The 60,948-nt window shown below is 43.5% G+C and overlaps 1 protein-coding gene across 1 annotated transcript; it reads left to right on the top strand.

Moving 5' to 3' along the window:
* The first annotated feature begins 22,297 nt into the window (after window positions 1-22,297).
* On the top strand, window positions 22,298-33,513 carry FAM124B (family with sequence similarity 124 member B). Its single transcript, XM_040982789.1, has 2 exons — window positions 22,298-23,029; window positions 32,881-33,513. Exons 1-2 carry the CDS (start codon window positions 22,298-22,300, stop codon window positions 33,511-33,513), a joined length of 1,365 nt encoding a protein of 454 aa, XP_040838723.1.
* The last annotated feature ends 27,435 nt before the right edge of the window (window positions 33,514-60,948 follow it).

Raw genomic sequence — 60,948 nt, 5'->3', positions numbered from 1 at the left:
CTGCATGACAACTCCTTGCACGGAGTTTCTTAGAATTCTCGAGGAAATGGATGCACAATTTTAGGAGGGTAATTAAAATATGAATGTAAGCAAATTATTTCAACTAAATGAAAGGAAGCTATTTTGACATTATAATCAGGGAGAATTTTACTCTTGCTCTATCTGACTGTTGAAGAGGAAATAAGAAATTATTATGAGACTAGCCTACATCAACACAGAATCCTGGTCCTTCCTAAAAGGAAGGCTCTGAACAATAGGGCATGTGAACTCATGTTGGCCTATTATTATAATAAATGGCAAGTCTGTCCAGGAATCCTTATTTGAACTTTTTTTTAAGATTTATTTTACTTTTATTGGAAAATCAGATTGACAGAGAGGAAGATCTTCCATCCACTGTTTCATTCCCTAAGTAGCCTCAGTGGCCAGAGCTGAGCTGACCCGAAGTCAGGAGCCAGGAGCTTCTTCCAAGTCTCCCACACAAATACAGGGTCCCAAGGTCTTGACCTGATCTCTACTGCTCTCCCAGGCCACAAGCATGGAGCTGGATAGTAAGTGGAGCAACTAGGACAAGAGTCCATATGGGATCCCAGCACATGTAAGGCCAGGATTTAGCCACTAGTACTGCACCAGACCTCTTATTTGAACTTCTACTACAATCAAATCTTTCACCTCTCACACATTTTTGTTTTCCCAATCAAGTTTGGCCTGCTGAATAAAAATTCCATGTGCAAGTTCCATCTTAATTGCATAATTAGGAAATATGATAATCAAAGATGTTCTGTAGTTAGCAAAGTGAGAGTTCTCTCTGTTAGAAAGAAAGAAAGAAAGAAAGAAAGAAAGAAAGAAAGAAAGAAAGAAAGAAAGACAAAGCTCAACAACTTATATTGTTGATGTTACGTAAAATCAATGTTCACAGCCATCTCACTGTTCTGATGTTCCTTTTTCTATTCATTCATTTATCTGTCCACATGCTGTGAGAAACCTGGTATGTGCCAGGTCTGGAGGTCTAAACATGAGGAGTTGTAGCTCCTCTTCTCTAGAGGCAGGCATTTGAGGGTAACTGTAGTACCGTGCTAAGTGTTAAGTTCGTAAATGAATGTGAATCCCATGAGGCCTGCAGAGGTCAGGGGAGGCTTCCAAAGGAAGAATGCTTGAATGGAATCTCTTAGAGCCAGGAACATTTTAGGTACAAAGCATAGAGGAGGCATGTTCGGGAAGGAGGTATGAAATGGCAGGGGAATGCGGTGTCGGGGAAGCTACAGGAACTTGGATAGAGCTGGGGACACATTCCCTTAGAAAGCGTTGAGAGTAGGTAGCCAGGAATGGGCTATGGGGCGCTTGCCACCATGGCCAGGTACTCAAGCTTTGTTCTGAAGCATGGGCAGTGGGGATCCTGAAATATCTTATTTCTATAGGTGGAAGACTTTCTCTCTCTTTCCCTCTCTCTCTTTCCCTCTCTCTTTCTTCCCCTTCCTCTCTCTTTCCCTCCCTCCTTCTTCTCCTTCTTCTCTCTCAAATAAATGAATAAGTAAGTTAATGCAATGAGCCAGCAAAGGCTGGTGCTGGAAGCCAGCTGACACTCTAAAGATCCCAACTACTCCTTCTGATTGTATGCACCTGCATCAAGCCACTTCCCTGAGCTTCTATTTTCAGTTAGGTATAATAACATGGTATATCTTAAAAACTTGTTGAAATGTTTCAAATCTATATAAAGGATGCAGGACAATGTCCAGCCCATCACAGTAAATCATAACTGTTCCTAACGGAAGTCAGTGCCTGGCATCAGATAAGAATTGGAACACTTGTTCTGTTGACTCAATAGAGAAAGGTTTAAGGGAAGAGGCTGATGAGAAACTTGTTGAAGTTCAGTAGATGAGAGACCATGAAGTCAGTGTTGCAAACAATCAGAAGATTGATTCAAAGATCTTTAAAGGATGACTTCTTCCAGACAGATGGTAGAGTGTGAGGAATGAGCACGGTGAATCATGGCTGATGTACCAGGCTGAGGTCTGGGGACATGGGAGGCTTAGTGGTAACAAGCAGAAGAAACAAGCAGGAGGTTGGGTTTGAGGTGAGAAGAAAGGCATGAGTTTAGGCTGTCATACTGTACTTGATGTGGCTGTGAGACACCAAAGTATAAATTCTAGGGTGAATCTACAGATCAGAATATTGTTAGAGAAGGAAATACGAACCCCTTCCTGTAACTTGCATCAAGGGAGAGGACAATGTCTTTATTCATTTTGCTATTTTGTAGAAGTAGAAGCTGAGTGGCCAATTCACCAGTGTTCTTGCTCTCCCCAGTGCTGTAGACCACAACTGCTACATGTCTACTGGGAAGTACTGCCTCTACGAGTATTATAGTCCCCACATGAATGTCAGCCATTGTCAGAAATAGAGCAAGACCATAAGGCAGGGTCTCCACTGGTTTATAGTATCTCCAAAAAGCCACCTGCAAGGGACAGAGGAGAAGGAGCGCATGCTATGCGTGGCACTGAGGTGCTTAGGGTTCTGGTGTGGGCCATCTCCTCTCTTTATGTTCACTCCCTTGGTGATCTCTTTCAAAGCCCTTGAAGGGCTTTAAACAGCACCTTCACACTGTTGACTCTCAAATGCGTGCCTTCTGCCCAGAGCTCTCCCACCTGCATCTCAAAATACCTGTTCAAACCGGTTCCCTGCCAAACCTTTTCGTTAGCCAGGTCTCCTCACCCCAGTAAATGGTATCAGCACCCACCTGGATGTTGAAGCCACACATCAGGGAGTTTGATAATTTCTCACTTTCCTCCTTCCACCCCATATAGTTCATCCCGTGGCTATGACTTCCGCCTTCTAATTTTGATCTACTTTGACCATATCTATTGTTTCAACACTAGTTTGAGCCTTTTCTGACCCTCCCTGACAGTGCAACAACAGCCTCATGACTGGGCTTCTGTTCCAACTCACCCTCCTCCTAGTGAATAGTTTCAAAAGCATAGGTCAGGCGACATCAGCTACATGAATCTCTCAGGAGAATCTGTACAGGGAGCAGAGCTGTGCAGAACAATACATACATGCAAGCCGGCAAATACGTGTAGGAACTGGCAAAAACGGAAGAAGGCTTGTAGAAACATGTACGGATGTCAATCTCCTGATTTCGGTATTGTATTACACTCAATAAGGTGCCATCAATCACTGGGGTAACTTGCAGAAGTGTAGATGGAAATCTACTAATCTTATAGCTTCCCGTGAGTGTATAATTAGTTACAAATAAAACATTTTTAAACGGTTGATTAAGTGGAAAGAAACCCTTCATTGGCCTTCTCCTGTAGCAAAGTCAATTCTTTCCCACGATCCATAGCAATTACTGCATGCAATGATTCTTGACAGTTTCTTCAAACTGCACCGACTGCCACTCCGCCATCAGTCACTCCTTGTCAGCCACAGTGTATTTCTGGCAGCTCCTACAACAACAAATGGCTCTTGTCCCCAGGGCTTTGTGTATGCTATGCCATCAGTCTGGAAGGCTCTTCCTAAGGTTGGTTCTTCCTCATCTTCCAAGGAAGTCCTTTCTGACATTGAAGTGTTCAAGACCCCTTGGTTCTTTCACTTACTAGATCTGTTTCTGACATGCACTTTGCCTAGAATTGATTGGTAATTGTGTTAGAGTGAGAGTAAGAGAAAGTGAATTGATTATGTTTGTGTATTATTGTTTACTAGAATATTTTTTGGTGTATCATTGGTGTTCAAACTAATTTGCTTTCGGGTCCCAGTATATGGGGCTGTCAATATTGAGAAAATATTTGAGAAAGTTTCCGGCTACAGCTTATAGAAATATAAGCTAACTAAGAATATCTGGTCTCGGGCCTGGCACCATGGCCTAGCAGCTAAAATCCTTGCCTTGTATGCGCCAGGATCCCATATGGGCGCTGGTTCTAATCCCGGCGGCCCCACTTCCCATCCAGCTCCCTGCTTGTGGCCTGGGAAAGCAGTCGAGGACGGCCCAAAGCCTTGGGACCCTGCACCTGTGTGGGAAACCTGGAGGAGGTTCCTGGCTCCTGGCTTTGGATCAGTGCAACACCGGCAGTTGAGGTCACTTGGGGAGTGAATCATCAGACGGATGATTCCTCTCTGTCTCTCCTCCTTTCTGCATAACTGACTTTGCAATAAAAATAAGTAAATCTTAAAAAAAAGAATATCTGGTCTCATAAAATGTTGCTGGTGTATGTGTGCATGTGTGTGTGTGTGCACGCTTACAAGATTCCTTAATTATCAGTGTAAAATGATGAATTTATGCAACTCCATTTTATATTTGTTTACTTTTGAAAATTTGCAAACTATTGGAAAATCACTTGTCTGATATTTTGTGAAAAGTGAGGGAGGTGCTGAGTTTAGACTGCTTTATATTTTAAAGTAATAATATATAACATTTATTATTTTACCAAAATGATACTAGAGTTTTTATACTTCAGACAATTTTGAAAATACAGAAATACAAAAATAAAAAGAAACAGATACCCCCTTTTCCAGAGATGTGCAGTTTTTTGTGGGTATTTCTGACTACTACCAAGATTGAAAAGCATAAGGTACATGAAATATTATATCTTCATTTTTACAGTTTAACATGAATGTGAGCCATTCTGTGACAACAGATATTAGTTGAAAGCAATTTTAAAAAATAGGTATTTGCTTGTTTATTTGAAAAGCAGAATAATAGAGAGAGAGTGAAGGAGAGACAGAGAACTCCCTACTCTCTGATGGTTTACTCCTGAAATGGGCACAATAGCCATGCCTGGGCCAGGCTGAAGTCACAGTACAGACACCCCTTCTTGGACCTCCCCATGGGACCAGAGCGCTGGGGCATCTCCCATTGTTTTCTCAGGCACATTAGCAGGAGGGTGAATTGGCAGACTAGCCAAGACTTGACCTGTCATTTTGATGTGTAATACCAGCACCACAGGGGGCAGCTTATTCCACTGCAGCACAATATCACCCCCTAAAACAGCTTTTAAATGATCGTGCCATGCGATATCTTAGCATTCTTCCACTGTGTGCATGCGTTGAACTTTATAATAGTTACCATTTGTGCAATTTATGGGGCAGGCATTGTGGTACAACAGATTAACTGTCTCCTGGAATGCTTGCATTACATGTCAAAGTGCCTGAGTCTTACTGACTGCTTCTAGCCCTGGGAGGCAGAAGATGGTGGAGGTGATGGCTTGACCCTAGCAGAGTTCAAGCTGCTTCCTTTCCATGTGGCCCAACCCTGGCTGCTGCGGGTATCTGGATGGTAATGTGCCAGGTACATGTTTGCTCTCTCTCTCATTCCATCTTTCAAATAAACACACACATTTAAACACCTAAGAGGTTCAGAGTGTGTGCTTCCACTTGCAAAAATTTGCAATGTGATGAACATTTCCCCATCAGGCATTCAGAGTTTCTGATACATTCCGAAAGTCACTTCCCCATATTTATTATCACACTTCAAAGTTCCACTGGCAATCCACTTTATTCTAAACCGAAATTGCTAGGAGTCAGTACTCTCATGAATGCCGTCCAAGAGCTACTAGGGGCCAAGAATGGTCTCACTTCGGGGTGGCCTTACATTAAAAAATGATCTCAAAGCGTGAATATCCACAACCAGGATTACCCCACACCTTGAGTACATGGAGTTCCTCAATATCTAAGGAGAACTGCTTATATTTAGGTCTAGGTGACTGCCTGAGCTTTCAGCTGCAGAAAAAGCTGGAGGATGTGGACTGCTTTAAACTCCCAGAGCTTGCTTTCATCTGCGAGAAGTTGGCAGTTTTGAATAGATACCTGTGTTTTAGCTGGTCCCTTGGTGCTTGAGGAATTTAGGGCATGGTGAAAAGAGATGAAAGGAAGCAGTGTCAAAGGACCCAGCAAATCTAACATATTGAGTCTGAACACAGGATTTCAAGCTCTGTAAATTCTGTATTCTCAGCAGTGCATCCCGTCAGAAGCCAGCCACTGGCTAAATCTCTGCAAAACAGCACTGGCATTTCCGACTTTTTAATGTAAAAGCAAATGAACAATGGAAATTACAGTAGGCTGACATGGTTCCTGGAAAAGTAGTCCTGTTTCTTCTTAACAAGGTGGGGCATGACTGCACGAAGCCCAGTGAGTACTTCCGGCTTTCCACGTGGGTCTCAAGTATTTTACTTCAAAACCGTGATGACTGAACACAGTAAGGCAAGTTTTACAGGGTTGATGGTGATAAAATAAGGTGAATTAACAAGTAAACAATATGTTCGTGTTTGCGTGTAGAAAGAGAGCATTGATGTAGAATTGGGGAATTCAGTGTACATGTATATATGGAGGTCTTTTCTTAGCTCTGTTAGCAGCCTGTGTGACTCCGGTGCGGAGCCCAGTGACTCCAGAACAAAGAGTGGCAGAAATGTTTCCATCTCCAAAGCAGCAGTTCCAGTGGCGTCAAATTCCTTCCTGTTGTATTTCCTGTTGTTCAGGAGCTTGCTGTGCTGGCAGAGATCGGATCGCCATGCTTGTGTCATGCTCCCCTTTGAAGGCATGCTTGGCTGTTAAATAATTACTAGGCAAATAGACTATTATTTGTAAGGCGTTTTTAATGTATGATTTTATGGTATGATTAAGCTATTTATAGCAATCTTTTCAAGCAGTTTTCTGAGCATCTCTCTGTAAAATCAGAGATAAGATGACTAGAGAAAATAGAGTGGGGAACAGGGATGTGGGCACTTTGGGAGAGACTGTGAATAACAAGCACATGCTCACTTGAAGCCAGGACACAATTCCACTGCTGTCAAATGGATAATCCTCCCCTCCCGCAACCCTTTCACTGGGTCAATGGGACAAGGTGTTCAATCCAACCTTTCCTCTGCTTGCGGCTCTCCTGCTGGCAATGAGCTGCAGCCATCATTACAACTGGCCACGATGACTCTCTTCTTAGACAGCCTCATGAGTTTATCCTGACTCTTCCTTGTAAGTGCCCAGTATCAACTGTCCAGGCTGGCACTTCAGGCAAAACACAAAGGAGACACTCTCCATGCTCTAGCAAGGGAAGGAATGCAAGCCCTTCAGAAGGTGTGAGGACTTGCAGCAAGCCCTGCTGGTGTCAGAGGCAGGCAACTCCCCTGTCCAGGAGTCAGTGGCCTGGGCAGGGTTTCACTCACAGCATGGGCGCTCAAGAAATATTCAACAGTGGCATCAGGAACCAGGTCAACTGCCCCTTCAAAACCATGTCTGACTGCCTCTACCTGCTTATCCAGGCAGAGAAGAATCCATTGCTGGCCTATCTGTGAGTGAAATGAAGGTAGCCAATACAGAAGTGTGTCTTTTATAAGTTAAAGAAGATGTATGTTTGAGAGAGAGAGAGTGAAAGTCAAAGAAAGCACAGTCCTATGTGCTGGTCTACTTCCCAAATGCCCACAGTAGCTGAAGTTGAGAGCTGAGAACTCGCTGTCATGGGACCCATGGGTGTCACGGACCCAATCGTGTGCACCATCGTGCACTGCTTCCCATGATGAGAACTGGCAGAAAGTCAGAATCCGAAAGTGGAACCGGTGCTTGCATACACCGTGCTGTGAGACGCAGCTGTTGTGACACTCAAGCCAATTGCCTGCTCAGGAAATTTTCAGATAATATCTTCCTTTAATACCTTGGAAATATATTTTCTAGTTCCCTGGGATACGTTTCCTACAATTTTATTGCAGCTCAGGTCTCCTTTGCCCAAATGTTTATGCTACCAAAATCAATGACATTTTCGCAATTGAAAATAATTCTACTAATCATATCTACATAAAGTTAGTAATTTTCCCACTTTCAAAAGACCTTGAATAGTACATGCATGTAAAATGTCTCATTTCTTTTTCAGAAATGCTTCCCAGTCCTTGTGTAATAGAAGTAAATAGATATGATAAACCAATTCAAGGAATACCGAGGAGTGGCTGTTCTTTCCCGCAATGAATCTCAATGTCTATTTTCCTCGGATGATCAATGAGCACAGAATAACAATAATGAGATAAATTAATATGGTTTTTTTTAGGATTTATTTATTTTTTATTACAAAGTCAGATATACAGAGAGGAGGAGAGACAGAGGGGAAGATCCTCCGTCCGATGATTCACTCCCCAAGTGAGCCGCAACGGCCGGTGCTGTGCCAATCCGAAACCTGGAACCAGGAACTTTTTCCGGGTCTCCCAAACTTCCTGCAGGGTCCCAAGGCCCTGGGCCGTCCTCGACTGCTTTCCCAGGCCACAAGGAGGGAGCTGGATGGGAAGTGGGGCCGCCAGGACTAGGACCAGGCCCCATACGGGATCCTCGTGCGTTCAAAGCGAGGACTTTAGCCGCTAGGCCATGCCGCCGCACCCAAATTAATTTGTTTTTAAAATTAAAGTTATCATAGACAGTTAACATTTCTCCTTACGTACTGATTCTATGTCACTAAAATGAATGGACATTTACCTACCTAACTACAATGTCATTATCATATACCAAAGCCAATAGAAATTCTGAGTGTTGAGGTACAACTGGTTAAGCCACTGCTTTGGACACCTGCATGCCATGACAGAGAGCCTGGGATAGAGCCCTGTCTCTGCTTTGGATCCAACATCCTGTTAGTGCAAATCCTGGAAGGCAGCAGATGATGGCCCAAGAACTTGGGTTCCTGCTACCCATGTGAAAGATCTGGTCTCCTAGCCCAGGCCTAGTGGTTGTGAACATCTAGAGAGTAAATCTGTAGATGGAAAATTCTCTCCCTGACCCTGCCTGTTGAGTAAATAAAAAAGGAAAAACATTCCTTAGTAGTATTTGATATTAATTGTCTCATTTTTTCTAAAAGTTCCTTGCAGTTGCTTTATTTGCATTTGGTTATGATTTTGTTTAATGTCCCTTTTAACCTAGAATGTCTCCTCTCTCCATGGATTTCACTAACTTAAGGAAGAAATCCAGCCAGCTACTGCTCAACAATTAGCTTTGTCTTAGTAACTGATAAACAGTGACCACAGAAAGAATCCTGCTTTCTTAATGAAACAGGTGTCTTCTTTCCATGGTTGGTCTTTTTGGTCTGGGGTTTACCTAAACCCAACTTCAAGGGCAAAATGAAACAAAACCCTGGAGTTTGACTGAATGCCATTCATAGCAGCTCAGTGGCAGGGGCACTTCTGAGTTGCTCACTGGTTTCATTGTTTGGGTGCCCAGTCCCTCTGACTGTCCCCTGTGACTTCTTCCCACTTCTTCTGGTTCCCAGTGCAGTTATCAGAGACCCAACAATCTTCACGTGGGTTGCCTTTTGCAAGGAATGTGACCCTTGCCAGCTCCATAAATCATCTCCCTGGAAGGAGCCAAGGCCGAGTGGAAGGATGTTAACCAAGTTTCCTGTTTACTGGGGTGTAGCTGTTTACATCTCTATTCCTTTCTCATACCAAGAAAGTCTGGTTGATAGAGGCCGTCAGTACTAATGTTGTCTTTGTTAGTCTTAAATCGTACAGTGCAAGGGCATTGGAAGCAGGAAAAATGTCCCTTATTATCAATGAAAGGCAATTGCCATTTTAAAAAATGACAGTTCTATGAAACATTTAGAAACTGGTACTAGTTACTTGACTAGGACAACTTGAGTCCTGGCTTCTCCAACCTTTGAGTGCTCCTGTTTGTTGTGTTCCAGTTGAACCCTGTTAGCCTGGGTGTTGTGAGTCCACCCACTTTTCTTCCATCTGAAACGTCAGGAGGTTGGGCTAAGGTCCCCTTCAGTTCTACAGCTTGATGGCTTCACCTAACTAGTAGTAACTTCAACTTTTCTATTTAGTTTGTCCCTTTCTCCCTCTTCGGACAGGCTCTTGGTTTTGTGAGTCCTGGAAGCTTCCAGAACGCGTAGGTAACTATGAATCAAGAGATCCTTGTTAATCTTCAAGTATGACTTTACTGAATAGGCAATACCATGTCTAGAGTTCCTGTGTATAGAAAGTACTCACCTGTCTAGGTCCAGTGAGTCCAAATTTATTTATACTAAAATGTGTTTTATTATAGAGTTCCTTAAAAATTATGGGATTACAGTAAACTTCCTTCGGGTCTCAGGAGAGGAGTTTGCTCTGGTCCTTACTTGGCTGTAACTTTGGATCCCCACCCTCTCCAGCAATGACCATCATTGTTGCTCCGAAGTCCCCCCTAAAAAAAAAAACAAAAACAAAACAACAAAAACAAAAAAATAAATTAGAACAGATAGAGAACAACAAGGAAAGTTTAGAACTAGACAGGAAATGGCCAGCATGGACTCACACATACCTTACTAGGTAGGACACAAAGATAAGTTACTCCCCACTAAGACATTGAAGATTTCCCTGCACACCCCTCCTAAAACTGTTCTGCACCTCAACTGTTGACATATGCCTTCTTAGAGTTATAAACCAGTTTAGACTATCCTAAAATCTGCCAAGTTCAGTAAAAATAATGCTTCAACACTATATACTGCTAAATATGAAAATGATAATAGACACGAGACAGCTCAATAGTAACCTATAGCCATTTTAAGGTAGATAGAAGCCGGTTCTGTATATAAACTAAAATTGAAATGTCAACGAAGTAGTCACAGGATATGGTTAAGAACTTGCATTTTTTTAATATATTGGTTGCTCAATACCATGTCAATTAATTCCATAATTTTGTAAATTGTTGTTGATGTTATGTTGGGGCTTTTAAGTGGTCGGGATGATATTTTGCCAGCTCTGCCTTTAGACCAGAGATGGTCTCCCCAAGAAACCATGAATTTATCTGGACAACAAGATGCTGGACGCTATGCTTGGTATTTGTTTGCAAAGAAAGAATCTTGACTGATTTTGTACTGTAATACTGCAACAAGGTGGAGGAATCCACAATGCGGGGAGGGCACGGGGAGGGGATGGGTGAATCCCAGAGCCTATGAAACTGTGTAACAAAACGAAATATAACCAACAAAAAAAATTATGGGATTACAAAACAGCAAGAAAATATAGCAGTACTGCATTGAATAATTGAAACTCAGCACACACATTGCCTATACTGTAAAAGAATGTGTATAGGGCACAGATCTTGTGCCTGGCATTTGCAGGTTCATTATTTCACAAATGTCCACAGTGAAATTGCCAACTCATTTTGGGAATGAGCAAAGAAACTGTACCTTGTACGTAACACAGCAGGGATCCAGCTCAGACCCTCTGCCTCTCACACCCGTCCCTCCTAGTATTCAAGCGTAATTTTGAAAGCTGTATTTGGAGCAATATGATTGTTTATACTTAGGCTGTGCGTAATTCAAGAGCTGTCCCATTTTTCTCGTGTATTATCTCACAGAATAGATACCACAGACAAATTTAGAAGCTTTTCAGGATGATTCATATTTGGAAAAAAAAAAAAACCCTCAGGCACAAGATATTTGCGCCACGCAGTCACAGAAACCACAGCCTCAATTTGTATCTCATGGCAGCTCTTGTACGCAGCTGAAGAGCAAGCCCAATTCCTGCTTCGGATTTTAAAAATGTGCTGGCTGTGAATGCCTATGGCTATTTCTCTCCTCTCTGCTTTCTATTTTTGTTGTCTGTTAGGCACAGCCGTGGCCTTTGGAAGCAGCTGAGCTACAAAGTGGGAACTGAGGTCCGTTAGGAGAACAGCTGAGAGCATAGCAAAGCCCTGGGCTCTGCAGGATGGCAGGACCAGCCCGGGCATGTTCGTTCCAGGCTGATTGGCTTGCTGGCTTTGTGCTGAGCAGACTTTAATGTGTCTTTTGCCACAAGGCTGTCCACCTCTATTTGTAATCTGCCTGGTAATTAAAGCCCGACAATTTGATGGCGCATCCTCTGGTAGAAATTTGAGCTATGGTATTGCATGCCCATTCCTAGCCCCTGGTCAGAAATGCACATTAGGTGCTAGTAAAAGCCTTAAAAATAGTTATGGTTCAAAGTCAGTTGGTGTTGTCCCTACCTGCAGATAGATGCATCGTCCTAAATGTAATGTCTTATGTTGGAAGCATGCTTGTTCAGAAGCATGGCTGGTGTGTACAACATGCATGATTAGTTTAGCAAATCACAAAATTTTTTTGTTTGTTTCTGCATGGGTAATTTTGTAAACATCTTATAGGGGAACATTGCTATTGCTTAAGGAGAGTTGACTTATGATTGAATTGTTAAAAACTGGTTAATATTTTTCAATCAGGATACAAGTAGAAAACACTCCATATATATTCATTCAACTTCTCACTATACCAAATATTTGTGAAGGGCCTACCACGTACCAGACATTGTAATAGAGGTTGATTTTGTTTTCGAAGCACTCAGCTCATTTTCCCCATTAAGTGAAACATTTTTTTAATGTCTGCATATATTTACATATGTTTTGTACTACAAGAATTAAATATTGTTTTGATCTTGATGTCGTGTGACTAAAGCTTTTTTTTTTTAATATTTGCTTATTTATTTGGAAAGCAAAATTATAGAAAGGAGAGCCAGAGAGAAAAATCTGCCATCTACTGGCTCACTGCCCAAATTGTACCTGTGGGTGGAGCTAAGCTGAACTGAAGCTTGGAGCCAGGAACTTCTTTCTGGTGTCCCATGTGAATGTAGAGCCCAAGCACTTTGGCTAACTGCTGCTGCTTTCCCAGGCCACGAGGTGGGAGCTGGATCAGAAAGGTAGCAGCTGAGACACAAGCCAGTGCCCATATGGGATTATGGAATGTTAGCACCGCAAGCAGAGGTGTAGCCTACCATTTAGCCAGGGTGCTGGCCCTGTGACTAAAACTTCTAGGTTCTCATTTTTTTTTCCCTCTGCTGCTTGGTTTGCTCTTTTGTAAAAGGGGCGCAATTACAGCACCTGTTTTATAACTATTGTGAAGATTAAACTCATTACTATGTGTCAGTGCAAATCAGTGTCTGCCACAAAGTGGTTGCCCAATAAGTGTCAAGTCAGGGTTATCATGTTCTGGCTGGAGCTAGTCTGAATTAGCTGCTTCTCTGGGTTGCCAGGAGCTGTCTGAATCACGCAGCATTTTTCCACAGCTTCAAAAACCTTCCCATTACATCCCAGCCTTGCTTTTCCTGCTGATTTTCCTGGTAGCATAAGCCAGTCCTACATTCCACTATGCTGCCACCTGCCTTGGCATACTCTGTGGCTTGTACAGAAGGCTTTTCTCACATCTTGCAGTCGTCTCTTGTTCTTCCAGGATGTATCTCAGATGTTCAGTATACAGGTTAAGACATCGATATCTCACATTAACACTCGCCCGTGATTCTCGCTACCCCCTCCTGTTGCTGCACTTGCTGCCAGCTCAGACCTTGTGAAGTGTTGGTAATGACTCAAGGAAGGGGCTTCCTGCTCTCCTCCTAGGAGAACTGCATCCATTTCCTGTCCCTAGTGTAACTCCTGGCCCAGCCCTGGACATTGCAGGCATTTGAGGGCTGAACCAGTAGATGGGAATTCTACCTGTCTCTAGCTCCAAAATAAATAATAAAATTAAAGAAAATATCACATCTCAGCTTCCTTCTGCTGTGATGATCCAACTTTTCAGAACAGGTCAAATCCTCTCATACTGCTTGTCTTTTAGCTCAGGTGCTGTTTTGCATTTAATTTTGTGATTAATACTCTCCAACATATAACCTCCATGAGAACAACCATTTGTTGTTAATTATGGTACTTCTAGAATGTAGCCCAGTACCTGGACTATATTGGTAGTATTTAACATCTATGGAAAGAATTCGAAGGCTGCAACTCATTTATTATCTGAATTGCTTCAATGCCAACAATGCAGAAATATGGAACATAAGACAAGAAACTGCTCCTGGTCCCTATAATGCCACGGCTCAATCACCATTGATACACTTTTTTCTTAAGATGTACTTATTGTATTTATTTGAAAGGCAGAATGACAGAAAAAGGGACATATTGACAAGCAGAGAAAGGGAGAGAGGAGTCAGAGCTATGCTATCTGCTGGCTTGCTCCAAGAATGCCTGCTATGGCCAGAGATGTGCCATCTGAAGGCAGAAACTTTCTAGCTGGGTTTTGCCCATAGGTGGCAGGGACCCAAGATACAGGAAGCTGTAACGAAAGAGGACAAACCTAGATCTGAACCAGGTTTCTCTGAAATGGGCTGTGGGTTTCCTAAGGAGCATTTCACCTGCTGTCCCACAACACCTGACCTGTTGATACCCTATTGATGTAAGCTTAGCTTAATCTCCTTCCAGATGGCTTTTCCATGCTTACTGGAAATGCTTATACACATGTATATTTTCTTGTTGAAAGATAAAATCACACGTTACAAGTGCTTCTGTTTTAACACTGATGTGAGCTGCCGAGGACTGCACATAATCTCCCTCATTAAAATTATTGTGAAATTGCTCAAAAGAGTCTAAAGGACAACCCCAGGAGCGTGCATCTACTCCCCATTCAGCTTAGTAAATTAAGATGATTAGTGTGCTGGTCACACACCCCCAGACTCAAGGAAACCACCATCTTGAATTTAGTTTCCCTTATCACTTATTTCTTTATTGTCTGACAACTGAGATTTGTGCCTGTAACTTCTGGAGAGTCTTTGCCTAATTCCCATTCTTATATGAATGATATAGTTCTGCATGCATCCTCTGGAACTTGCTGTTTTTCACTATTACTTTGTGATGCACATTCAAGTGGAAATAGGGAGCTCAGAATCACTCATTTCCCCTCACCTGGATGGCTCTGCTACAAGAATACTTTGTAGTCCTCCTTCTCCCCTCTCCCCGGCCCTTTCTTTTTTCTTTTTCTGCTATTTATATCAGTGCAGCTAAGAGCAGACTAGCGCCTGCTTGGGGGTGGGGGCGGGGAGTGCTGGGTTGTAAGATGTGTACATCTTCCGCCCAATTAGGTGCCGTCAAATCTAATTCTCCGATGTTCTTTCATTTTAGCAGCCACGTAGTATTCTATTAAATGTATCTGCTGACTTGCTTATCAATTCCCTACTGCACTTACACTTCATATTGTTTAATCTCCCAAAATAAAATGCATTCCAACTCTGCAGCTTACACTGGTGGAATGCTGGCGAGTTGGAATGTCCTCTGGGGTGCTTGAATTCATTTGATCCTCTTGGTTAGTCAAATCAATTATTACCATGCTACCTTCTTTTACATAAATGAGTGATGAATTCAAACTTGTGGATCATGAATGTAAGGTCTGGATAAACAGCCACAGAGCCAGGTAGAATGGCCCAGGCCTCTGTCTCATGGCTTCTTCCACTTGACTTGTTTGCCTTAGCCAAGAACTATAACTGGGCTGGCTGTGAAAAGGGAAATGAAGTCACAGGAGAAGACCTCAACGGAGCACCAGGAGGAAATACGCTTTCTTTGTTTGCACCTGTGAAAACGCTGGGTCTTAACTCCCAGGCTGCCGCTGGGCTGCATTGTCCTGGAAAGGGGGAAACAGATGGCAATTTAATGGGAACCTGATAGCATTGTTTGGGGTGGAGCAGGAGGTGTCCTCTGGGGAAACCGGGAGACAGGCGTTCAGCTCAGAATCACAGCAGCTTAGGGAGTGGTCGTGTGACTACTTCCTCCTTTCCCACCTTTGCCCTAGTAGAAGCCAGACCTTTTCACTGTTTGCTGGATGTTATTACTGCCGCAAACTGCCCCCCTCGCCACCCCCGAAGCAGCCAGCATCAGTGTGTGTGTGTGTGTGTGTGTGTGTGTGTGTGTGTGTGTGTGTGTTAGCGGGAGGACTGGGTGGTGGAGGCTGAGCACAGAGATGCCCTGCATGGGCTCTGAGACTCTGGGACTCATCTCCACTCTGCATCTTCAGGTTTCCTTTTCATGTGTCCTGAGCATCAGTGGCCCTTCTCCAAATAATTTCAGCTGCTGATCATGTTCCCCTTCAGGGGTGGTAAGGAAACATGGCGTAAAGCCCAGAAATCCAGGCTCTGTCAATATAATAACCAGCCCTGTGAGCTTGAGCAAATCACTCAGCCTCCCCGGGGCTTCTTATTCCTTAGGAGCTACCAAGACAAGATGCCCCCATACACGACAGACAGAACCAGCACCTGCCCTGACGGGAAAGAGTTCTAGAGTGTTGCCAGGTTCCAACACAAGCATGGCAGCAGGCATTTGACTGGGTGGTTAAGATGCCTGTGTTGGAGTGCTTAGGTGTGAGAAACTGTCCTGTCTCCCAATTCCACTTTCGTGCTAATTATACCAGACCTGGGAGATAATAGGTGATGGTTGGTGACCTTGGGTCCGTGCTCTGGGCATTTGGGGAGTGCACTAGTGGACTAGTGGACTAGTGGACTAGTGGACTAGTGGACTGGAGCTGTCTCTCATTTGCTTCATGAGTAAAAATAAAACTAAGTGAGAGCTTAGAACGCCTCGCAGAGGTCTCTTCTCAGTGCCTTTCCTCCTGTTGCTGCATCAGGGTCTCTGTTTCACCCCTGGCTGGCTGCTGAGTGCTGAATCGAGAGAGAGAGAGTGAAGGGGCTTCTAAGAACAAGGTAAACAGAGGTTAGCATAGCTCTGTGAGCCGCTTGGTGAAAGCTTCCTCTTTGGAATTTGTTGAATGAGAAGATAGCAGAAATCACAACTGTTATTATAGACACTGAGTGGCGATGTCTGCCCAGCCAGTGCCTAATTCTGGAATCCCCGTGAACTAAGATGGCAGCCCCCACAGGGAGTTAGGATGCCGTGCTCTCTGACCTCCATTTTTTCCATTTGGCCTTTAAATTGGGTATTTCCAAGGTCTCAGTCCTCTTCTCTTGACTCTCAGTACTGTGTCTTCTCTTTCTGGGGAAAACAGATTCTGTTGGTTAACAGATCAGGCACAGATCCGCAATTCATGTTCTCCACTCTCCTGGTCTCCTCTGGGCTATGTAAATGGCGACTGGGCATCTATTCCTGGGCATCCCACAAGTACCTACACTCAAACTGTCCACATAGCACACCCCAGGCTCATTCCTAGATGTGCTCTTTTTCTAGTATTTGGTGTCTGACAACTTCATCCATACACCTAGCTGTACTACCTGGGGGCACTTACTGCCCTGGCCACTGTAGCTTTCTGCTCCTAGCCTACCTGCTAACAAACCTGCTGCTATGTTTGGGTGTCCTTTGTCTTCCCTGGGGCCACATGTTGACATCTTGTCCCCAATGTGTTGATTTCGGAGCTGATGGAATATTTAAGAATATGGGGTCTAGTGAGCACTAGGGCTCTGTTCTTGGGAGAGGTTAAGGCAGATCTCACATGACCCCTTGGTGATTCCTGAGAGGACTGTTGTAAGGGTCTGGACCTCAGCCCGTTCAGTTTCCTCTGGCTATCCAGATGGTTTCTCTTACTCCCCAAGGTTCCCTACCATTGTCATTGACCATGATGTGATGTACAGTCAAGAGAGCCCTCCCCAGAACTGTGCTGATGTAGGCGTAATGCCCTTGAACTCCGGAGACTATGAATTAGATAAACCCCTCAGGTGCTTGCTTGTGGTAATGTGTAATTCTCGCTATTGCATGGTTCATTGGCTTCCCTTATAGTACCCTATCCATGAGTTCCTAAAAATACTGCTTCCTTTTTCTAAGCCAATTGTCCTGTGATTCTGTTCCTATTGGGATAAAACCCAAACTCCTCACAGTAGCATGCAAGGTCCTTCCTGGTCAAACTTGGCCACCTAGAGCCTCGAGCCTCTCCCCATCCCCTTCTTTGTTGCTTGCCATCTGAAACGACTTGCAGTTCTGCAGTGTAAAATCCTGAGTCCCTGCTCCAGCCCTTCATATCATTGCCTCTCTGAGTCTCACACCCACTTTGAGCTTGCCCTGCTCCCTTTTCTCATATGTCATGGTGTCTTCCTTCTTCCGGCCTTTCAGCCTCTCTCCACTCCTTTAGTGACTTCTTCTGAAGTGGTCTTCATCATGGCATTGATGACATGGTGTAAGGTATACCCGCGGAGTGGGACATGGTGGTTGTCATTCTATGCTTCTTGCATAAGGACCTGGCTCGCTAGGTATGAGATGAATATACACTCTATAAATCACACATGGGAAGACATTTTAAAAGTTGTCCTGTAGTATTTCTTGTATTGTGTCTTACTGTATTTGTGAGACTTGCAGAAGGGACTTGTCCCTGAGGATTTCAGAGTTGCTCACTGATCTTCAAAACGGTTTCTTATTTCCCTGTACTACGTATCCCCAGCTCCTCTACTTTGGGGTGTGGAGTGGACCAACTGGTTCCCATCTAGGAAGGGGACTGAAATAAACCTGGGTCCTGTTGCCAAGTTTAGGGAAAATAGGTAGAGGATCCAATGCCAGCTGTCCAGGAACTGGGATTCAAAGCTGACAATTTCACATTTTCTTCTGTTCTGCCAACAGACGCATTGTGCAGAAATAGAGTGCCATGGAGCACAGTTGAGAGTGCAGTATTTGTGGGGGTGGAGGGACTGAAGAGACTGGAGGCAGTGGCTGGGAGGGTCAGTGCTTGTTGATATTGGAATAAAAAATTGTGGAGGCAGCCAGTGTCAAGGGACCTGGTGGGACCCTATCCCCCTTCTTCTGCCTCTATCCCTCACTTGAACATGTTGCTATTTTGTCTGCCAGCAGATTCATGAGATGTTCTTAATCAGGCCAAAAATGAGAATTCCAAGAGGAAAAACGTGTGTTCCACACGGTGTGGAAGGTCAGCACAACGCTATCAAGAAACAAACCCTCTCCTAAGTTGATGTCAATGCTTGCCTTGCACACAATGTTGGGAGTTTTGATTTTGGTCTCATAGATACAATTTTTTTTCCTGCTTGAATCCTTAAAGTTATTTCCAGAATTTCAAGAGCAGTGTAAAAGCCACAGTTTTATCTGAAGCAACCCAGTCCACTTGGCCCTGTCAGAAGAATGACCAGGGAAAGTAGAAAGGCTCATATTGAGAGATGAGAAAGATGTCCTCAAATATCAATGCATGATGTAAATTAAGAGTTTAAAAATTAACATCTTGGGTGCTGCAATGGCTTTAAGAAAACTCAATTTTTTCCCCACACTTGAAGCAAGATAAATGTAATTTCTGTGCTGTGCATGATAATTTTTTAAAAGCTCATCTGTCATAAACTGCATTTAAAATTTTTCCAATGCAAGAAGAATCAAAAATATGAAACCCAAATAATTAGAATTTTGGAAAGAATAAAAAATATGAAACTGAAATGATTAGAATTTTAGGTTGGATGTGAATGATTCCTTTTCTTGAATAACAGTATGTGACCTAAAATTTCGCTATCTACTACTAGAGAAAGCTACACATATAAAATAAATTAGGGTGAGGTATATTTTTCATCATAAAATGGTTTTGCAGTTTATAGTAGTCTAAGTCACATTGTGTCCAGTCATCAATGTTAATAAACTGCTTGTTTGAAAAAATATTTCTGGGGGCAGGCAGTGTTGTACAGTGGGTGGGGACACCTCCATCCCCCACCAGAGACCTTGGCCCAGAATCTTCCTTCCTCTTCTGATCCTGCCTTTTCTTAATGCAAGGGAGGAAGGGGAGGGTGGCCAAGTGCTGGGAGGCTGTCACTCACACAGGAGCCCTGATGGAGTGAGTCCTGGCTGTTGGCTTCTGCTTTGGCTTGGTGTTGTGCCATTTGAGAACTGAACCTGCGGGTAGAAAATTCTCCCCCATTCCTTCTTCCTCCCTCTTTCCCTCTAGCTCTGCCACTCTACCTTTGAAATAAATAAATTGTAACGGGATGAAATAAAAAAAATCTTCTTAGAAAAGTGTACCTGTTTGTTCCTTTTTAGAAGCAGTGCTACCAAATAGCAAATGACTTCCAAATTGATGCAGGGTCCCAAGGCTGTCCTCGAATGCTTTCCCAGGCCACAGGCAAGGGGGTGGATGGGAACTGGGGCTGCTGGGATTAGAACCGGTGCCCATATGGGATCCTGTCTCGTGCAAGGTGAGAACTTTAACTGCTAGCTATTGCACTGGGCCCTGGGGGAAGCTTTAAAATTAGAAACATTTATTTAAAACTTTATATTGAAGGGCAGAGTGACAGAGAAACAGAGAGAAATCTTCCTTCTGCAGGGTTACTCAGCAAGTAGCTCTAACAATAATCAGGGCTGGACCAGGTTGTTTTCAAGAGCCTGGATCTTCATCTGGGTCTCTTATGTGGACGACAAGGTTCAAGTGCTTGAGATGTCATCTGCTGCTTCCCAGGTGTGCTGCAGCTGGAGTGAGAAGCAGAAGCATGGCCCTCTCCCACGTCCTTTGATAGGGGATGTGGAGATCTCATCAGCAGAGTAGCTGCAAAGCCCACCCCTTTTCTAAGTTTAATACGCACAGTCTAATTATTACCTGTAGTTACCCGGCTATGCAATAGAGTACCAGAGGCCATGCTTGCTCTCCTTAGTACCTTTCACAAACCGTTTCCCTTTCCTCTCTGCTTCTTACATAGCTACTAGTAAGTACTATTCTCCTCTTAATTTCTGGGAGGTCAATTTAAAAAAAAAACACAAGAGTTATTTGCTTATGTACTTGTAAGGCAGAAGGAGAGAGAAAGAGAAAGAGAGAGAGAGAGAGAGAGAGAGAGAGAGAGAGAGAGAAATATCTTTCATCGGCTAATTTTTTCCCAAATGGTTGCAACAGCTGGGGCTGAGTGGAGCTCAAGCCAGGGGCCAGCAGCTCTATCCAGGTCCCTATCCTGAGTGGCAGGGGCTCAGTCAGTTGGGACATCATCTGCTGCTCTTCCAGGCGCACTAGCAGGAAGCTGGATGGAGAGCAGAGGGACCAAGACTTGAACTGTGCTCTGACATGGTGGGAACTTCAACTACTGCTTGAGATCAACTTTATCAGAGTCCACATACGAGTGAGATCACACAGCAGTCGCGTGTTTGTGTCCGGCTTGTTTCACTGAACATGATCTCCTCCAGGGCCATCCGTGTTGAGAGCTTGGTGACATTTTTATTGAGATGATTGTATTTAGGATCAACAGCAAAGGCATCTCTGGCTAAGATGTGTCGTCTGCCATACTTGCTTTGACTTTTCCTTATGTGTATGAGGAAAATCAAGACTGGAGCTCCTGGGCCCCAGGGAGGTCATGGGCAGGTGAGGTCTCTCTGGTTCCTGGTTGTAGCTGTGAAAGCCTGAGCAAGTTACTCAGCAACTCTGTCTTTTGTTGTTGTTGTTGTTAGTAGTTTGGGGATGATAGTATCCTCTTCTGTAGGATTAAAACAATTCATAGAAGAATTAAAAAAAGTTATTTGAAAGGTGGAGTTACAGAGAGAGAGAGATATCTTCTGCTGGTTTACTCCCCAAAGGGCCACAATAGCCAGAGCTGAGCTGATCCAAAGCCAGGAGCTCGGGGCTTCTTCTGGGTCTCCCATGTGTATGCACAGGCTTAAGGACTTGAACCATCGTCTACCAGAGAGCTAGATTGGAAGTGAAGTAGCTGCAGTTTAAACTGGCTCCCATATAGGATGCTGGCAATGCAGACACAAGGTTATCCTACTATGCCTCAACACTGTCCCCAGTTTATAGGAAATTTTAGAACAATTTGCTAGTGCAGTTGAAGCGGATCTGCAAAAGATAGCAATAAATATTATTATTGACATTGGAAAGCTCACCCTTTGCCCTGTCTCAAGAACTGGAATGAATCAAGAGAAACTGTGCTTCTTAGTGTTCTTTCTTTTTTAAAACCACACTCAGCCTTTTCAGCAGAGCAAATAATTTTCAGTAAAGTCAAAATTACTTAGATCATTTTCTCCACACTGTAGTATAAAATATTCCAAAGCAAAAACGTAAAGCAAAAAAGACAAAGAGGGATCACAAACCTGGCAAGGGGACGAGTGTGGAGCATGGTTTTAAAGAAGTCATTGTATTTAGGTGGCCTGGCAGGCTACTGTAAACAGCAGGAGATGGAAGTAGGAAATCAGACCCATTGTGGGTCAGTGGAATGGATGTCTTTTCAACCAAACAGATGGCTATCTGCCTAGCAGAGCTGACTCCTGTTCCTCTGCCCAGTCATTTCCTCTACCCTACGTCTGTAAGAACCACCCACTCTAGTGTTTCTCAGGATTACGGGTTTTTAGGTCAAACAGAAACCCCAGGGAACGCCTGGAAAAGACAAACACAGGCAACTCCACTCTGCACAAGCTGGATGACGTGGCCTCCACTGCTGCCGTGTGTCGCTGAGGCGGCGGAGCCCACGCACGGGAGAGTCCAGCCCTGTGCACCCCTCCTCTGTGCGGCACACACCTTGGTCCGGGGAAGGGATCAGGTCTGAAGACGCTGATGCAGTTGAGCTTTCTCTGCTGAGCTAGCAGCTATGCCTGAGATCCTAGAAGACTGAACAGTGGACCTTCCACTGTCAATTGGCTCTTTGTCCTCGCCAGCAGTTCCACCATGACTGACACCCAGGATTCTCCAGCCATGACCGTGCACCTCCTGGCCAACTCTGGCCATGGCTCGTTTCTGCAGCAGACTCTGGACCAGCTCTTGGATTACATCTGCCCAGAGGTCCGTCTCTTTCTAGTATCGGAGCGGGTCAGTCCTGTGAAATACTATGAAAGGTCCCATCCCAAGCGCTCCCGCTTTCCGGGGGTGTCTGTTTTACTCTTTCTGCATGAAAGCTTTGGCGAGGAGCGGCTGCTCCGTGTTCTGGACTCCCTACAACGGTCGCCCTGGCAATGCTACCCGACCCAGGATGCCCAAGGGCGGCTGTGTCCCTATCTCCTTGCCAATCAGGAGTTCTACAGCCTGGACAGCCAGATGCCAGTCTGGGGTGTGCGGCAGGTGCAAGGTGGTGCCGAGATCTTGCGGGTGACGCTCTACTGCAGTTTTGATAACTATGAGGATGCCATTCGACTGTATGAGATGATTCTGCAGAAAGAGGCCACCTTGCAAAAGAGCAACTTCTGCTTCTTTGTGCTCTATGCCACGGAGAGTTTCACGCTGCAGCTTTCCCTGAAGCAGCTGCCGCTGGGGATGTCGGTGGACCCAAAAGAGTCTTCCGTGCTGCAGTTCAAAGTTCAAGAGATTGGCCAGTTAGTGCCTCTTCTACCCAACCCGTGTATTCCCATCAGCAGCACCAGGTGGCAAACTCAGGACTACGATGGCAACAAGATTCTGCTCCAGGTATTTCCACTTTACCTTTTTGAGCTATTACATCAGAATGAGCCCAGTGATTGTCAACTTAGGGTGCACATTGGAATCCCTGGGGAACTTTCAAAAATTGCCATGGTGTGTGTCTCTATTTCAGGACAGTTTGGGGGAGGGGGGCAACTGAAAGGATTTTTGCAAAGCTCCTTGGATGATTCCAAAATGCCTTGGATAATTCTAAAACATAGTCACTGGTCTAATAAGATGTCTCACTTGATGGAGCGTAAATATGATAAGCTCTTTCCACCTGACTTAAGGAACTGGAAGTCATGCTTATATAGTCAGGTCTGTAGACTTAATTTTGAAGCAAGTTGTACTCATCAGATTTTATTGATGCTCATGCTAGGTGGTTAGAACTTCCTCAAAAGAAAGTGTTGAAATTCAAGTTCACTTTTGCAACTATTCTATTGAAAACGATCCTAGTGGATGGGTAGTCTCTCCTGCTGGCCGCTCCGAATTGTCTTGTATGGTGCATGATGGGGCAATGGAGTCCTGCCACAGCTGTTAGTTCATTAGCTCAGTGAACACAAAGGTGACATCCTCCTGGATGGGTTAATATCCACCCTAAACAACCGCATGCTACAAAGAGTGTCATTAAGATAGTGCCCCAAACTACATTATTAAAACACTTCTTATTTTATTTATTTGAAAGACAGAGACAAACAGTGAGACGTGAAAGCAGACTTAGCGAGATGTCCCTCGCACTGTGATATTTCCTAAATGCCCACGTCAGCCAAGGCTAGCTTCGGAAGCCGGGAATTCAATCCTAGGCTCCCACTTAGCAGGAAGCCCAGTGTTTGACTCATCACTGCTTCTTCCAAGAGTGCACCTGACGGTCCCTAGAAACTGGGAGAAGAGCCAGGACTAGAATCCAGATACTCCAATACGAGACATCAGAACCCCGAGGGGACATTTTAAACTCAGTGCCAGACTCTTGTCCCCAAGAACTCAGCTTTAGCTATTACTGACTATGTACTAAGAGTTTTAGACTGACATTTTATAACAACCTAGGAAGTCACTGGTTTCCTCATTTCTCATTAGAAACCTAAGGTATAGACAGGTTCAGTCACTGGTCCAAGGTAAAGTTAGGAGGTATCTATCATGCTCCAAGGGCCAGATGGTTAGCCAGTATAGTCCAGTGCTCCTTTCCTGTGTGTGTGTCTGTGTGTGTGTGAGAGAGAGAGAGAGAATGTGCAGGCACAGGCTGTCCACAAGGCTTACAGCAAAATGTGCTATGGCTTTTGCCCTGAGAAATGAGCAGAAGCTTCTTTGAAGACAAATTGGATACGATAATTACAGGTTGCAACATTAGTTGTCTTTTCCTTGGGGTAATTTTGTTGTCATTACCTTGACTTAGCCAGTAAAATATGAATCATATGGACTTTATATTAAATGCTTTCCAAGTTATTTACTTTGCCTACATGAAGGGCGTAGGCATTGTTTCTGCTATTTTATAGGTTCTTTAATTCCAAGGTGTCCAAAAATTCTCTTTCAGTTGTAGTCAATTTTTCTGCCAAACAAAAGTTTAACGTATGTTTATGTGGCAGGGGGCACACATTCCTGTTTTGAAAACTTGCATAGTTTCCCTTCATAGTCACAGCCTTTACAGCTTAGTTACCTTGGAAAGTTAAATCAACAGCATGTGGCATTACCAGCCAGCCCTCCCTGTTCGCAGCTTTCCACAGTGAGCCCTATTGTCCAAAATCAAGTTCTTTGAGCTTTTTATAGATTTTTTCAATTGTCCAAAGTTGCTGTCTTTGTACCTCTTGCTGGCCCTCTGTCCAAGTTTACTATACTTATGGTTCCTTTTGCTTGATTTGTTCATAGTTATCCATCTCTTGGACACCTCTGATCTGGACAGACGAAATGTTAAATCCATTGCTTTGGTGTCAGACCCTGGATTCCAGGTCACTGACTTAGATCTTAGCTTGATGTGTCATGGAGAAACTGTAGACTGAAAAGATAGTTTCCCCGGAGGCTGTGAGAATGGCTCCAGCAGTCGATGTGCAGTGAAGCTGTGGCAGAGGAGGCAGCCACAACTTTGTTAACCTTTGACGTGGTGTGCTGTGCCTGATCACACAGCTCTTCTAGGCTAATGAGGAATGCACACCCCCAGTGCCTGGAGTACCAGGAGGCCCGCGGTAACCGTGATGGTAGGGCTGTAGCCAGGAATTTTGAGTATAGGGAAGGGAAAGGTTAAACTGACCCAGGGTATCTGGGACTTGGTGGGAGAAGATGTGACTTGGTGGGTGATCTCTAATCAGACATCAGAGGCTGAGAGTTCAAATGAATGTAGGAGAGCAGTTTTTGGTCATTTCAGAACGTGTGTGGGAAGATAGAAAGTAGGGCCCAAATAGCGGCATTTTTTAAGAGAAGAGGCAGTCACTACAGCTGTAACTTATAATTTAGGGCAGCAACTCTGGTCCCATCAAATAGGATAGGTTGGGAGGAGAAGAGACTGACCACTTCAGAGGAGCTTTTAGTCCAATCAAGGGTGAGCAACATTTTAAAATTTAGAATCCATAATGAAAATGTAGGGGTTAAATATGAGTTGTATGTCAGGATAAACCTGACAGAATTTGGCAACAAATCAGAGAATGAAGAAGTGGGAGGTGACCTTTGGGTTTGAGTTGTATGTTGGTCATTCAGGTGAATCCATTCACAGTAGAGTGGCCCCTGAGGACTAGAACTCAGAAAGGGGCTTGGGTTAGGGGCATAGATTCTTGTTTTGGATGGAAGTCTTGGAAAGCAATGGAGTTATCAAGGACGAGGGTAAAAAATGAAAAAAGATAAAGACATGCCTTTAAAGTCCACATTTCAGGGAAGAGAAGAGGGAAGAAGAATCTGAGAAACTGGAAAAGGACAGTCAGCCGGAGGAAAAGGTGATGGTGTCCTAGAAACCGCTATGCCACCTGGCAGCAAGTCATCGCTAAGACACAGCTTCCCCGGTGTGCCAGCGCAGGTCCCTCAGGTCCGTCTGTCCTGGCCTCCTCACCAGGCCACTGGTGGCTGGCTGATGGACTGCAGGGCCCTGTGTCCAACATAACTGCAGTCACCAGCATGCCAGGCTGTCGGGGAAGTCCCCACTACATCACTGAGATCAGGTCGAAGTTTGCAGCAAGATCTTTCTGATGATTTGAGGATAAAGAAGGGGAGGTGGGGAGGGGGGAATCCTCAAAGAATCCTCTATAAGAATGGTTTACAAGAACTTCTAAATGTTTCTGTTCTCTGAGCTCCCGGGCTGAGGAACGTTGAGGTTCTTTATAGCTTTCCTCTGTGTCTCTCCAGCACTTACCTATAGGAAGTCTCCAGACCAAGCTCATGTACTGCAGAAAAACAGTCCTCTCTCCTTCCCTGTTAGACCCACATGCCACGTCTTCTTTCATAAATAGTAACTGCTTCCTACATCGACTGAAATGGGAGTGCTCACACTCATCCCTGCCCCTCTCATCCATGCCCCAGTAGTTATGTCCTGTGCTTGCCATCCAGGTAGGGTGGATAAACCAATTACGACAGCACGTGAGCCCAACATCAGCACCATCTGGTGTAGCCAGTGTCAGTAACAGATGCAGTTGTTGGTCATTGCAGGCTGGTTGTCTTCCCCTACTCTTCGGAATGAGCTGCAACTCAGGCCTGAATGTCCTTCCTGCATTCCTTTGGCCTCATGCCGTGTAATCAGCATCTGAGTTAAAACGGAAATAGTTCTCCAAGACACGAACAGAAAGATATGAGAGAAAGTCATGTGTTTTTGAAAAGGATTCTATTTCACACTCATACTCCCCTTTCTATTCTATAATCGAGACCCATTTCTCTAGACAAATGCTGTCTTCTAGAATTCTCATACCTAACTAAAACACTTGACTGGATCTTTGTAATACAGAACTCATTGTAACATGTGCCTCCTTTTGTGTCATGTGAGACTTTGCAACTCTCTTTTCAGTGTTTTATTATAGATGTTTGGCTCCCATAAAGTTCCAAGCAAACACTGCTTCTGAAATATTTGTTGATTGATTGATTGAATAGAAAATAATTTAGTCTCTTCAAAATATATATTCCCCCAGAAGCTATTTAGGAATAAACAGGCTTTGCTTCATTTTATTATAAAAATCAGATACATTCATCTTCATACTCTTTATTAGCCATTAAAAAGAAAAGAACGTAGCAATTTATTTCCTTCTTGTCTGTCATCTCCCAAGGGCTCCTTTCTCTCATTCTGAGTTTCCTAACAGATTTATTCAAACTCTATTACTTCTCATTTCCTTCTCTACATATCCACTCTCATTACATGGTACACAGCCTCAACAAACAGACTTCAAAAATGGAAAAGCTGGCAATAAAGTGTATATTTATTTTGGGGCAAATATTGTTGAATCCATGCAAAGTTTCTTATAACACGTATTTTCCACGAATTTTTTGTCATTGTTGTCTTTGTTTTTTTCCATGAATTTTTAAAAGTTTCCTTTTTGCATAGATTTTAGCATTATTTTTTGCATAAAAATGAACAAGTTTTCATTTAATTTTTCCTTTAACTTTCTGAAGTCCCCTCATATGAGTATCCCCACTTCCGCTCTCTCAGTAGTTCTGTTTGTGCAACACTGACAAGGCATTGCTTGCAGGTTTCCTGTTACTGTATGATTCTGGACAGTTTATTTAAGTTAGGACTTTCCCAGAAGTGTTAGTTAATTGGGAAATACTGATTTTAGTTCCTGAACAAGTCTGGCACTGTTTGCTAATTTCTTGTTATCGATGTATTTTTTCCATGGAATTATTTTTTTTCCACAGTACTGTTGAAATGTTTTGCTACCAACTTAAAATCACTTTCAGTAAGAAACAATATTATTTTCCCTTCATGATGTGAGTTGGCCCCTTCATAGCTTAATCATTTTTAGTTTCCTCTTGTTTTCCAAGAGTTTTGAGACATAAATGAATGATCTTACGTGTCCTGATAATTGCTGATATCCTCTGTTCTTAAAAAAATAAATCCTAGGTGTTAACCTGTAGCATTTTACAAATATTTGTTAGGAAGAAGAATTATAAATAGATCAAGATTCTTACAAATGTGCTTGATTTTGCTTTGTTTTGTTTTTGGCAAAAGCAGCTTTATTTCCTGTCAGATTCCTTTCCCTCCCCAAGCGCTCCTCCTGGCGATTCTTTCAGAGTGTTCGTTACTGTGCCTCTTCATCAACAATGAGACATCCACTTTAACTTCTGCTCTGAGGATCTCAGGATATCTTTTATAAAGGTTGATGTGGTCATTTCTTAAGACTGTAGAAATGTTCAACCATAGTAACAGCCACTTTGGACGTCTTTGGTAAGCCTTTTTGTCTACTCAGTGTAAAATAAACAGGGGCCTGCTTTATAGAGGATGCATTTCCACTCCTATGTACAAAACTTACACTTGATTTAAATGTTAAGTCTTACTTAATTATCCCACTGTTCCTTAGTGATTTCTCGCTCAGTAGAGACTCAGCTAGTAGGGACTGTGCTAGTTATTAGAGACATGATACTGAAGATGTATATATAATTCTTGTTGTTCCAGATGGCCAGGTCTGGGGAAAGCCAGAGGGAGGTAGTGGTAAGTGGTAAGATATGAGGAGACGGGCAGTGCAATGAGAGCTAGGAGCAGTAGTCCCCATCATGATGATGATAAACAGCACGTACGCAGTGCTACCGGCTCCCAGGCAGCATCACCGTTACCGTTTACTGTTTACCACAGCCCTAGCGTGTTTACGTTTGTTGTTATCATCTTTAGAGGTGAGCAAGCTGAGGCGCAGGAATGCAGTCTAGAGTTCCATAGCTAGTGAGTGGCAGAATTAATACTTAGAGGCACCTAATACAGATTGGGTGATGGGGCAAGGAGTTGACAAAAAGTAGTTTTCAGGAAGCAGGGTAAGAGCAGAGCCACCCTGGTTAGAAGAAACATTATAGATAAACACTGTCATCAAGGAAAAGGAAGTCGTGTTTAGGGAGTTGGGAGAAGTTAAATTTTGCTATGTGGAGGTTGCAAGACAAAAAGTGGCAAATTACTACACTGGAATAGAACGAGACAGGAGAATGGGATGGGCCATCTGTATTCTGTTTAAAGGCAAAGCTTCTTTTGAAAATGTACGAACAAATTAGGTTAATGATTCATTTGAAAGGCAGAGACCATCAGATAAAGATCTCTCATCTACTCATCTACTGCTTCACTCCCCAGATGTCCACTGCAGCTTGGCAAACGCCAGAATCTGGGAGCTGAGTCTCGCTTCTTATTTACATGGCAGGACCCATGAACTTGAGCTGTTATCTGCTGTCACCCAGGGAAGGCATTAGCAAGAAGCTAGAATCAGGGGTGGAGTTTAGACTCTGTCCCAGGCACTGGTGTAGGGGGCCTTCACTTCTATGCCAATCACTCGCTGGCAGAGGACCATATTAAAGAACACATTTTATCTTAAATTGGAGCAGAAAGCTGTTGAGGAGTTTGACAACGTGATTGAGGAGAGTGGCTACAAATGAATGATTTGGTAAATTGGGTTCATGAAGAAGGCAGGGGATGATGAACTGACAGCACAGACAGGGGCGAAGCCTTGTGTACAGGGGAAGTTGCAAGTAAACATGGTAGTGGCAAACAGGGTGAGTTGGTGCTTCATCTGTTCTTCAGTTGATGACATTACCTGAGACAAGAAGGGGAGAGGGATTTGGGTACTGTAGGGGAACGGAGAGAGGCTGCTGAGAAAAGGGGAGCATGGCAGGGAGTGTGAGGGAAGGTGGATGATACACCCTACTGTCTGTGCAGGGCAGCGACGATGGAGGATGTAGAGGGAGAAAGTTGGGAACAGAGGTTTTGTATTGAAGAGCTGGTGTAAGGAGCGCATTGGATAATACAGCAAGTGGTCTCAAAGTGCTTATGGTCCTGGGGCCCATTGAGTTAGTGGCTTAGGAGGATACTTCCCAGTTGCCCTGAGGTATCAAAGTTCTGGTTGTGACTTCAGGACCAGTCTTATTCATTCTGATTTGAAATTGATTTAGGCAGCAAGAAATTACTCAAGCTTCTCCTGTTCCCACTTAAAGATAATGAAATAAGAGCCCTGACCTAAACATACGGATTTATTTCCCCAGATCAGATGTTCTAATTTCAACTGTGAACAATTTCTGCATATTGAAATAACAATACATATTTTTTGTTTATAGGAAAAAAAAAAGGATTTCTCTGGGTCAAATAAAAAGATGGGATGGAATATCACAGGTGGTTCTAGAGGCAAAAATGACAACCGATTCATTGTGGGACTAAGGGATTTGACTCTCACAGGTTGAGAGGTCCCAGACTACAATGGGTGATAGCATTCCCCAACCATCACCCTTGTTCCAGTTAGGAAAGAAAAACAAACAACGTTCCTTGGAGAATGAGACTTTGGGATTAATTTGTGGTTGGTAATGGGGTGGAGGTGGAGGGAAACCTTACATTTTATTTTAAAGATTTATTTATTTTTATTGGAAAGTCAGATATACAGAGAGAAGAAACAGAGAGGAAGAACTTCCATCCGATGATTCACTCCCCAAGTGGCCTCAACAGCTGGAGCTATGCCGAGCTGAAGCCAGGAGCCAGTAGCTTCTTCTGGGTCTCTCCTGCAGGTGCAAGGTCCCAAGGCTTTAGATGGTCCTCAACTGATTTCCCAGGCCACAAGCAGGGAGCTGAATGGGAAGCTGGGCCACTGGGACTAGAACCGGCACCCAAATGGGATCCTGGTGTGTACAAGGCAAGGATGTTAGCCGCTGGCTATTGTGCCGGGCCCTATTTTTTTTTTAATTTAAATATTTATTATTTAAAAGGTAGATTTACAGAAGGAGGAAAGCAGAGAAAGAAAGAATGAAAGAGAGAGACAGAAAGAAAGAGAGAAAAAGAGAGAGAGAGCTCTTCCATCTGCCAGGAGCTTCTGGGTCTCTCATGTCAGAGCAGGGGCCTAAGGACGCAGGCCGTCTTTTGCTGCTTTCCCAGGCATATTAGCAGGGCACAGAATTGGAAGTAGAGCAGCTAGGATTCAAAACAGCACTCAGATGTGATGTCAGCATGACAGGTGAGGCAGAACTTGCTGTGTCAGGGCTCCAGCTCCTTTTTTTGTTTTATAGACTTGTAGAATTAAATGCTTATTATAATAAACAACAGTCACTTTTATATTTGGTTGGCCATCCCTAATCCCAAAATCTAAAATCTGAAATGCTCCAAAGTCTGACAGTTTTTGAACCCTGACATGACACCACACGTGGTGAATCCTCTATCATACTTCATATGACAGGCTGCAGACAAAACACAGGTGCACTGAACATAATGTCTGAGATTATATACAGACTATGAGTATAAGGTGTTTATGAAGCATAAATAAACTTGGTGTTTAAACTTGAATTCCTTTACCAAAATAACTCATTATGTGCATGTAAATATTCTAAAATTTGAAGGAAAAAAAACCCTGAATATGAAATACTTCTTGCCTCAAGGATTTTGGATAGGGGATACTCAACCTGGAACCAAATATTTTTATTAAAATGAAGAAAAGACTGCGAAGGGAGGGTGCAAAAGGGAAGAACGCACAATGGAGGTGAGGGAAGGCGTGGAGCAAACAGTCAAGAAACACGCAAGGTGAAAATACACGAAAGGATGGACAGCGACATGGGACACGAGGGCAGCTCTGTGCGGTGAGAAGAAGCCCCCCAAGACCCCAAGATGACAACTTGAAGCACAGCATCTCTGAGCCCCTGGTAGTGGTTCCCACGTGCTGCTGTGCTTCAGGAACACTGGGGATCAAAACATTCCTGATGCCCGGGTCATGCTCCACACTAGTGGTTCTGGAAAGCCTGGGGTCAGAGGGGGAGTCAGTGAGGACGAGAGTGTGTCATGATCTCCAGGTGATGGCAAAGTGCAGCAGAGTTGGTGCAGGGGACATTCATCTGAAAGCCTTACTCCAGTGACACCTCTTGTGGTGCAGTGCATATCCCTTCCACACAGGTGGGGACCACAGGAGTGCATCTGGGTGGGGCAAGTGGGTTTAGATCTTTGCAGCTCTTTAGGGAATTGGATTGGCCAGAGCTTCTAGAATGGTGGTTTTCAAACTGTTCTGAGAATTTTTTTAGGACCTGGAGGGAGGGGTCAGCAGCCACAATGCGAGACAGATGAGAAGAAATAGTGAGGTCTGGCAGGCAGGGCTGCTCCTGTTTAAGCCCTTTGTACAGCTCTGATTACATTGTTTAGTATTTCGGGGTTTCCGTGTGAGACGCTGTTCCTGTCTTCCTTTCTCTCCATCTTTCTTCCTGCCAAAGGAATGAAAGTTTCAAAGGATGCAAATTATAAGCCAGTCGAAGTGTGCCCAAGTCCTGGAATATTCCAAGAAACATCTTAGTAGTGTGATCTGGAAGTAGGACCCCCATATTTGGAAGATTGTATTCTTCCGATTCCAATTCTTATCTTGATGACAATTGCATTTTTTATGGCGTTTGAGTCTACTGTTGCTTGGTTGGTAATTCATCATTTCCAACATGGAACAAGGTCATGGAATAACATGTGTGAATATCATTGCGCTACTTGGACACACCGGCCTACCAGGAGAATGGTGTCTCCAGTGGTAATTTGGTTCTCACAGCCTCACCCTTGTCATAAAGTTGATTTAGTGAGTCCAAGAGAGAGATTCAGAGCTAGTTGTATACCCCATTGTCAGGTAGTTAGCTATTTTATTCTAACCCAACAAACTTTGCTGTAAGTCTGCTTCAGGCACGGCAGAAAGCGAGGCGTGGGTTGCTGCTGACACTTGGTTAATGGAACCCATGCTTCATTGGTTGTTCCTTTTTTTGTCCCTTAGGTCCAGCTGAATCCAGAACCTGATGTTCAGCACAGTGAACTTCCCCTTGCAAATGGCGTCTTGGGAGTTGATGCGACACCCCGGAGCTCCAGGCTGACCTGTGACTCTGCAAGGAGCCAAAGGAGCCGGGGCAGGAGGCTGGGGGTGCAGTCGGTGGCACTCTCTGAGGCTGGTGGGAGCCCAGCATCAGACAGCTCCTATGGTGCTCCTTGGAAGCGCCCCAGTCATACATCCCAGGCCAGCAGCCCAGCCACGGGAGGCCGGCTGCACCTGCCTTCTCCTCAACTTGAACATGGGGCGAGGCTGAAGGCCCTCAGCTGGGAGAAGGGCTTTCAGAAGCTAGAGGCAGAGACAAATGTTGATACAGGGTTTACTACCATCAACTCTGAATCCAGACACTCTTTCCGGAGCAGGGTCTCAAGGGAGTTTCAGACTAACCAGTCACCATCCTGCTTGCTAGCCTCTTCCTTACAGAAAGCTCCCTCCTCAAATGGCAGAGTCCTAAAGAAAAGAGTTTGTGCATCTGCGTTTGCTGGCCAAAAGGAACCAAGCGCCAGAAAGATCGGCTCAAAGTGCTCCCTTCCACACCCTGTCCAGGGTGAAGAGAAAGAGGAGGAAGAATTCTTTATATAGCATAAAAACACTATGGCTTTTTGAAACAAAAGATCCTTGGAATGTTCTAGAAATGGGGCGCTGACACTTTCTGCTTCTTGCTCGTTGGTGGGGGCCTGAAGGCTACCTGGGTATAGGCTTGTTTTCCTGTCAAGTGGTCAGATCTACAGACGCTGGAGTGGTTGCTGATTTGCTGTTGGAGTTGTAAGAGAAGAGAGGCAGCAGAGACAGGGCGCTGTGCTTGTGGTCCTGGGAGACACACTGACCCTGTGGACGTGTTGAATTCAGCTCCTATCAAGATCATTGCATTGTACCCCAAGGAATTGATGTGTTGTGAGGTACTGATTAGTGGATGTAATTTGGTTTTCATTTCCACTTGGGCTGCATAGCTCATCCCCTAGAGAGCATGGATGGTTTCTGCTTTGGTGCTGTTTCATGTTGATGTGGCCTCCTTTGGTAACTAGGCCCTGTTCCCCACACAGCCCTTGTGATTGTGCCTTTGAAGTTACTTGCATCTGAAATGAGGGGAAAGTGCAAAGCTTCTCAAAAATTGTAAACAACTATGCTTTCCCCTTGTACAAGGAGCAGAAATGCTGGAACCAGAGGATAAGGTTACGGCTGGTTGCGAGGCTCCTAACTCTGCCGTTCTTGGAGCAGGGCAGAGACTCTGCTTGCAAACCGAGGAGGAACATGGAGTGAAGGCCTGGGATGCCTCAAGAACAGCACTGAGTACGGCAGGAAGACTGGACTTGGGTTACTGGTTGGGTTACTGAGGCAAGACCTTATTCCTGGGACTGCATCAGAATCTCCCAATTTCTTTGTAACACTTGTTAACTTTCTCACTCAAACCCTACTTATTGAACATTCAGGGTAACAGCAGATGCTATATTCTTGTATATGGTACACATACGTTTGGTGGCCACCCAACCCAAAAAACATTTATGGTTTTGCTGCTATGGAAAAACCCATTCCGTCAACTTTCAGATGACGTCTCCATTTCAGTTGGCTCATTTAAGCACCTTTTCCAAATTGATGTCCTTACTTGCTAATTGAGGATGTACTTAAAACTTACAGATAGGGACCAGACATCATTAGGAATTGGAATTATAAATGGTAGTGGGTAAATTTTCAGTTGCTCACAAGCTGGATATTTTGGGTTTATTTATATGCCCATTTTTTAATGTTGAAAGCCCGTGTTCTTGTTAATTTATGAGGTTATTCAACTCCATGGGCTTCATCCTCCAGGAAAAATATTGCAAAAGCACATTCACTCTGCTTGGGGGCAGGAAGGAAGGAGGTTTGCAAGATACGAGGACAAGTTCTCTACATTTCTAGAAATTGTCTTCTCTTTAAAACATAACCATATTCTCATTCCTATTTTCCCTCTCTCCTTAATCAGAATTTGGTCTTGGAAAATAAGATATTAAAAAAAAACTATGGCTTTGTAAAATGACAGTTTAAAATAACAAAGGTCTTCTTTTCAGTTGAACTATTCAGCAACCTTAAAATCACAAGAGGGAGAAGTTCAAATTTCCTTTCCACTTTTTAATTGTTCTTTAAATCTCTTTGACATAATTCATGGGTAAGACCATAAGTACATGGAAATCATAAACGACATTGAGACATTTGAATGAGTACCTTGCAAAAATGACTTTTAAAATAATACAATCTTGGGGTGGCAGGATGGCTCAGTTGACTAATCCTCCAACTTCAATGTGTCATCCCATACAGGGGCCGGTTGCATCCTAGCTGCTTCACTTTCAAACCAGCTCCCTGCTGTGGCCTGGAAAAGCAGTAGAGGATGGCCCATGTCCTTGGGAGCCTGTACCCACGTGAGAGACCCATAACAAGCTCCTGGCTCCTGGCTTCAGATGGACTTAGCTCTGGCCATTTGGGGAGTGAAGCAAGAGATAAAGATCATTCTCTGTGTCTCACATTCTCTCTGTAAATCTGCCTTTCCAATAAAAATGAATAAATCTTTCAAAAACATACACAATCTTTAAAATATCCCATACTCTCTCTTCCTCATCATGGGAATTTAACACATAACACAATGGACTGGGAATCCCAAGGGCTGGGTGGCAGACACTCAGATTTTGGGCTCAGTTGTTAGGTTTGCTGTTCATATGTTCATGAACTTGTCAGAACTTTTGACCCTCTGTTGCCTCGTCTGTGTTAGGAGAATTGAGATTATGTGTGTTGTGTACATGAAAGTATTTGGATATTATTATGAAGTGTGATGTGTTTTATTATATTGTATTCAATGTATTGTTATTGCAACTGGTCCTTTGGTTGTAAAGCGTGAAAATGTCGTGACAACAAAGATGTTTTTTGGATGCAAGTGCTATTGACACCAATGAGACAAGTAAAAACCAAACCAAGGAGTGAGCAGTTGAAATAGGATAAGATGCCTCTTGGGGAGCATTGGAGTGGCTGAGAGTTCATGACCCAGCCCTGCTTCTGGACCAGCTTCCTGCCAACTTGCACCCTGGGAGGCAGTGGGGAAGGCCTGGTTACTGGGCCCTTGTCACAAATGTAGGAGACCCGGTTTGAACTCCAGACTTCCGGTTTTGGTGTGGCCCAGGCCAGGCTGTCCCAGGAGTGTGGGGGAGTGGACCAGCAGATTCTGACTGTCTATGTCTTGCAAATGAATAACAATTTTAAGAAGAGGTAGAATTGATCATTTTTATTAAACATAAATCCCACATTCCAATTTTTTTTATGATGCATTCTAATTGTTTTCTGTTCCATATGTAACAGAAAAATTACATGAAAAAGTAGTCAAATATGTCCTGGAGTTCAGTAAGATATGCAACAGGAATAAGCTATGAACTAGTTTCAACCATTTATCAGGTTAACCAATTACAATTCCATTACATTTCCTGCAATGTAAAGCATGCCACTTTTAAAATTTGAGTATCTGGTGATGATCACAATATTTTTTAAAGATAAGTGCATTAGAATGCAGTTGCATCATAGTTGTTCTCAATTTTAAAAACTTTTTATTTTTCATGATTCAATTCCATAGGCTCAGGGATTCCCTCTTACACCCTGTGCATTCCTCCACCCACCATACTGATTCCCCTATATTATTATAACAGTATAATCCTTCAACAGTCACAAGCCCATCATTCTGTTATTCAAGTGTATCCTGACATTGCAAGGAACAGACAATGGCAGACAGTCCAGCATCTTATTGTCAAGATGTTTCTACAGTTTCGCTAGGAGTCCATCGTTTGTAAACGACTTCTTCGTCACCATTTCAGTTCTGTTAGCTGTGCCATGTGCCTGGAGATCTATTTTATTTTTTAGTTTTTAAGCTTGTATTTTTCATGACACAGTTCCATGGGCTCAGGGGTTTTCCCTGTATTTGATTTCCCGTTACTTTTCCCTTGTTAGGGGGGTTCTCTTTCATTACTTCATTGACTACAACTTTGAACTCAGCTTCTCTTTCTGTGTCTTCAGCAATTCTTATAACTCTTAACATTTAACCTTTTGATGGTGTCACTTAATTCTTTTTTTTCTTTATTTTAAAATTATTATTAGCATTTATGGAATCTCCCCTACCCTCTCCCCAGTCCTTCCCACCTCGAGTTCTCTCAAATCATTACAACAGCATGGTTCCTCATAAACAAATGGACAATGGCAGAGAGTCCAGCATCCGGTTGTCAAGACACATCCAACAGCCTCAGTGGGAGCCCATCCTCAATCCTAAAGTAGAGATGCACACTGTACTGTGTCCTCACATCTAGACATGTCAGTCTGCACCCCACAGTCACTGTATTCACCCCTCAACGTGGAAAGCCACATGTCCCAGGTGGTCCCCTCCTCATCTCGGTCTCTGTAGACCATGAGCATTACTGCACGCTTTGTACTGTTGGTCCTGCTCTGAGCTTCCCGGAGATTCCCTCACAAGGTTTAGGCTCCTCTGTCTCTCCCGCAAGCAGATGCTGCGTGGGAGAGCCCAGGTCGTTCCGGGCCCACTGCAGGAGATCTCCGTGCAGCTTAGAGAAGATAGTCTGGGACTGTGGAGCTTCAAAGCAACAGCTTTTCTCTTTGGTAAGAGACACACTTAAGAGTCCCAGCAGAAATGACTTGCTTGTTCTCATAAGGGCTGGTTGACTCATGGGAGCACAGTTTGCAACTGAGTCAAACTAGCAGGCAATTACAAGACTTATTCCTTTTAATGTGTCCCCAAATTGCAATTTCATTTTGGTACTTTCTTATTTCTTTGCGCAGAGGTCTGATTCACCAAATAAAATGGGACTGAACTTCAGCAGAATTTTGCATGCGGTTGGAATTTCGTTATTTGCCGTCACAAGAGGGCGCCGTTGTGGCTCAATCTAAACCATTGTGAAGGAGTCACCAAGCTTTCCCCCGGTCATTCCAAGAGAGGATGCATTTAAAAATAATGCAACATTAGTAGTTATCTCAAAGCTAATTTATGTTTAGGAAATTTCCACATAGGAGTTTTGGCGGGAGACACAGCCCACCTGAAGATGTTCCAATCTATCTCGCCTAACTTGGGCTCATGATTTAGATTTGGCCAATCAGGCATTCTCACCTGGAATTGGAGGTTTTTTTTAGGATGGGGGGGGGGGGGAAGCATCATTCTGGCCCCAGGGAGTAGTAATATCTACTCCTAAGGGCTGCAGTGCAACTTCTTGAACTCGGCTCTGTGGCTGAATTTGGGTTGCGATTCTGCCAGCTATTCTTACTTTTGTTCTTGCGCATTTTTTGAGCCTAGTTCTGCGGTCTTTTGGGAAATGCACTTTCAGCTTGTATCAGCCAGCATCAGTCTTATGTTTACACCAACTAGCCGAGGCCATTATGCGTAAAGCAGTTCCAGGCTAAGGCCAAGGACATGATGCTCCAAAGGGAGAAACAAAACTGCAGCAGTCCAAGTGGGGGTGCAGTGTTTCTCCGAGGTTCTCCCATTCTTGTCCCCTTCGCTTTCTGAATTGCGTGTCTGTCTTCTTCTTCATGGCCGTGACATTAGAGGACCTGCTTTTACTTTTAGGAAGCCGGGACGAGCGCAGGCTGGAGCCCATGGAGAAGGATGAAGAATCTCTCCCCAGAAGTAGGTTTGGAATCGATAACTGAAAGTTCATGGGTCCTGATCCAGTTGGAGCCCTTTATTTACACAAAGAGACTGAGAACTATCTTAAAGAAGGAAGTTATTGGATCATGTATCTAAAAACACATGCCAGGAAACCACTGCTCAGAGTCACAGTTTGGTCCCACTGGGAAGAAGAAACCTTTCCTGAGATCTTCAAAAGAAAATTCTCCGAGAAGACTCTGATAGGCATAGCCTGAGTCACATGTTGTCTCTGGACCTGTCACTTAGGGGCATGGAATTACCTGATCGGTGAGGCTGTGGATTTGTGTCTATTTGTGAATAGGGGTTGGGAGGATGGGGGCAGGAGACCAGCCTCAACAGAGTGACCTGGCAGGATTCTGCTCAGGGAAGAGAAGTGAGAAAGATGCTAACTGGTCAACAAAGCAAGCAGGCATCCATGTCTGGCCAAGGCTGCCCACCGCTGGGTCCTCGGGCGGAGGACCTGAGTGTGGGCTCTGCTCATCGCTTTCTTTCAAGGAGGCTGTCTTGCCACTGTGAGGCTTTCCACTTGATGCCACTGGTCCTTTTTAGTCCCTTTAGAACCCGTGCCAGTGTCACAATGTCATCTTTCATGGCTTGTAACAGTAGATTATTCTCTAATAATGCCAGAGACCAAGATAATGTCAGAGTCACTCTCTGGCTGCCCAGGGAACTCTCCTTATCTCTGCCAAATTCCGGTGGCACTGCCAGTACCTGACGGTGCCTGCATCCCTCCATCTCCACGTCTCCACATCTTCACATTGCCCTCCCTTCTTCTTTTCTCCTAGGAGGACACTCATCCTAGGATTTAGGGCTCCTTGTGTTCATCCAGAGTGCTCTCATCCCAATGTGAGCAACCTCATTAACTCTGCAAAGATCTGGCTTCCAAATAAGGTCACAGCTCTAAGTTCTGAAGTTGGGGCTGCAGGAATAACTTTGGGGTGGCCACTCTTCAACCCTCTACCAATGCTGTAATTATGCGCTCCCTGCTGTGATTGCTGTCTCCCTCCTCAGACCCATCTCATTGTGCATTTTGTTCCACTGCAGCACCTCCTCATCCAAGCTGGGACTGCTCATCGCCACAGCCATGTCTGGAAGTCCTGACAGTGTTATGGGTAGACATCAGTGTTTGATCTCTGACTATGTGTCCTTCCAGGGCTTTACCCACGAATTCAGGACCGCCCTTAATTGAACCATCAGTGTGGGAGACACACGAGGAACATCAAGAAGTTCTCAGATAATTCCACTCTCCCACGCACATTTTGAAGTCTCCTCACATGAATCTCTGTAATTTTACCACATGCCCTATGGGACATGTTCTTCCCAATTCCACAATGCCTTATAACTCAGAACAATAAGATTTATATATTCAATATTGTGCCAGATACTGCCCTTGAATTAATAATTGATAAAGACAAAATAAACTTAGCCCAAGCACTGCTTGATCAGCTGTAAAGAATTTGGGCTTCCCTTTTCTCCTCTCCAATATTTTTCTCATATCAAATTACAGGTTAAGCCATCAACTGTTAAAACCCATGTTGCTAGAGCCTTGAACTATCATTTCAGTCTAACCCTCCTTGTTCAAGGCAAGCATCTTCCAGTCATGTCTCAATTGTTTAGAGGGAATTTAAGAAAATGACTGGGGAAGATGCCAGTTCCAGTTGATGGAAAAGCAGGAGGCTAGACCATGTTCTTTCCTGCTTTGGGTCTGATATGTAAGGCATTCATCAGTTTGCTCAGCCGCATGAGTAGCAGCCTTGTTAACGTGAGAGGTGTCCCGGGAAGCAGGGTGAATGCAGTTTCTATCAAGACACTTGGCAGGTGAAAAAAAAAAAAACAACAACTGAAAGACAGTGGAGAAGGTCCCAGGCTCCGAAGGCTGGGTACGCTGTGAGTGGGGAGGGGTGTGCAAGGAGCCTCTAACGGGCCATCCCACAGCATCGGCTCAAACACTTAGGGAATATTTGCCTCATTTGGTACCAGAGGGATTTCCAAAGATTCTTGCAGCTTTCCTCACCAGACATTTTCAAATAAAGCCATCAGTGTACACCAGAGAAACAGGTTTCCAATTACATTGCACAATGCTGAGCAAAACGAGCACGCCTTAAAAGAGATACCACAAAAATGCACCCCAAGTGGAAAAGCACAAGGATCTTTGTAAGTGTTGGCCTACAGAGAGAACCTACCATAGGAATGAAAACCTAAGCAACGAGAGCCAGACTGAGATCAGACTCAATCAGCGAGCCAACCGCCTCCCCCAGCCTCAACTCAGCAGTTTCTGACACTAACGTGGGACAGCTCTTGCTTTCCGTAACACCCGAGAAAGTCTGGGCGAGTCTGAAGGCATTTAAAACCTGATTTCACTTTGTGAGTCTTTGCTGCTTGCGTATAAAAAGGAGATGGCCCAATGAGGCTGTGGAAGGTAGCTTCCGAAGCAAAGAGTTCCTCTTTTGTGGTGAGCATTATTTATGGAAGAGGCAAAAGTATAATTAACCTGGGTGGTTTTATGCAGTTTGAAAAGTGACTTCATGGTGGCTTAAGCGGTGTTTGACTAAATGCCACCACTTGGCTTTAATACGTAGGGCAGATCCGGCTGGGCCACAGGCCGAATGCATCTCTCTCTCATGCTAAAGATGAGGATGATGGGTCTCTCAGCCTGTTAGGATTAACGTGGTTATTTGTGCAGAGAGCCTACAGAACTGGACCAGAACAGCAAAGAAAGAAACCCCTCTCCAGCTCCCACACGAGGCTTAGAGCACTCCCTTGCTTTGGACCCACCTAGGAAGCAGGCAGAAACTGGATGCGCTACGGCCTCTGACATTAAGAACGAGTTGCTTGAACCTTGTCGGTTCAAGATCCATCTTGGCTTTCCAAGAGGTGAGGCTCTGCCTCTTTCAACGCACTTCGAACAGGAGCGCTGCGTAGCTGGGTGACAGGCTTGTGAAGGCCGGATGAAGCGCTGGGGCATCGGGAGTGCGCGGGCAGTGGGAGAGCCCGGTGTGTCCCTGCGCGGGGACTTTGTCATGCAGATGAGCTAAAGTCTGAGGGGACGCAATCCCACCCCAGGAACTGAAACAAGAAAAGAAGTCGGTCCAAGATCCCGAAGAGGCCGCTTTCAGCTGCCAGTGGCCACGGTCATGACCACAGCGCCTTTTGTTCAGGGTGACAGCGGCTGAAGTCAGGTTCCCGTCGCTTGGTGGGAAGGGTTGCCATGGGGAGGAGTGGCAGGTCCTGAGCATCTTAGCTATGGGGCTGGGAAAAGAGAGCAGAGCCGGAGCCCGCTAGTGGCCGGAAATAAAGGAAAAAAGACAAAGGACGCGGGTTGTGTGCGCCTGCGGTGCGTGGGCACTGGCTTCTGCAGGGGGGTGGTCACCGTGGTGACACGCGGGGCTTCGGACGTGCTGGGAGGGCTACTAGGAGTACAGTTCAAAATCTGAGAGGTTTACACGGGTTCGGAATGCTGGAGAAATTCGTGGAAAGTGCGTGGATTTCAAACGTTTTTCAATCCAAATCGGGTAACTTTTCAGTTCTTTTTTCCTTAAACTTTTTTGAAATAGCCTCATTTTAATTTACTTATCTATCACAATAACCATATAAGGGGTGTGTGTGTGTGTGTGAAAACACTCAGCAAACATACAAAGCATGGAATGGGATTTATTAAACTGTTATTATTCTCATTTAACAAATAACGGAACTGAATAAGAGAATGTAAATCCTCTCCGTGATTCGCCATCAGCTGCCCGGAGCATGGAGCCCGTAAGTTGGGGTCTCCGTGACCACGTCGTATGTAGTGGGCTGAAAAGTGTCCCCAAATATCCGATTCCTCATTCCTGGAATTTCGGAATGCTACTCTGTGGCAAAAGGAATTTCTCAGATAGGATGAAGGTTCAGGGTTTGGGGTTGAGGAGGGTCCCCGCGGTCGAAGGGCAGAAGGGGCGCTGTGGCCCTGGCGGAGGCAGAGCGGGCTGTGGTGTGCAGGCAGGCTCCAGCCAGGTCACTGTTGGCACGGAGCAGGAGAGAGCAGGACCAGGACCCGGGCCACGCCACCTGCCTTACCTAAACCTTACCACTTGTGGCCATTGGTCACAGACTCCGATCTCAGGTTGTTTTTGTCTAGGAACGTCCCAGGGTGAGTGAGATTCTTCAGTGCTCCATGCAAGGATTCTCCAAGCAAACACAGCATGAGGCCATGCCAGGAGCCTGTTGTCCTAGAAACCTAAAATACGTGTTGAAACATTCCTGGAAAGAAAAAAATCCAGATTCCCTTTGTCTTCCTGTAGGGGAGTATCCAGTAGATTTTCATCCAAGTAATTGAAAAGCTCTTGACCTGACAGAGAGAAGCAGCCTTGTCTCTGCAATAGGTGACCACGCTCTGGTGGTTTCCCTGAGTATTTGCAAACTCTCAAAGGATTCCGGTCTGAAGGAATGTGTAGGATAATGGCGCCACCTCGTGTTCACAAACAGAAGTGTTTGAATTTTGGAGTTGAACTCTTGAGGATGGGTTTCCATCACTTGCTTTCATTATTATTAGTATTATTATTACTATTATTATTATTAATTACATTTCATTTTGTGACACGGTTTCATAGGCTCTGGGATTCCCCCAATCCCTCTCCGTGCCCTCCCCGCATTGTGGATTCCTCCACCTTGTTGCAGTATTACAGTACAAATTCAGTCAAGATTCTTTCTTTGCAAACAAATACCAAGCATAGCGTCCAGCATCTTGTTGTCCAGATAAATTCAACAGTTTCTTGTGGAGACCATCTCTGGTCTGAAGGCTGAGCAGGCAGAATATCACCCTGATCAATTAAAAGTCCCAACATAACATCAACAACAATTTACAACATTATGGAATTAATTGACATGGTATTGAGTAACCAATATGTTTTAAAAAATGCAAGTTCTTAACCACATGCTGTGACTACTTCGTTGACATTTCAATTTTAGTTTATATACAGAACTGGCTGCTATCCACCTTAAAATGGCTATAGGGTACTGTACAGCTGTCTCGTGTCTATTTTTCATTTCAGTATTTAGCAGGTTGTAGTGTTGAAGCACAGTTTTACTGAACTTGGCAGATTTTAGGGTATTCTAAACTGGTTTATAACTCTAACAAGGCATATGTCAACAGTTGAGGTGCAGAACAGTTTTAGGAGGGGTGTGCAGGGAAATCTTCAATGTCTTAGTGGGGAGTAACTAATCTTTGTGTCCTACCTAGTAAGGTATGTGTGAGTCCACGCTGGCCGTTTCCTGTCTGGTTCTAAGCTTTCCCTGTTGTTCCCTGACTACTTATTCTAATTTTTTTTGTTCTTTTGGGGGGTGGGGGGCTCCGGAGCAACCCTGACGGTCATTGCTGGAGAGAGTGGGGACCCAAAGTTGGAACTAAGTAAGGACCAGAGCAAGCTCCTCTCCCTCCCAAAGAAAGTTTACTGTTCTGTTTCTGCAGATCACTCAGGACTCTTGGCTGTTGTTCTGATGAACTTGGATCCTGCAAGGAAGGATTTGGGCTTCTTGCATCCCATGTGGTAGATCCAAATGGGATGGGTGACCTCAGAGCTCTCGGTCTCTGAAGGCACTCCAATTCCCCGTGGTCTCCTTGGCAGTTGGGATGTAGTCCTTGGTGCCCGTACTGATAGTCCTTGGTGAGGATTCGAGAGTCTCCAGGGTTTGGATACAAGCCTCCTCCTGTCCCCCTGCTCCACTCTGGATCCCTCCTCCCCCGCTCTGTGTGCATGACCTCCTGTTAAGAAGTTGTCAGGATCACTCCTGATTCCCCCTATGTGTCTTTGTAGTTTTGCTATTGTCTAATGCTGATTCGAGTCTGTTGTCTATGAGTTACCAGTTATGTTCCTGATAGGTTATACTTCATGTCTTCCTCACACCTCCTCAGGAGAGGGAAGATCTCTCTGCTCTCCCGCCCCATTTCCGAGAAGCGTAGGGTCTTAAGCCATCACTTGCTTTTAACCAGGTCCTTCATTTTCTTGTTTTGTGTTTTACATGTATTTACAAGATCTTCTGAATTAAGTTTTTATTACTCTACATTAAAGGAGGAGTAATTATATCTAAATATTTTTAGCCCACACCTATTTCACAAATGTGCCAAATCTAACATCTTTGGGTTCAAATATGCAAAACAGTGTGACATCTTTTAAATCAATTCCTAGCTCCTCCAGACCATTTTAGATGTTCCTTTATAAGTAAATATTACAAATATATCTCTGTTTAATGATTAAAAACGGTTGGGGTTATCTCTTATTTTGACTTAGCACATTCTTTTTTAGGAAGAATGGATGTTTTAAACTATATTTTGTAAACTTTTTCTGGAGAGAATATTTCCAGCCATTAGCAATTAAAGTAAGCAAAATGTTACAGTGGGAGAAAACTTCACAATGATTCTAAAGTAAGCTAAGTCTTTCTTGCTCTTTAAAAAAAAAAAAAAACTTTTCAGAAGGTACCTTTCTCTTCCTAAAATTAGATCATTATGGATTTTTAAGTTGCATCTATCTTGTAGGAAAATTTTAAAAAGTTATTTGATCAGCAGAGAGAGGAGGAGAGAGAAATCTTAGACTGACAGATGATCAACAGGTACGTAGATAGCTAGATAATCTCCCATCTGCAGATTCACAGCCCAGATGCGCACGACACCCAGAGATGGGCTGCGGCTGGAACTGGAGCTAGAAACAGAATTCTCATTTCCCGTGAGGGTGGCAGGGACCAGTCACGGCTGCCTCCCAGAATCGACATTGTCTGATCAGAGCTCAACAGTGAACCCAGGCATTTACGCGTGACTTATCAAAGCCTGCACCTGGCATTGGGGAGGGAACCAGCAGGTGGAAAACCTCTCTCTTCCTCTCGTTTTGTAACTCTGCCTTTCAAAGAAGCAAAAACAAATCTCTTTTTAAAAATGACCCTCCACAAGGAGGCATTTGGCTGAGCAGAGAGTGCCAGGTTTGAATCCTGCTGCGGTTCTGAGTCTGGCTTGCTGCTGATGCACACCCAGGGAGGCAACAGATCCTAGCTCAAGCACCTGGGCCTCTCATGCCTCCATGGAGGCCTGGACTGAGTTCTGGGCTCCTGGTTTCAGTCTCGCCAGACCAGCTGCTACGGGCGTTTGGGGAGTGAACCAGCAGGTGCAAGTTCTAGCTCTGCCTTTTAAGTAAATACAGGAGGTGCTTAGATTAATTAAAATTTTGAACAACCACCACAAATCCGCTTACCACTGCCTGTTTTCATATGGGCCACTGGATCCATTGTACAAATAGGGCTGGAGACAAAGGACCAATTATTCTGCTCCTGGGTAGTTCTTGGGTTTCCCGAAGACCAGCTGTCCATGGCCCTGAGCACGCTTTATCAGAGCGAAGCTGATCTCTTGTGTGCGATTACTCAGTCCTCAGGCAGTGCCTCGACAGTGCTGGACTGAAGCTCCCCAGAGAACCGGCTCTCTGCTGCCTTAGCATCACTGTGCTCCCTTTGCGTTCCAGCTCTGAAAGATGGCCATCAAGTGAGTGCTCAACTTCTTGTATCACTGCCTAGTACCACCTGACCTTTGTTTTATGTGACCACTGAACCCCTCACGCGGTGTGCCCGAGTTCCTGCCTGAGTAGAAGATGCTGTGTGGAGGAATCTCTCCCAGGTTGTCCAGGGAGATCTGGGAAAGGTGCAGGATTGGTCAGTTCCCAGCTCTCACCTCCTACCCAGCACAGCTCACTGGGGACCTGTAATTTTTCATATGACTTTTTGTTCTTCCAATTGGAGAGCTGGTAAGCTCTCTCTAGCTCTCAGGGAAACCCTGGAAACTTGTAATAATTCACTCATTTGATTGTGGTTGATACACAGAGAGTGAAGAGTCAGGAAAATGGAGAAACCAGAAGAGAAGGTAGAGGCGAGATCTCAGCGGGACTAAGGACCCCAAAGGGATGAACCAGAGACTTAAGGCTCAAAGCCCTGGATTGGACCTGGAGTTTGGCCCAGCAGTTTATTGCTATTGGAATGTCAGCATCCCATAGCAGAGTCCTGACTTTGCCTCCTGTTCTCTGGTAATGCACACTTGGAAGGCAACAGGTGATGGTTCAAATACCTGGACTTCTCCCACCTGTGTGGGAGACCTAAGCGTGTAGGGAATGAATCAGCAGATGGGAGCTCTCTCTGCTTCTTTGCCTTTCAAATTAGGGAGACCTGTAGCACTGGGTTGGAGCAGGATGCTGGGATCCGCTGCAGTTCTGAGTGATGACACCTGATTTGTATTTACCACCTTAGATTGGGGTCTTGGAGTAACGAACAGGAGTGAGGCAGAGTGGTTTCCGAGCTAGGGAAAATGTCAAGGAGATTTTCAGTGGAGGGGAAGTACTTGAGGCATCCCCGGTGCACAGCGGTGCAGAGGCTGTTTTTTCTCTGTGCTTTAACGAGTCACTTACAACAAGAAGCCTTGATTGGATCATAAGCTGTGAAGTAACGTGATCTCATTGTATTTTTCCCGCCATCCATAAGAACAGCTATTATTTTTACTTGTATATATTTTTATCTTTTTATTCAATTGTTTTATTTTGATAAATTTTGTATACTTGATTGTGGCACAAAGGGTCAAGGGCTACAGGAAAGACCATTGTTTCCACATTCTCTTTCTCTCTTTTTTTTTTTTCTGTATCTGGGGTAAGGGGGGGGAGATAAAACCAGATGTTACACCCAACCTCCCATCCATCCAGAATCTCTGGTGTGGGGCATGCTCCGAGGGCACTGCTCAGATGGTTTGGATGGTTCAACAGTTTTGAATTGCTGCCATTCTCGCCATTCCAAGCACTATGAAATCTCTCCGTAATCCACTGGCTGACCTGCTCCACCTTAGAGTCTCCATTTGCCCAGATTTTCACTGTCAACACATGGCTGGGGTAGATGATGGATTTGCTCTGTCCTCTATCCTCTGTTGTGGTACCAGGTGTCCTCTGCAGGTTCCAATGGTCTGCCATATCCTCCGTGTGCACCTGGATATGCTGTCCACTGCTCTAAGACTCTGAGGAGGTTCAGCTTTGACACATGCACTCCACGGTTGGACCATGGAACCTGCACTTCTCTGTATGATTGGGTTCTGAGATCAGCAGTTCAGTTGGATGGATCCCCAAAGAAACTTCATCTAATTATTGTGTGCATGTCAGTGAGGGTCTGGTACAGTCCATCACCCCAATCAGTTTATGCATATGCTGGTGGTTGTAATTACTGGGTCAGTTCTGTCTCCATCTCTGTCTTCTACACAAACCAATGGGTGTTGCAGTCCAGCCAGATTCTGCCCACCACACACTCGGCCCTCACAGAAACCAATGCGAACTGCAGCCTAGTTGGAGCAATCCACAATAACCCCCACCAGTCCTGTCCCCTGCCCTGGTTCCTGTTATTGCCACCATGTATAGCAGACTGGTCCAGTCTGTCCCACATCCCATTCGGCTCTCACACGTGTCAATGGGCCTTGAAACTTAGTTCAACCCAACCAGCCCCACCATGCTCTCCAGTGGGAGTGGTAACCCAAGAGGGAGGTGTCCACTATTTCCCTCCTGGACCCACTCCCACTCCCGGATCGTTCACTCTCCAGGTGATTCTGCAGGTTAACTTGACAGAGTTAACCTCCAGTGCCAGCATCTACCAGCTGATGCTGCGGCAAAGCCCAACCAACCCTCACCCACTCTGATTTATGCTTGCACCAGTAGGAAACAGTCAGCCCAACCTGGATTTTCCCTGCTCTAGCTCACATGGGGCCTACAAGTGCTGTAGTCCTGCCTCCCTCATCCCAACTCATGTTCTCCAGTGGGAATGGTGGTCCAGCAGGGGTGTCCTCCACATTCCCCCTACCAGCTTTGACCCCAACCCCTGGGTCTTACGTGTGCTGGTTGGGTGCTGCAGCCCTGTCTGGCTGGCCCACCTCACCTTGGCATTGCCAGTTGGTGCTGTAGCCTGGCCCAATCTGGCCCACCTCCAATTCCAACTCAGTCTGGTGGGGATTGCATCCTAGCCCAGCCCAGCTGGCACCCAGTCTCAGCCCTAATATGTACTGGTATATATTGCAATTGAATCTGGCCTGACCCACGCTCTATTCTGGTGCTTGGATTCTCCAGCAGGTGATGTGAACTGGTTCAACCTGGTCTGTCCCTGATCTGCGCCAAATGTATGCCATTGGGTACCGTGGCCTGGTCTGGGATGCTCTCTATTGTGGTTCTTGCACTCACCTGTGGGGACTGTGTCTTGATAGAGGAGTTTCTCAAGCTCCTGCATCAGGACCTCTCCCAGTGAAGAAGAGACAGTTATTTTTAAATGACCATTAAACCAAGATGGACTTCATGTCCCTGTCTGTCAAATTGGGGGCTTTACAAGCCTCTTGTACTTATACTTTGTTTAATTCAGAAATAAGATTTGAGAAATTCATGCTCAATAATTGAGCGTGTTTTCAAATATTAACTTTTGGATTTTATTCAGAATTAATTCCATGTTTTTATGTAGCAGGACCAGAAATCTCCTGACTTAGTAAAGTACAGTCTGCTGGATTCTATGCATTTTTTTTAAAGATTTATTTTGTTTTATTGGAAAGGCGGATATACAGAGAGGAGAGACAGAGAGGAAGATCCTCCATCCGATGATTCACTCCCCAAGTGAGCGCAACAGCTGGTGCAGGGTCCCAAAGCTTTGGGCCGTCCTTGACTGCTTTGCCAGGCCATAGGTAGGGAGCTGGATAGGAAGCAGGATTAGAACCGGTGCCCATATGGGATCCCGGGCGTGCAAGGCGAGGACTTTAGCCACTGCACCACCGTGCTGGACCCAGATTCTGTGCATTTCTAAAGGCTTGGTCGGTGTGAGGCTTTGCGTGCTGAACAATGCCTGAGGTTTGCATTAAAGGTTTGGTTCTTAGGGTGGTAATACGAGGAGACAAGGACAGGGTTGAGAAGTGGGCCTGGTGGGAGGTCAGTGCTCTCAGGGGTGTTATGAAAGTCCGGATGGGCCTCCAGGCTTCCTCTGCTTTTTTTCTTGCCACAGGATCCTTTTTCTGGGAGTGCTCTGCCATGTGCCCGACACCCTCCCTGGAGTCTACCCCATGCCATTGGGACTTTCAGCCTCCAAACATGTGAGCTCTGTAACCCTCTTTCCTTTGTAAGTAACCTGTCTCTGGCATTTCATTGCAGTTGTGGAAAGCCAACTAACATAGCCAGGCCATGCAGTCATGAACCAAAGCCATCTAATGACACTCTTTGCCAGAAAATATCTCTTTGCAAGTATAACCCACAATTCTGCGTATGTGTTGAGCATGTGTGATTTCTGGAATAATTTCTGTATGCTTAGCTATGAAATGTCAAGTGTTGCATTATGACATTTATGTTAATGATGGGTTATACACATATGGTGGTTCCAAATGATTATAATGGTAATTATAATGAAAAACTCCAATTACTCAGTGACAATGTAGCTGAAGAAGCCAGAAGAGAAAAACAAAGTGCAGGACAAGAAAAAGAACCCATGAAATACACTGTGATGGACTTAGAACCTTGGCAGACTTCAAACACTTCTTTTTTAAAAAAGTGTTCATTTTAATTTGAGAGGCAGATTTTACAGAACAGAGAAGAGAGAGAGAGAGAGATCTTCCATCTACTGGTTTACTCCACAAATGACTGCAGTGGCCAGAGCTCAGAACTCAGCTGACCTGAAACTGGAAGCCTTCTGGATCTCCTGGGTACAGGGACCCAAAGCCTTGGACTCTTCTCTCTTGCTTTCTCAGGTTATTAGTGGGGAGCTAGGTCAAGAGTGGAACAGCCAGAAGTCAAACCAGCAACCCATGTGGGATACCAGCACCACAGGTGAAGATTAGGTTGCTAGGCCACCAGACTGGCCCTTCATGCACTGGCCAGATGGGTTCCATTAACAGAAAGGAATGTTCACAATCCATGATGAAACAAAGTAAGGAGACTCTGGAGATGTAGATTCATGGAAGTGTTTCAAGCAGGTGCTTTGGAAGGAGGTGTCCGGAAAGGAGACACTGTCAGAGGAGATGACACAAGTCAATGACACGTTGTAGCGATGCTTGGCTTTCTGTTACAGTTATCTAGAGCCTTTGCTACAATACCATGCTGTGTGGGTTTGTAGCAATAATCTACACACTTATTGCTACAAAGCAATAGGCTGGAGCTGCCAGGTTCATGTGTGTGCACTCTGTGATGCTGGCACAAGCTGAAATTCCCCAAGGATGAATTTTTCCAAAGGTGACTCCATTACTAAATGTTGTATGGCCTATCTTGGGAAAAAGCCTTCCTTCCTTGCTTCCTTGCTTCCTTCCTCCCTCCTTCCCTCCCTTTCTTCCTTCCTTCCTTCCTTGCTTTTTTATTTTTATTGTTTTATGATATACTCCCACAGGTTCTGGGATTTCCCTCCACCCCTCCTCAAGTCCCTTCCCCTAGGCTGATTTCCCCTATATCATTACAATAGCATTGTCCTTCATAAACAGTCCCAAGGCCATTCTTCTACTCTTCAAGTGTATATTGACATTGTAGGTATGGACAATGGCAGCAGAAATGCATATTGCCTTGTGTCTTCACATCTAAAATGATAGTCTCTATTACATAGTTACTATACATCCTCTTAAATGAAAAGCTATAAAACAATATCAGTAACAGGAAGAAAAATAGAAAATTTACAACAAAATGACTTTAAAACATGCTAATGAATGACCAATGTGTCATTGAAGAAATACAAAAGAAAATTCAAAATTCTTGAAGAAAATGATGCTACCGTGTGACCTATGAGTCAGTGAAGAATTTAATAAGAGAAAAAGCTATTTTGAAGAAATGAAAACAAAAACAAAAATATCAAAACACATGAGGTGTAGCAGAAACAGTATTGAAAGGGCTATTGATCTTGTGTTTTGCAAGGAGGTTGCCTTATGAAAGAGACAACATATGGTATTTGTCCTTTTGGGACTTATTTTGCTGGGCATAATGGTCTTCAGTTGGGATCATTTTGTTGCAAATGGTAGAATTTCATTCTTTTGAATGGCTGAGTAGTGTACCATGGAGTAGGTATACCACAATTTTTTGCTCACTCCTCTTTTGATGGGCATCTGGGTTGTTTCCACGTTTTTACTTTTCTAGACTGTGCTGCTATAAATATAGGATTACAGAGCCCTTTTTGATGTGTAGATTTTATTTGCTTTGGGTATATTCCCAGAAGTGGCATAGTTGGGTCATACAGCAAGTCATTTTTCAGTCGTCTTTGTGCTCTTTATAACTGACTTCCATAGTGGTTATACTAGCCTACACTGCCACCAACAGTGAGGGGGTGCCTTTCTTCCCATATTCATGCCAGCAGGTGTTGTTAGTAGAATTCTACATGTAAGCCAATCTCACTGGATTTAGGTAGAACCTCAAAGTGGTTTTCATTTGTATTTCCCTAACATCTAGAGAGCTTGAGCATTTTTTCATGTCTATTAGCCATTTAAATTTGTTCTTTTGAAAACTGTTCATTTCCTTTGCCAGTTTGAAGAACCCAGTTCTTCACAGGGTTGTTTGTTTAGTTTCTGAAGCTCTTCGCAAATCCTGGATATTAGCCCCCTATTAGTAGTGTAGTATGCAAACATTTTCTACCATTCTGTTGGTTGCTTCTTCACTTTGTTGATCATTTCCTTTGCTGTACAGAAGCTTTTTACTTTTATGTAGTCCCATTTGTTATTTTGGCTTTGACTACCTGTGGTTTTGGTGACTTTTCTAGCAAGTCTTTTCCTGTTTCTATATCTTGGACAAAAGTCCTATGTGTTTCCTCTAATAGTTCTAAGGTTTCTGGGTGCAGATGTAAGTTCTTGATCCATTTAGAACTGATTTTTGTGTAAGTTGACAAGTGGGGATCTTGCTTCTTACCTCTGCAGGCTGCTATCCAATTTGTCCCAGCAGCATTTGTTGAAGAGGACAGACTTTTCCCCTGGATTATTTCTCATTTTGTTGTCAAAAATTAGTTGGCCATGTATGTGTGGGCTCCCTTCTGGTGTTTCTCTTCTGTTCCATTAATCTCTGTTTCTGTACCAGTACCAGACTGTTTGGATGACCACTGCTCTGTAGTATGTCTTGAGGTCTGGAATTGTGATTCCTGCAGCTGGACTTTTCTTCCTTAGGATAACTTTGGCTATTTGTGATGTCTTGTGTTTCCAGATGAACTTTGTGTCTTCTTTTCTATTTCTGGGAAGAATGTTGTTGAGCTCTTGACTTGGGATTGCCTTGAATCTGTATATTACTTTTAATAATATGGTCATTTTGATGATGATGATCCTGCCAATCCAGAAACATGGTAATGTCTCCATTTTAATGTCTTTTTCTATTTCTTATCTTAATATTTTAAAGTTTTCATGATAGAGGTCTTTGGTTAGGTTAATTCCAATGTATTTAAGATTCCTCTCTGCTATTTTAAAGGGAACTGTACTTACAATGTGTTTCTCAACCATACTAGTTCTAGTTATATCAATTTGTGTTAATTAATTTTCTATCCTCCGATGAATTTCAATAGTCTCTTGACTGAGTCTTTTGGTTCTCCTGTGTACAGAACCACATCATCTGAAAACATGGATAGTTTTAATTCATCATTTCCAATTTGAATTACTTCAATTTTTCCTGCTTGACAGCTCTGGCAAGGACTTTCAATACTATATTGAATAGCAATGGTGAAAGTGGATATCCTTTTCTAGATTCAAATCTTAGTGGAAAAGCTTCCAGTGTTATTCATTTAGTATGATGTTGGGATTGAGCTTTTCATTTATTCCTTTGATTTTGTTATAGAGTATTCCTTTTATGCCTATCTTACTTAAGGTTTTTAGCATAAAGTAGTATTACTTTATCAAATGCTTACTCTGTATCTATTCAGATGATCATATGGTTTTTCTTTTTCAATTTGTTGATATGGTATATCACCTTTGTTGATTTGTGAGTGTTAAATCATCCCTGTATGCCAGGGATATTTCCCTTCTGGTCCGGGTGAATGCTCTATCTGATGTGCTGTTGGATCCTGTTGGTTAGTATTTTGTTGAGATCTTTGTGTCTATGTTCATCAGGAATACCGGTCTGTAGTTCTCTTTTGCTGTTGTGTCTGTCTGGCTTAGATGTTAAAGTAACATTGGCTTCACAGTAAGAATTTTGAAGGATTGCTTCTCTTTCTATTGTTTTGGAATAGCTTGTCGAGGATGGGCTAAGTTCTTGAAACATTTGATAGAATTCATCAGTGAAGTCATCTTTTCCAGCGCTTTCCTTGGTTGGCAGGCTTCATTACTGTCTAAATCTCAGTCCTTGTCATAGGTCTATTTAGATTGTTGGTTGCCTCATGATTCAATTTCGGTGGATTGTATGTGTCCAAAAATCTGTACATTTCTTCTAGGCCTTCTAATTCATTGGCATGTAGTTGCTTGTAATAGTTTCTAATAATTCTCTGTATGTCCAAGATACCTTTTGATATATTTCCTTTTTCATCTCTGATCTCATTGTATCTTCTCATTTGTATCTTCTCCCTGCTTTTTGATTAGTTGGGATAGTGGGGAATCCATTTTATTGACGTTCTCAAAGAACTAACTCTTTGATTCAATCATCTTATGTATTGTTCTTTTGGTCTCTATTTGGTTTATTTCCTCCTTTATTTTTGTTATTTCTTTTTTTTTTCTGCTAATCTTGTGATTACTTTTACCTCCTTCAAATGTAAGGTTAGCCCATTTACTTGTTGTTTTTTTAATTTCTTAATATAAGCATTGATTGAGATGAACACTGATTAAAACTTTTAATACTGCCCTGATTGTGTCCTGTAAGTTTTGATGTGTTGTGATGATGCTTTTATTTGTTTCAAACTTTTCTTTTACCCTTCTTCCATTTTCTTTCTTCCTTTCTTTCTTCCTTCCTTCCTTCCTTCCTTTCTTCCTTCCTTCCTTCCTTCCTTCCTTCCTTCCTTCCTTCCTTCCTTCCTTCCTTCCTTCCTTCCTTCCTTCCTTCCCAGCTCCATAGGCTCAGGGATTTCCCCTTCCCCTGACCCCCCAACTTCCCCTATACTATAGTCCTACATAGACAGTCCAAAGTCCATCATTCTATGTAAGTGCATCATGATATTGTAGCTATGGACAATGGTAGAAAGTCCAACTTTCTATTTTTCATAGTGTTGCCATATTGATACTCAGTTTCATCATTGAGCATAGCAATATGTAAGTGGATATTTGTTTATTCTTAGGTAGTTCTAAGGTATATAAAATCGTGATATGAAAATGAGTGTTTATCTTTTTTTAAAAAGACATGTTGGATGTTATCAAATGTCTTTCAGAAATAAAAATGATCAGATTGATTTTCTGTGATTTACAAAGGTTCTTAATGTTGAGAAATCATCTTTCGTATGAATCTCATATAGTTATTTGCTATTGCTTTAAAACACTGATAAAATCATCTGGCTAATATTTTACTTTATTGATATGTAACATAGAATTACTCTGTAATTTCCTTTTCAATGAGCTCTCTTCCTCAGGCTTTGGTGCTGTATGTAACTCCTGTTTTACAAATACAAAAGGAAGCCTTCCTGCTTACTTTCCATTCTGGACAAACTCCTATAAAATGACAACCCTGTCCTCCTGAAAATAGACCCCTGCCCTCTTTCACCCTCTGTCTCTCTTTTCTTTCAACTTTGTGTCTGCTGTGATAACTTGCTTAGAAGCTTTTTTTGTAGTTTCTTTTTGTCAATTCATGTTATCTGAGATCATTAGTTAGGTGCAGAGTCTCACTGCTGTGCACTGAAACTTGAGCAAAGTATTCTGTAATTTGTGAAATGTCTTGGAGCTTCTCCATCTTTCTTCATGTTTTGCCTCTCTGTAGTTCCTACTCATTCACTACATGAGGTTTGGCCAACGTTTCCCAGCTTTGGCACTGTTGAGGTTTTGGGCCATGATTCTTCTTGTGAGCATTGCGCTGGTACTGTCATATGTTTGGCAATGCTCAGAAGCTCTACCTACCATGTGCCAGAAGCAGCCTCTCCTCCCCCCCACCCAGCTGTGACAATTTAATTATCCTCAGACATTGCTGAGTGCCCACCAGGTAATGCCTTGCAGACATCTAGTCCTTGCCAGCTCTTTTTGGAACTTTCAGCTTTTTCCACAGCTTGGATTTTGGGTGTATTTTATTCTAAGCGTATGTTGCCATTTCTTTTCATTTCTTAAAAAATCCATTTGGCTCATTTCAGAGCTGAGAAGAGGTTGGAGGCTCTCTTTTTTAGATATAGTACTGTATTCATTTGTGATGGGTCTGATTTGGGCAACCCCATGGCTCTTGGTAATTTTTAGTAAGTGTGTACAGCAAAGGAAGGGTAGGGATGGCAACTGGCAGTGTCTTTTGCTTAGGTCAACCCTTACAGTCACTGTCCAGATGCATAGCTAAATTAGAGTATAATTGGAAATATGCAAGCAGTTATGATGAGCTAATGACCTAACACAGCATTTTTTTTTTCATGGAGTTAGTAGTTCATGAGTGATGAATGATATATGCCTGGAGGCTTGGTGATTCTAATGATTGGAAATGTGAATGCAGGCAGCAGTGTATGACTGTTGAGGAGTGTTACCTGGAAGAAACAGACCTAGGAACAGAAAGCTTGCTTGTGGAACACAGATTTTATGGGCAAAGCAGGCCCACTCCATATATTTATGAGTTTTTTTTAATATACTTTATCTTACTAAAATACACTTCTTAGAATGGCCTTAAACCAAAATTTCTGTTTGAAACTTGAACTACAAATGATATAGACTCTGTTAGTCTTGTAGTTCTTTCCTATTATATTGATGGGACTGAATGAAATTTAAACTTTGAAAATAACTTACCACTCAGGAGAAGTAAGGACCATTTTATTAAAAGCAATCTGTCATTGTCAGGTGCCAATAGAAACATTGGAAGGAAATTTAAATGTTCTTCAGGGTTTTGTCTTTTCTACTTATTATATTGTATAGTGAAAAACTGTGATTCAAAAACACTTACTTGTAATTAATATCATTGTGTGACATCAAATAAGCAAAATGAAATATTGAGTATTTCTGAAAAGTTATAAAAAGCCAAAATTTGGTACAAAGTCTTTTAAACTCTTTTTAACAAGAAACATGCATTACTTTTTACAGCAGTAAGAATTTAATTAATGTCAGCAAAATGATATCTTTGATATGAGTCATAGTTCTTGGTAGAGTTCAATACTGAAAGCTATTAATAACTTTCAGTTGATAGCATAGATCTCTTTCTGACTTCAAAAATATAATCTTGAAATTCCAAGTCACTAATTCTTTTTATGATGTGGTGACAGTTTAGTAATTTCACCTACTCTATATTTTTGCCTTAGAAACTCTGAGCTATGTGTAGGTGCCAGGGGAACTTTGATATTCTATAAAATGCTTAAAAAGTAGATTTTAAGTATTCTTGAAAAATTATATTGATCAACTCTACAGCCAATATCCATTAGGTCAGAGACAACAGCCGACTCAAATTCTTAATTTAACAAGGTAACATTTCATAGGGAAAGGTCAGTGCTTTGACATCGTGAGAAGAGCTGCTGCCTGCAGTGTCACCATCCCCTACGGGTGTTGCTTGGAATCCCGGCTGCTCCACTTCCCATCAAGCTCCCTGCTAATGTGCTCAAGAAAGCAGCAGCAGAAGGTCCAAGTCCTAGGACCCCTGTCTCCACAAGGAGACCCGGGAGAAGCTGTAAGCTTCTGGCTTCTCACCTGCCCCGCTACAGTCATCGCTGTCATTTGTGGAGTGAACCAGTGGATGAAAGATCTCTCTCGCTCTCCTTCTGTCTCTCTATGAATCTGCTTTTATAGAATGAAGGCTAAGTCGTATGACATTGATCCATCACCAGGTTGCTCAGAGTACCTTTCAATACATCTATAATGAAAACTGTAAGTTGTTGGTAGTCAGGAAAACATTGTTTAGTTTTGAAATAATAACTAGTTAAAACATTTTTAAAAGCCAAACTTTTTAGTATGTATTATTCTGTCCTATATCATTGTTTGTTATACTTTTGGGATAGATGACTGTCAGTAATATAATATGAAATCTTATGTATCAATTCCTGCATTGAATTTGTGAATAATCTAACATGGCTCCCTGTTGTCTCATAATACTTTTCATAATTTGTTCTGATCTTATTTTTAAAAAGCTTTCCTTATTAAATTTATGTGAGAGGCAGAAAGACAACCCTCCTACCTGCTTGCTTCCTCTGCACATGCCCGCATCTGCTGTGAGTAGGCTTGGATGAAGACAGGACCCTGGAACTCAAGCCTGCTCTCTCCCGGGCACTGCAAAGACCAAAATTCTTAAGCCATAGCCTGCTTCCTTCTAGCATACACAATACCAAGAAACTGGAGTTAGGATCAGAGCTGGCACTCAAAGCTTCACACTTGGAAGTCGGAAGCACTAGCCAGAGAGTGAGTGAGAAAAGTGCATAACACCATTCTGATTATTCTTGAATATCTATTTTATTTCTTCTTTTCTCAACTTTGAATAACTGCAGAAAACTTCCTAATACATAACTTTTTTGTACATTTCTGTTTTTTGGTTATTTATTATTATTACTATTATTTTATGATACAGTTCCGTAGACTCTGAGATTTCCAATACTCTCCTTCTCAAATTTCCTCCCCCAACACATTGATTTCCCCTGTGATATTATAATAGTACAGTTCTTCATAGCAGTTTTAATTCCATCATTGCAGACATGGACAATGGCAGGGAGTCCAGCATCATATTTTGACAATCTACCAATTTCATTGGGAGTCCATCTTGGTCTGGAAGTAGAGATGCTTACTGCATTGTATCCTCACATCTGGATTTGATCATTTCCATTGTGCAGTTACTATACATTTCTGTTTTTTAATAGCTAGATTTTTTTTTGGTTCAGATAAAATTTGGTGCTAGCAAGATCCTAAAAAGTGATGCATTTTTTTTCCTGTGCACATGTGTGCAGAGCACAAGTTTATTCTAGCTTCCTGGACCTCACTTCTTGGTAGGCTTCCATCTTTGCGATCTGAGAAGGAGTGCCAGCCACCACATCCTTGCTCCCCATGGATGTGGAAGGAGGGGTGAAGGAATGTGAAGGCTGTCTTGCAGGAGACTGAAATTGATACACAATTGACAAAATGCCTTAGACACATTGACAAAATGCCCAACTTGCTTGTTACAATGGTGGACAGCAGTGCCTTCCATTCAAGCAAAACATAATTTTTATGATGAATATATATGTGTTTTTATTTTCTAAAGATTTGCTTATTGATTTGGAAGGCTAAATCACAGGAGGGCTGTGGGGAGGACAGGGAGGAACAGAGAGAAGTGGAGAGAGACCTTTTATCTGCTGGGTTCATGCCCACAATGACCAAGGCTACACAAGTCGAACTGGGGAGGCTGGAACTTCAGCCAAGTCTCCCAGTGGATAAGGAGCACCCAGGCACTCAGGTCACCTCCTGCTGCCTTCCCAGGCACACGAGCCGGGCCGAGACTCAAAGTGCCCTCATAAAATGTCAGCATTACAGGCAGCGTCGTTTTATTTTTTTTTAAGATTTTATTTATTTTTATTGTAAAGTCAGGTGTACAGAAAGGAGGAGAGACAAGAGAGGAAACTCTTCCATCTGCTGATTCACTTCTCAAGTGGCCACAACAGTCTGAGCTGAGCCAACCCAAAGCTGGAGCCAGGAGCTTCTTATGGGTCTCCCACGCGGGTGCAGGGTCCCAAGGCTTTGGGCCATCCTCAACTGCTTTCCCAAGCCACAGGCAGGGAGCTGGATGGGAAGCAGGGCCGCCGGGATTAGAACCGGCGACCATATGGGATCCTGGGGCGTGCAAGGCGGGGGGGACGTTAGCCACTAGGCTATCGCATTGTGCAATGTGCCCTATAGGTAGCATCTTAACTTGCTGCACCACAATACCAACTGTGATGAGTATGTATTTAATATAGAAAATACATATACAAGTGGATGAATCACTTGAAACGTCTATTGGTTACCGTTAGGGCCAGGAATTTGACCAGTGTCTATCCTTAACCTTACTATGTGATACTAGTTCCTTGGGAGATACTCAGGCCACATACAATTCACAATTCTTTCTTCAATTCTTAGGGTGACTTCTTGGGTTGCCTTAACATGGATTATTTCTGCTGGGACTAGAAAAGTCAAGTAAGTCACAATCTAGAATTTCCACAGAAATTGAAAATTGTTACTTTTGGTAGGTATAATACTTTAATTTCACAGTCACCTTTTAATTTTTCTCCTGTGCATAATTTGCAGTAATCATTGGCTGACAAATCATGTAAAGTTAGGATTTTGGATTCATGTGACTAAATGCCCAACGGTTTTACTTGGAGAGCCATTCCTGAAACAAGTAGTTTCAGATGCATTTTAATAAAGTTTGCTATCATACTGAAATGTTTGAATTGTGAACAATTATTAAATAGCAACCATTTTCAGACTCTACAGTCCTATTATATTCTGATTCTCTTCTAAGAGTACACAGCCCCCACATGCAGTCTTTGTTCTTTCGCCTCTTTTAAAAGCAGAACAGTATGCCAACTGAGTAACCCATCAGGACAAGAATACAGATCTGCTTCTCTGCTCTCACATCCATTTCTACATCTTTATATTACAAAGGAGGTTAAAGAAGACATGTGCGAATCACATTGTCTTTGTGTCTGAATTCCAAAATTAAATTATTTCAAATGACTTTGTCTATTTTTCCTGTATTTTTAACTACCTTGTTGTCATTAAAAATTCTCCACTGCATATTGAGAGTTGTATGACTAGAAAAAATATGACCGGCTTCATGTGCTGTGGTAGAAATGTTGAATAATCCAGAAAACCACACCATTCTAATAAATGCTTTCAAGTCTGTCAAAGCTGTGTGATAAAGATGATGCTATCTCTGACCATCTGGGCTTGAATTTTTCACCATTACTGACATTTCTTAAGTTCAGAACTAACCACTGCTCTGAGATAAGTTCCTAGATTTTGTACTCCTAAAGGATTTCGATATCTCACCACCAACATAGTAGGTATTTAATAGGCACTACAGGGTATGCGTGAAGAACCGAGAAAGGGGTGCAGGATCTCACAGCAGGAGTTTATGTAAGGCAGGTGAGAGAGTAGATGCCACCAATGGACATCTTGAAGTTCCCCCGATAAGGAATGAACATTTAGGAAGAGAGGGATGACCCGGGACACCTCATGACATCCTTTTTAGCCATTAACCGTGGGATTCAGGTTACTGAAACTGTAATGTGGTTAAAGGACTTTTCTTTTACAATGAAATCTTATTCCTCTTTTACATGAAAGTGTGTGCTTGGTTGACTAGCTTGAGTGCAGCTTG

This window comes from Ochotona curzoniae, unplaced genomic scaffold, assembly GCF_017591425.1.
Source record: "Ochotona curzoniae isolate NIBS_2020 unplaced genomic scaffold, NIBS_Ocur_1.0 contig_3643, whole genome shotgun sequence".
NCBI lineage: Eukaryota > Metazoa > Chordata > Mammalia > Lagomorpha > Ochotonidae > Ochotona > Ochotona curzoniae.
This window is presented reverse-complemented; position numbering and strand designations above follow the sequence as displayed.

What these genes read in the sequence shown, in the direction of transcription:
- FAM124B (XM_040982789.1), top strand. Translation starts at nt 22,298, where the DNA reads ATGACTGACACCCAGGATTCTCCAGCCATGACCGTGCACCTCCTGGCC. An exon ending in GCAACAAGATTCTGCTCCAG is followed by an intron (nt 23,030 to 32,880) that starts GTATTTCCACTT and finishes TTTGTCCCTTAG; the next exon opens with GTCCAGCTGAATCCAGAACC.